This window comes from Strix aluco, chromosome 1, assembly GCF_031877795.1.
Source record: "Strix aluco isolate bStrAlu1 chromosome 1, bStrAlu1.hap1, whole genome shotgun sequence".
Lineage (NCBI taxonomy): Eukaryota > Metazoa > Chordata > Aves > Strigiformes > Strigidae > Strix > Strix aluco.
In genome coordinates, this window is record NC_133931.1 from 19,813,815 (window position 1) to 19,885,903 (window position 72,089).

At 38.1% G+C, this 72,089-nt stretch overlaps 1 protein-coding gene across 2 annotated transcripts; it reads right to left on the reverse strand.

Moving 5' to 3' along the window:
• Window positions 1–12,103: 12,103 nt before the first annotated feature.
• On the reverse strand, window positions 12,104–58,258 carry EMC2 (ER membrane protein complex subunit 2). 2 transcript variants are annotated; one of them, XM_074810330.1, is made up of 11 exons: window positions 58,139–58,258; window positions 51,298–51,411; window positions 47,842–47,906; window positions 43,404–43,489; window positions 40,519–40,576; window positions 27,146–27,231; window positions 26,915–26,974; window positions 24,361–24,442; window positions 23,115–23,225; window positions 20,580–20,684; window positions 12,104–14,490 (listed from the first exon to the last, which is right to left on the reverse strand). In XM_074810330.1, the coding sequence occupies exons 1-11, from the start codon at window positions 58,224–58,226 to the stop codon at window positions 14,404–14,406; spliced, it is 942 nt and encodes a 313-aa protein (XP_074666431.1). In that variant the 5' UTR covers window positions 58,227–58,258; the 3' UTR covers window positions 12,104–14,403. The 2 variants fall into 2 exon arrangements, with proteins under 2 accessions (XP_074666431.1, XP_074666485.1); XM_074810384.1 differs by lacking the exon at window positions 20,580–20,684.
• Window positions 58,259–72,089: the final 13,831 nt, after the last annotated feature.

Below are 72,089 nucleotides of genomic sequence, written 5' to 3' on the forward strand. Positions count from 1 at the left end.
CAAATGATGAGCAAAAGTTTCATTGTCAAGAAATGAGACTTGGTAATGGGTCTGGCAGATGCTGAAATGACAGCCAAGCGGTGCTGCCTTATATCCACTGTCTGTCAAAGAGATGAAGAAATGCAGAGAGGTGAAGGACTTATAAGGTGAAAGACTGGGCACACAAAACCTTCAATGCAAGTGTCACTTCAAGTTTTCTCTTCAAAACTCTGCCTCACTTGCTTGAGGCAACGCTCCCACTTTATGAAATGGTTGCAGCCATTTCAGTGTAGGAGATATTGACACCACGGCCACATAGCAGTGTGTAGTGGTATGCCGAGCTGTAGATTATTTGCTAACATTATGCTCTTGCTTCACCATCTTGTACTGTGCACTTATGCCGGATGATCTAAATTCAGTCTCAGATCAAAATCTTTAAGCAGAAGCAGTTACATCCACTGTGCCTCAGAGCAAGCTGCCCACCTGCCTGTTTCTGCAGTGCCAGTGCTGTAAGCTGCTTCCCTCCAAGCTTCCTCTGCAATGGCATCTTACCTGGGGGGGGGGGGAAATTCACCCCTCCTTTGAGCTCCCCATATACACCATCTAAAACAAGCTCATGTTTTAAAATACTAACAGCTTATTATCTCACTAGTTTTTCACTTTTGCATGGAAAATACTATTACTTGCAAAGCATTCACAGCTTTTCTTCTCCATCTGAAAATATTCTTCCTGATTTGAAATATAGGGAGCATGGAAGAGGTCCAGCTACAACCTGAAATTCAGACCAGCTTCTAAGTAACACCATGGCCAGGGGTGGCTTCACACTGACCGGTAATTCAAGAAAACCTTGATCAATTTTCATAAGACCCAAATACCTAGAAGGTCAAGAAAAAGGCAAACATATTTTCTATAATAAATTTTGGAAGGATTAAAAATAATGACACCAAATCACATCCTGGGTGACCTTTAAGTGGATTCACTCAGGAGCTGTAAGATGCATCTGTGGGCTACTGGAGGGAAAAACAGCATATCTCTACAGTGTACGCCCAAGGCACGCCGGAGCCCACTCACAAACTTGAACTTGCCTCACATCCATGCTGGTGGACACAAGCAAGCTCAAGATAGAAGGCAATGTTTCTTTGTGACTGAACGTCAGGAGAAAAACCCTGGGCTCTCAGTAGCGTGTGTCAAAACATACACCAGTGTGTACCTGCCACACGTTACACACAGCATTACAGATCAGCAGTTGTCCCATGCTTCCAGGATCTCTTCATTTGCTGTCAATGGTTAGAGATGTTTTAGATCTTATCTCTAACCAGCTGGCATGGAGTAAATGTTTCCATGTCTTGGTGTTTTTCTAGCTACCTTCCTGACAGTGCTTCTCATCCCAATGCTGTCCTTGCTCTGCCTGGCCACACCTTGGCTTCTCTCACTGTGCTACAAAGGAGAAGGCCACACCCATCCCTCCTGCCTGGTCACCTGGCCAGAGCAATAGAGGGGAGGGTTCCTGTTATTACAAATTTGTTCCTTCCCTAAAGACGGGAGTGGCTTTTGCTACTCCCTACAAGAACTCACATGTAACAACGCCAGTCAAAGCTGAACCACAGCTACCGCTCCAGTGCATACCTCCAGCCACACTATGCACTTAACCAAAACCTGTTTCAAGTCAACATAAACTAAACTGAAATCCATGCGGTAGTTTACCCAATGTAATTACAGTGGATTAGGTTTAATTTCCCATTCAGCTTACCGTGGCAAGCACTCAGCACCACCACTACAGCCTCCACCCATGAATGAAGCACCACACTGCTGTTTCTCTTCCCAGAGTAGTTCTCCATGTGCACAGCTGCGGTTGGTGATTTCCTTGGTTGACCTGGCTACTATATGACCAATTTGATCAGATTACCATGGTAAATAATGTCCTAACTTCATCCCTCTCAACATCCATGCTTACAGTGGTTAATAACTACATTTAATAGAAGCCTTGCATGTGAGTTTTCAAAAACCTTTCACTCTCTGCAAACCTGAACACCCCGGTTTCAAACTTGTCGCATGGAAAAACCATGCAGCAGGTGACACAAGAACCCACCAACATCACTGACTGACTTTTGCAGAAAGACTCTCCTTAGACCTGAAGCCTGCTATTCAATTACTTCTAAAGCAATATTCCCAATAAAAAAGCATAGGATAGGAAGAAGGTAATACAGCACCAGAAATAATGCATTGTAGAACTTTATGGCTGCAGCCATAACTGTACAACCTTCACAAATAGGTGATGAAGCTTAGCCCAAACTTAGCCTAAAAAGCATCAGGTCTTCACTACACTCCTGTTGAACCCCTCCAGTTCCCAGTGAATCCTCTGAGATACCATGAGCAGGCACAGAGAAACATCTCCAGCCCGGTGTGCAGTGTAACGGCCACCACGTGCTCCACGTACTCTACCGGGCACTGTTGGGGCATGTTCTTCATTGGATTTGCTTTTGAATGTAGCAGAAGGCTGGTGTTTGAAAGCATCCTGGGTCTCCAAGCTTCAAAAGCACATGTGGGATTTGTCCCACAGACAAAAATCTTCTGTAGGGCTTGGCTCTGGGGAGGGCTCTCTCACAATGAACAAGCACAGCAAGTTTGGATATACTATACCTCATCAAGTAGATGGTTTATCAGGATTTAAACCTGACTATGCCTCATAAACATGTCCTTTCAAAGAGCCACTCATAAACTGGAAACAACACATCCTGCAAAGGGGAAAGTGTGGCCTACAGTTAACTTATTTATTCCTATCTAACATACTACAGACGTCCTGATTTTTACAGCATTACATGTTTTGAACCTTTTCAGTAAAGTGGAGGTTTCTTATTTCAGCCTAACTGCTGTTAATCTGTTCCAAATGTTAACATTACAAATAAGGTCTGGTTACCATCTCTGCCCCAAGTCGATAATAGGAACAGAGCTGATCAGCATCTGGTTTAGTTCAGAGTACAACTTGCTGCCTAATACTGCAGAATTTGGGTTGGAAGATCATTGCATTTCATGAACACCACAAAAAAATTAAACTAACAACACTCACATACAGTCATGTGTCATTATTTATTGCTCTATAGGCTTGCTAAAGATGGAATATCGCATTACTAATTTTGGCAAATTCCAGCACACATAAACAGGCCAAAACCTCATAACATAAATTATACCAGAGCTGCCTAACGATAATTAAAAAAATTCAGTCACTTACTTTCCAGACTTGTGATGGAAAAATAGTTTAAAAATAAGAGAAAATTTTAAATCAGTCTCTTATTTTGTCATATATTTTGAACACTTGAATCGTTACGTGTCTCGTTCATTGCAAGGTACTTGGCAATACAGCACTTTCAATATACGGAAAACTATGGTTATAAATGAAAATGGTCTAAAAATTATTTATAAAATACAAATTAGTATTTTAATGGAATGTAACACTGACCTTAAACTCACAACACCAAGTTCATGTTTAGATCAAAATAAAACCTCCTATTGAGTTAAATCAGAGCTGAATCCAACTCTCAGTATACAGAATAATTCATCTCAGGATCAACTGTGACCTCTCCTGTGACTTCTCCTTTCTCCCTTCAAGCACTTCTTATACTTTATTCCAAATCACTTTACTGTGTGATCTATCATTTTGCAGTTGATCATACAAAAAGTCTGCATACAACATATTTCAATTACATTTCTTTTGTTAATCTAAATGGCAGATTATCCTTTATAAACTCGAAGACTACAGGATCAAAAGCTCTTGACATGTATAGGAAATAAACCACGAATAATTAATGAAAGTTTTAGCTTAGCAAGACATGCTAACTTATATCCATCACCTATTCATATTAAAGGTCAGTTTGAGTAAAAAAAATTAATAGCCACCTCAAATATGAAAAGACCATTTTTTAAATGAATGTGTAGAATGCTTAAAACATCTGGAGCCTGTATAAAATGTACATGAATTCTGCCAAATTTACCCCGCACTTTCCTGTCAGCTGAAGCACTGACTGGGGTGACCCGCATGACATAAATTTCTTGTTACCTGTGAGAAACAACTGGACACAGAAATTACTTCTTTCCCCAGACAGATGTAGCTGGTTGATCAGCCAACTAGTAATATAATATTTATGAAGTTAAGCAGGATAAAACTGATAAGCACATGTATTAATTTCATGGCAACACCTACAAGAAGTGATTTTTTGGGGCACAACAGAATCCATTCATCCTATTTTACATTTGAGAAATCTGAAGCAGAAAAATCCTAAATTACTGAATTGCACCATGTCGCAGAGCCAAGTCAGTAACAAAACTCAGAAAGTGGCAGGCTGCTTCATGCTAGTCACAAAACTATACCATTGCCCACATTTTAGCAAGATTTCTCTCATTGTAACAGATTTGAGTAACTACCCTGCCACTCCACACGTGGAAGAATAATTAAAGATAATTTCCAGCAAATTTCCAGCATTTTCTGCATACAGATTTCATCAGAGAGATTTTAAACTACTTAAGGGGGAAAAAAGGAATAACCCCACAAACTGAATGACTCAAGAGATGACACATCACTAGTAACACAAAGATCAGCACTTACAGGTGTCTTTTACAGGAAGATCGGCATAAGAAGGAAACCTATCTACTCAACTCAGCTGAAATCATATACAAAAACCCAAACCCCACCAACCTTAAGCAGGTAAGAAAAATAAACTAATGCTTTAGATCTGTCTGCTGAAACAACATGCATCTTCCTTATCAGCACAAGTTACATCATTTGTCCTCTGAGCCAAGCAATGTGCTAAGTTAATTGATTGTAAAGAAGATGCATCTGGATGTCTGAAAGATAATTCACTTTATTCAAGCTCAGTTATCACTTCAGTAGTTTGCTGACACATGAAGTTCTTCATGAAGGAAAGGCAAAGTGTCTAAGCAAGGTTTCTTCCCCTTTTAAACTGTCAAGAGAAGCAACTTAACTAGGTTGGCCCATCTCTAGCTCCTACTGACTCATAAAGAAGCAAGGACCTCTCCTCATCTTTCTCTTCCTTTACACTGCTTAGAATTAATTCTCCATTTATTATTGTTTAAACAATACAGAACTTAAATTAAGCAACAAAATAATTTTTTTCTCTATGTTCCTTCTTAAAAACAAATCTCTTGCCAGGCCAACTTACTTTCTGGCTTCTTCCTTTTTTCATAGGCCTTACCTGAGCTGAAGCCTGCCCCTGCAAATGTCCACATGTGTAATGACCTTCTTGGGCAACCATCAGTAGATAAAGTTGGGAACTAGGCTCTGCAGAGACTGCAAGGATTTCAGAAATTCGTTAACCTGGTTTATCTGAACTTGAGGAGCCTGGGCTGAATTTGGTCCCCATAGGTATCTGAGTCTGTACTGCCTTCTCAGATTTTCACCTGGGGGTCTCTTCTTCACTCACTCTTTAGGACAGAACCAGCTGTGTATGAGCCTCCTCTCACCAGCCACCACTCCATCCTGTCCCCACCTTGATTCTGCTCTGAAAAAAGAGCTGATGCTTCCCTTCATGCCTCCTCCCAAGAGCAGCCACAACTTAGGAGGTGTCTCTTCCTCCGGAGAGGAGAAGATGATGGCCAGGACGAGCAGCTGGGTGCTGCTTTTACAGTGAGCTAGAAGGGGGAAGGTGATTAGGGAACAGAACTGCCAAAACCCCCAGGAGAACCCTGACCTTTCCCTTGCTGGATTCTGTTGGAACAGAAAACTGTGCACAGAGAAGGCAGACAGTGCTCTGAGTAAAACAGCCCACCTTTGCCTTTTCAGACACAGCCAAAGCTCCATAAAATTGCCTATTCTGTGCAGCTGCCTGCTGTTCTGACCTACCTTGAAGCTTAGAGAAACCGTCCATACCCATACAATACAAAGTGCATTAGCAAGCAAAGAAAGGGAGCAAGCACTGACAGCAGATTCTTGTTTCCTTTCCCTGTAAAGTTCCAGGTTTGTTAGCTTAAAAAGATGGAACAAACTTGATTATTTTTAATGCCTCTGAGCCACTGTATATTAAATAAATAGTAAAGTCCAAGTCCTGGTTGTGAAAGATTGCGATTAATAGTGTAGTCATTAGGACCCATAAAAGCCAGATGCTTTCCACAGAAAAGCATATGTTTCACTGGAGCTTTCTCAGGCTTGGGTTTAAGGAATTTTAGTGAGAGAGAAACCCAAGCTATCAAAGCTAATTGGCCAATCTCTCCTATTGAGTTCTCCCATTTTTCCAACTGTCTGTGGGCCAGAAACTGACTCAGCAACATGATGGTTAGGTCACTTGCTGGGAATATGAGAAACTCAAGTTCAAAGTCTCTCTCTCAATCAGGTAGACAACATAAACCTCCATCTCTTACAACCCAGGGAAATGACTCAGTCATTAGGTTACCTGTAATCAGTGTGGAGTCAACCTTGTGGGTATGGCTTTTTCAGCAGTGAAAAGGTTTCTGTTTTTTTCTAATATGGAACAAACCCAGAAGTCAAACCTCAGTTTTATTGTAAAACAAAATTCTTGCATTCTGGCCAGTCCTCAGTAATATCACTTCCCATTTAAACAGTTGTCTTCATTCAGGGTGTTTGTGCTCCCCTCCCTCCCACCCCCACAGTGGCACTGAAGAGTTGGTTCCACAGCCTTCTTCAGATCACTGGGGACCTGACAGCAGATAGATATCCTCCTGCCGTCTTCGATTCCTCTGTTTCATTTACCTGAAGTGGTCAGAAATAAGTGAACATAGGCAGTATCTGTCAGCTTTCTGGTATTTTTTACTCAGTGCCAAAGAACACACCCACAGTTCTCACCCACCACTGAAAAGGAAACAGGACAAAACAACAGAAAAACCACCACCCTGGCGTGACCAGACGTCATCCCTCAGTTCTCATGCATGTCATGGTTGGCCACAGCATACGGACAGAAACCCTGCCCCAAAGAACCACCGCAAAAGATGTAACTGGTGGGAGGTAACAGGCGAGAGACTGCAGGAATGGAGGGAGCATGCAGAAAAAAGACCATGTGGCTCCAGAGCCCAGCAGAGCACAGGCTTTCTTATATCTTCTCTATTTCAAGCAGGCCTTTTACCTCACTCACTTGTACCACTTCCAGTCTCTGCAGTCTTTCTTGCATTAATTTTGTTTAAAATGTTGGTCTTACTGCCTTAGTCAGCAGTCACTTTTGTTGCTTTCTTCCGATAATTTTACACGTAGATGGCCATATATGAAAAAGCACTTTTCAATTGCTTATAAATACACAGCCAGCGCAACCTAGACAACTATCTATTCTGCTTCCACTTAGGAGTCTGGCAAATGAAGGACACAAAAGAAGAGAAAAAAAGTTGGTGCCTAAATTTAAGAATTGAATCCACGTCTAAGCACTTAAGCACTTAAATATGTGGTCTGATTTAAAAAAAAAATTGGAATCAAAAAACTGCCAAATGGGAGCCGATGACTTGGAGAATTCCATCCCTTATTTTGTTGCCTAAATAGCAATCCAGGAATAGGGCTCAGGAGCTCATTTTAAACAAAATATTTGTATGTATGCTGGCTAGAGCTGGATGGAATAAATCAGATCATTGGTCCCCTCTGAACTGGCAAATCAGTGGAATTTTTAAAAAAGAACTATTCATATTATACAGGCATTCAGAAGATTGTACACGACAGTCGGGCACTGAAAGGATACGAGAAAGGTTGTCCTAAAGATAGATGTTAGAGCTGGGTAACTGGCACTACTGCCTTGGCACAGAAGGCCCAGGTGCTCTCAACCTGGAACCTGCGTAAGGCGCTGCCCCTTGCACTAACCTCAGCCACCCACCAGTCTATCAGGCTCCTACCCCTAAATATTCACTTTCTGTTATGTAGTTACACAGCTCAAACGCAGGTATCAGCCAGCCTAAATGAACCTTCTTCGCAGAGGACTTTTTCTTCAGCAAACTTTACATAAAGAAACAGCCTAAGGAAAAACAGCTATAATTTCTTGCTAGGCTTCTTTATCTGATTCTCTCCCAAAGTGATGGCATCTTGTATCGATTTGCTCTCAGAGTTGCTCCCAGATGACCACATCCACATCTTTGCTTTATTGAGAAGATGGTTTGTAGGTGGAAAAGCCTTTATGTTCCTTGAAACTACTCTGATAATAGCTGTAGCTACTTCTTTCATATGGCTAATCAGGCTGAAAATTACCTGAATATGGGAGCTTCCCAGGAGGAGTATCAGCAAAGGCTCCTTTCTCGGCCTGGGCGGTGCCTACACTTAACTAAATCAAAGTTTACTTAAAAGCTTATTAGAACTTTTGGCTCCATACAGACATCACATTTCTGGGAAGTTTTGATCAAAAAGCTTGGCATGGCTACAATTACAATATTGTTACAAGTCAGTAAATGTTATTGATATGTTTAAAACAGAAATTGTGTTCATTTTATATACAATTTGTCTCAACTGCAGTCAGCAAGACCAAGGTATTTATAGGTTTTTTAGAATTTTCATCCTCCCTTTGAATCTTTCAAACATATTTTCAGCTTATAATAAAGCCTGCCACTAATGCCCAACCAGCCCAAACAATAATCATTCAATGAAAAAAAGGAATAACAATGTTGATTACCAAATTAAAAGGATGCAGCAGCTATTGACTTTTAATAGACCTATTAACAATTTTTTATGGTTTTCATTCTTGATTCTAACTTAAACAGAATGAACTGCAGCAGTTGTACAGAGAAACTGCTCTACCGGGTAGTTTTCTTATGCCCACATCATGATCTATCCACATTTACACAATTTCCAAAGTCTAAACTGAACCAAATAATTCTCTGACAGCCAGTGACAGCTTTGAGTGTTGTACCTGTATTTAATGGAATAAAAACCACAAACCAACTTGTCAGACACACCACTGTGTCAAGCTCAATTACCTGAATAAACAGAGGTAATGGTTAATTGTACTTGCTGCTCACTTTTTTGAAAGTGCCTCAGTGTTGATTTTTGCAGTCTCTTCCCAAGAGGATTACATCTGCCTGGTTTAAAATTTCAGTTCCAAGCATCACGTCCAAAACCTAAAAGCTTGCTACAGAAAAACTGTATAAACTTGGAAAAAGATCATTCATTCTTTGGGGAAAATTAGCCTTGATCCTAAGAGGAATCTTACTGAAGTAAGCCCCATCTGTGGGACAAGTAGAGCTTATATTGCCGATGTAAATAGGGCGTGATCTGTCATGATGGAAGCCCATCAGGAACTTTTCCCAAGTGACCAGCCACTCTAAATGTGTCTTTCTCCACTGGCAGCCCCGAGGCAGATGCCTACATGGTAGCCAAACAGCATGAGGAACCCTAACATCAACAAGGTCACATTGAAAACAGTTAAAATACACAGGGATGAGGAGAAAAACATTTTTGAACTATTTCAAATAATTTCAAGTTAATTTCAATTTTTTTTAAACACAACCTTGTACCTCTCAATATTTATGTAATGCAAAAGCACAGCATATTTTGTCATCTTCTACGGCGAAGAGAAATAGTGGACCTATGCAGACTCATGCAAGCTGAAAAGGTGGCTCTTCTCTCCAGCCATCCCTTTGACCTTGGATAAAGGGCCTCCATCTGGAAGTGTTTTCCCTAAGTTATTCACTCCATGCTCTTACACACACACACACACACACAAAGGCCCACTGACTGCAAGAACTAAACTGCAGTCACCATGACACCATGAGTAATAGATCTTTCTATACATTTGCACGTCCTTCAGCACAGATAAAATCCACCCTCTTACATTCCTTGTCAAGCACCCACAAAGGAGCAAAGCAGACTGCAGATGTTTAGCAGGACAGGTCTGTTGTCTCATGTCCTTTCAGTCCAAGGCAAAGACTTATATGCTGACCTTTAGGTGTGCACCAATAATTGAGCGCGCTGAAGCTAAGAACGTGCAAAACATTCACAGATCCAGGATCAATCCAGCAAACTGATCCAACTGTACCCTCACCTCTGCACCTAGCCTCACTGAAACTGGTAGGGTACCACATTGGCACGAATCTTCTGCAAGATGCCTGCTGTGCAGAGGCCAAGGGGAGAAAAGTCAAATACAGAGGGCAGTCCCCAGTACCTGCAGGCAGATTCATGCCAATGTGCAGCCCTACCACTGGCTGGGTGAAGACTCACGCACTCTGTTGGGTCTCAAGCATAGGTATCTGAGCTCCTACTCCGTAGGCTCTGGGCTGTGCTGGTCCAGTCTTATGCAGTCCTTTTCAGTTGCGATGGCAGGAACGCTCACCTCTGCGAGCCTAAGTGCGGATGAATGGCATTTTCTTTGCAACTTGCCATAGGAAGTGCTACTATGGCATATGGGTTGAAGAGCCCTTTATGCTGCTCTCCAGCCTTTCTTCCTTCTAGACAAGCATTAAAAGGATTGCAGTGCTTTATAGAGGGGATTTCCTCATCACAGAACAAAATAAATTCACCTATGAAGCGCACTGGTAAAGGTGTTCCATTTCACATCCAGCAGCTGAAAAACAATTTTCTCTACCAGAGGTGGTTTTTTTGGGGTTGGGGTTGCTTGGGGTTTTTTTGCTTTAGTTTTGGGTTTTTTTGTGGGGTGGTGCTTGGGGGTTTTTTTGGGGGGGAGGCGGGGGGGGTGTGTGCTGGGTTTTTTTTGTTTGGTTGGTTTTGTGTGGGGTTTTGTTGTTTGTTGCTTGGTTTTTTTTGTTTGGCTGGATTTTTTAAGAGGCAGGTAGATTTATGACCATTTATTTCTGAAAAGTAGTCTCTGGGTTGGATCCAACTTCCAGCTGGTGCATATCAAGATCTATAAGGGTGCAGAGTCATTCCAGATAAGGTAATGGCTAATTTCAAGTACTTTTTTCTCCCTGTAGCTTCAAGTATCTGTAGTTAAGCAATAATTAGTCCTAAAGTTCTAGTCATGCACTGAACAATGCAAGTAATAAGCAGTATTTCAAGACATACTAAACAGTATTCGTTTTCTAGACAAAGCCACATACAAGAACTGTTCTAACACTCCTCCACTCTGACACCAACTTGAGGGAGGGTGGGAGACCTGTCCTTTCCCTGCATACTGGGGTACATGCAGATTGCATGGCACTGTTTCACTGCAATCTGTATGGTTTAGATTTTAATGGAGTGTTGGTTTTAGAGCTGAATATATGGAAGCTCTTGAGTTACAAGAATTATTATTGCAAACCTGACTACAGCTACAGTTGGTGTTCTTGGAAGATGAGGGTGCAAGTAACAAGAAGCTAACAAATTCATGCCAGTAAGTCAAGTTTAATTTGCTTTCCTTTTCCCCTCCCTTCTAAAGCTGGCTGAAATACAAGTTCCACTGTAAATGCAGTGACTAGCAAACATGGATGCCATCACAAATACAGCACTGCCAAGAGGAAGTCCGCCGTTGACCAATAACAGAGTTTCCAATAACAACTGCAAGATATTCTGGGCACTGAACTGAAGAGATTTAGGGATATATTCTAAACAAGATGTGCTTTTTGCAGCTACAGAATATGAATTGTATAACATTTGGACAAAAGCTTTTTAAGAAGTCACCAGTAACTTGTATTATAAAGGCAGAATTGGAGGTTTTGCTGGCTCTTCAATGACCTTTACTTCAACAGATAACACTAAGCTCTCCCTATCAAGCCTAGTATCAAAATATGGCTGCAAAAAATAAAGACACAAGTTATCGCTACACAGTTTGGCATTGCAAAGGTCTCAAGTTTTTGCTGTTGACTGAAACAATATGAAAACATAGCTGGTAATTTTGGAGAAAGACTTCAAGCTTTATAATATTTTTGTGTAGCATTTGTCACTGTCAGAGCACAATACAGAAAATCGAGTTCATTTGTTAAGGAAGTAACCCGTTCTTTGAAAAGCTACTCTTTAATGCAAGACAGCATCAGTGACATATTACAAAATCATTTACTAGAACTGGAAAATTACTTTTATAAAGATCACATTATGTCACAGCTTCTCTTCTGTGACCTTTGCTTGCTGAGAGTTCAGGGCATTAATACAGTTACTTCCCCTGCAGACGCACGATTTCTTAACCTTTTTTTTTTTCATTTGAATATGGAAAAAACCCCAAATTTCCATTGCTGCAATTCAATAGTTCTATCAAAGACTGCCCATGCATTTTCACAGGAGTAATTTATTTTATCTTTGACGTAAATACAAATTTGTCATAATTATTTGCTAGGTAAATTTGTAAGCTCTACTATGTGGGAATTATGCCAAAATACAAGCACAAATCAGAGTGCTAAATATTAATTTTGAAAAGATGCTAAGCAGTAGTGAAAACCAGAAGGTTCTAAGCAGCCAAATTAGATGAAACTTGTCATCAAATCATGAAAACAAGATACAGAACAAAATTCCTTACAGAGAAACTGATATACTATATGCCTGAGTCTGATGTTGTTATGTTAAAAGTTGCCTCTGAATAAAACATTAGATACGACAATTTCCAGCAGCATAGATGCCTGTTGCACAAGAATACTGCACTGATGTTTTTTAATACCTTGGAGGTAAAATGTTATGGACTGCTAAGTAATTTTAGTTAACCATACAGCTTCCCACCATTTTTAATTTTAGAATTAACAACGAAGCAACCAATTAGCAACCAAGTTATTTGAGATGCAGGTAAAATAAAAAAAAGACTAATGAGGGTTTAAAACTCTAGATGGCACACTCATACAGTAAAAGACTATAAATCTGAACAGAAATACATAGGTTCACCTATGATATTTTCTAGGTTTTCCACCTGAAACGTAAATAATTTATCTGAAAATACTGTTCCGAGGCCAGTTTGTGCATTACTACTATAAAAGGATCTTCAGTATTTCCCAAGTTAGAATTGGGTGATTTAATATAATACTATGCAGTATTTGCAGTTTTATATTTCAACAGTACTGAATTAAGTTAATTTAACATTCCACATACAATTAATTCTCATGGCATAGCACCCATCCTGTCACACTATCACACTCCAACCTACTTCATGGATAATGGGAATGAGATTTTACATGTTTCTTAAAGGCACAGTTTCATGCAACAACCAGTTCAGTCGTACACATTTTCAAGCTTTGAACTCACAAGGAAAGTTTTTGTTGCTGCCTTGTTTTTAAGTAGGAGCTCAGCTTTGGTTTATTACATCAAATCCAGGGTCATAAAAAGGGCATTTTAATACACAGCCTTTAACCTACCCATCCATATAGAGTAGGTAGTATAAAATATGAAACTCAAACCAGGTTGGATGGTGGTAACAGTCACAAAAATGACATTGCAATATTTTTATTAGAATTTGTCAAGGGTATGTTGCTGCTGTTATGCAATCTTACTGAAGCCAGAACAAATGAAATGACAGCTGTGCGACCGAATTGCCACAGTACACACCTGGACAACAACCAGAATGATCAGAACTGCAAAATGCATGAATTAGGATGCTTGACTAATTATCTGAGTAAATAAACAAGTATCTAAAGACAAATAAATTATTGATTTACAGTGTACTATATGCTTCATGCTAATGATGTAAAACCACTTTTATCCTCCAGTAAGTACAAGGCAGTTGAACAAGCTATCTGGTCCTTACAATGCAGTAACACTTGGTTACTGTGGAGAAGCTAATATACCATAGTTTACATCACAGTGAAGGGGTACCCATACCATAGGTACCAAATTAGTACAGACTACCATGCATTCAGATGGTTCTGAAATTCATGATGTGGAACTTATGTACAACAAAGGATACACAGAAGGAATAAAAAAAGTGCACATGCACATACTGACTGGAGAACTGGGGACATGGAAGCCACACAGAAGAACGTCTTTGGCCTTGAGCCAGTATAAGAGCACCTCTGAAGCAAAGTACACAAAAAAGTTTTCTCCATTTCTACAGTACTGGATATCACCCATTAATAAAAATAACATCAGCTTTTTTCTCTAACAAAGTGTATTCATAATCACTCTTTGCTGTATGGTAAACATCTACCAGAAAGTGTACCTCTGTAGCATGCTTTTACTCTTCAATATGCAAATAAGATAAAAATTTCTAACATACATTATTCATCTACATATATAAATCCATCATTTCCATTTTCAAGTCCAATAAATCACTGTATTTTTTTTAATCATTTAACAAGTTTATTTCTACAAATTATGGCTTAAAAGCAGGTACTACAGATACAAAAATTTGAAGAGACTGATGTGCAGCACATGTCACTGTCTATGTGGATAAGTTATTAATTTCAGTGAGTATTCATCACACTTCTCATAGCAGCAATAAATAGGCATTTTACTTTTCATAAAACATTATTTAGGTAGCACATTAATCAATACAAAATTAACTTTTAACAGCACTAGAGTAACATAACCCAGAGGTCATTACAAGTTGCATGGAATTGAAAAATTTAGTATTGGATCGCTGCGCCAACCTAAGACTGAGTGATTTGCAGGGTCTCCAACATGTCTTCCACTGCCTTCAAAGAGTATTTAGTTTCTTTCTTACTGCGACCTGCAAACTAAACACAACAAAAAAATATTTTTGTCATATATCAGAAATTCTGTGCATAGATCCTGTGCAAATAACAGTTCTAAACATTAAGTACCAAAAATTAACTCTATTTGCTGCTAACTTAAAAGCACAGCCTCTTTATTGTTCCACTAAAACTCAGCATTTTTACTAGAATACAAGCTAATTCACCTCTCGTTTAATAAGTAATGAAAAAATACAACAGAACTTAATTTCACTCATTTGCTCTGAATCTGAATATTCAGCACTAATAAATATTCCACTTTGAAATTTAACCTTCCTGCTGTTCTGTTTGATCTGTAAACTTTAACATCATTTTTATTTCAGACTGGATTTTTTTTATGTGATCCAAGTTAGATTATAATCATAATTTAAATAGTATCAAGACTTGGACCTGTTACCAAAGCTAATCTATTTTTTCTTTTTGTTATAGCAAGACAGAGAAAGTTCTATGTATCAAAATCTACTATAAGATAATCCAATCATATAATTATATTTTATGGTTCAAAGTAACTGTGAGTAATGACCTTGTATTCAATCATAACCTACTATTACAACTTCAATTTCAGAGAGCATTTGAAATAAAGTCTGTCTTGATAACACAGAAAGATACAGCTTAATAAATACTACTTATGGCTTTAGATTCCCTAAAACACATGCAGACAAGTTTGGGAAAGGAAGGGGTAGAAGAGTAGGAGATGCTGATCATCCCACGCTGACCTCAGAAGGGTTTTTCTAACTGTACTGACTCATCAGCCATATCTAACACAGTGGATTTATTGACTAGGTTGATCTTCAGTCAAATGAAACTCTCAACCATTTTTAATACACCTGCATTAAAAAGTTTTGCATTTGGGGCTGGGAGGGGTGGTAAAGAAATTACAGAAGCAGTAACTATAACTTGCTGCTAGTAAAATAGCCTATTCTCTACCAAAACGTTAACATCTAAACACTCAATAAATTTTCAATTTAATGTTTTTTATTTCAAATACCACTGGTGTCTCGCATAGTTAGTTCTTGATTTATAATGTGTCCCCTCTCTCTTGTAATTATCTTAATTTAGCAAACTCTTCATGACCTGTTAAGAAAGATTAAGTCATCAAACCCAGGTAATATCACACCAGCAACAAGCTGCAGGACCTGTTAACCTGCTTTTGACCCCCAGGCTACAATCTAACATTGGGATTCCCAATAAGTACTGAGTTCTTAAAAAAATAGTTTTGGCACAGTAAATGAAAAGCTATTTCAAATTAAATAGTTAAGAGAATGAAATGTTGTTACTGTGACAACACTTTATAGTTAAGAGACATACCGAAAACACCGTATTTTCATATTTCATACTTATAGATGATGAAGTGATGTGCCGTGTTTTGACTCCAGAAGTATGTATAAACCTATTCGTTAAGTTGTGCAGTTTCCATAGTGACATGCCATAGTCAACTTCAGAGGAAAATCAAAAGATTTCTTAACACTCTCCCAGGTGACAGAATTAAATTTTGCTTAGATCTGACTTAATACAATGTCCTCTCTTTGTTCACACTAAACAAGAATAGTCCCAAGCAGATACTTGGGGAGTCCAAATACTTTCTTAAAAACAAGCAAAAGAAAAAACAGAACTCAAAATCCTTGACTGAAAAATTGTTTCAAATTCAAAGCATTCAGAGATTTCAATAAAAAGCACAGAAGCTTGAATATACTGTGGTCAAAAAGCACACTTGGCAAGACACAGAAAGCACGCAGAGGCAAGCTTCAAAATAAGAATTTTACTTATTTTACTTCTCTTCAGGGACACTGAAAGCAAAACTGACATAAGACATTAGTTTAAAAAATGTTACTTGCTAATTTCAAGAGTGGTTGCCTTCATGATACTGACATGTACTTTAAGCTGAACAAATAAAACCAAACTCTGCGTCATAACAAACAGAAGTATACTTGGAAATGTAATCACTTCAAATTTGCCCTGACGAACAATTATTTTGTCTATTCTGCCATTACACAGCAATTTGACTGATTGAGCCGGAATCCATTTCTTAAAATCATGATTTAATTTTCTGTTTCCCAAATGGTTTGTAACAAAATCACCTCTCTCCAACCATAAATAATATGTGGATTGCTAACACAGAAGAATTTAGCAGTGTACCCAAGAAGCATGTATCTGGAAAATTACTATGAGTACGATCACATTAAAGATTTTTGTGAGCATTAATCAAACTTGCCTGCCTCTGCTGAAACACTTCTACCAGAGGACATGCTAAACCAATTACCTAATTGAAGAGCACTAGGTAGCCATATTTTGTTTCAATGTTAAAGTAACTGTGACTCACGTCCTCAGTCAGAACAAATACACGTTCTTCACAGGGTCTGCACAGAGAGGATAATCCAGTTTCCCAGTGAAAAGGTAAAACTAAGCTTATACTAATAGTAATAAATTTAAAATAATTGTTTGAATAATGAGTACTTCTCTAACATCTGAAATAAAAGATTAAAATTAAATTTTATTTGTTTTTGGTTTTTTTTTTTCACTTGGTCAATTAAATTTAAGTGGTCTAGAGAATAATGACCTTTTTTTTTCAGAGCATGTGTTAGCAGCCAGGAATTCCAGCTCCATACAGCAGCCTACAAAACCTTTCTGTCTTCCTGCAAAAGTTTACATTTCTCCTGGATTAGGCACAGATGAGAAGTACTGATCAGCACAGAGGGTTACATATTTAACATAAATAAAATTATATTAACCAGATGGAGCATCAAATATCTATGCTTTTCAGAAAATTATTTAATTCAACTATTTTTTATCACCATGATTTCCTATAAAGAAACTAACTGTTGCGCAGTCTAACCAACAGTGGTGAAAGTAAGGTTTTCTTTTTACACCCAAAGACTGTTTTCTTTAAATGACAATAAACTAAAAAGTTCCTCTGATTTTGTACAGGAATGCACAGGAAAAGCAAAAATCAAGTGCCAAAGGAAACTGCCTGAATGAGAGAATAAATTGAAAGAAGGGGACCAGTAAAAACATTTCAAGTAAACTGCATATAAAATTAAAAAATGGAACTATAGCCAGTGTGGAATTTGAAAAAACAAAGGCCATTTTCCAAAACTATTGAGCAAACTGCTGGTAATTCAAGTTCAAATCCAGACTGAAAATGGGGAAAGATCTTACTGCAAGACAATTGCTCAAAAGTAACTTTTTGAATCAGTAACTTCATATTTTAAAGATGCAAATTCATATAATTTGTCTAGGCATTCAAGTCAGGATTCCAAATGCATCTTATTCTCTAGAACACGCCTACTGGAAAAATTGCATTTAACAGTATAAGAAGGTCCAACTAATAAAACAAGTCAATGCCAAACTCGGCAAGCTCATGGCTCTTACTACACTTTACAAAGTGCTCTGAATAATGCAAGGAAAGTGAGGAAGATTTACAGAGATAATATAAGCATCTACCTTAAAACCTGGCTAGACAACCCTCCACTAATGGAGGCATGCTGTAAGGTCTTCCACTAGCACAAGCGACCAAGGTTTCATTCTTAGGTCCAAAATATGACAATTTCCAACTGCTCAACATGCTAAGGGAGCAACAAATCAATACTGACTCACAGGGGAAACTGCCACTTACTACATCACCGAACACATCTGCTGTAGCAGTTGGATGTTGTAAGACTCTGACATACACACTGGAGTGGCCAAACCCTTCTGCAGTCATATAATAAGCTCGGTAGGGTTGGGCTGGGGCAGTCCTGTCCAGCTGTAGTCACTACAACTTCTTGTGGTCCTCCTGTGAAGAGGATGGGAGTGTTCATGCCATTTGCTCGCCAAATCCTAGACTGAGCCCTTACATTTTCTGTATAGCTAATTTCCCCCTACGATTCTAGTCAGATATGGTGTTTGTCACTTTCTGTCCCAAACAGTCAAAAAGAGCAGCTGAAGTATGCAACATATCACAAAAGTATGAAGTCACAAAGAAGTTATGACATGTGTTTTAAATATATGTTAGTTGTGTTAACATGATCTGTTCTGGTAAGCATCAACCCAAAATGCTTAATGTAGGCTCCGAAAGAGCTTCACAAAAACAGTGGAACTGCACTTTCCAGTAAAAAAAAACCCCACCAACCAACACAAAAGAAAAAGCTCCATACACCCAGAAACCCCCACAACACCACTGCCACTCCCAACACACTAGTTTGTTACAGCTATTGTGATGTTAACAGAAAGCTATGTGGAAGGGAAGAAAAAAAAAAAAGGAAACAAAAGGCATGATTATCTGGCTGTGAGTCAAGAAACTACCAACTGTCATAATTAAACTTTCATTAGATTTAAAACCAGGAGGTGCCTATTTTTAGGTCTTAATCTTGGTATGCCACCATTCCACAGCCAACACTGGTTTTATATTTCCATCCTGATGCACCCTGAAAGGGGCTGTTTCCCAGAAGTGCTAACAGGTCTCTACTGGTGCTTTGAACTGGAAACTTCAGTCGAAATATTCACTTAAAACATGTGTTCAAAACCCCATTAATCTAAGCAGTTCATTTTATTAAGATGTAAAACATGGAATAACAGTTTTCACTCAAAATTCACACATCTTTTAAAACCTGTTTTATTCTATCAATAGTGAATCCACTGTGTCTTTGTTCTTCAAGGGGGGGAGGTTTAGTTTTGGGGGTTTTTTGAGGTTTTTTGTTTTTTGTTTTTTGTTTTTTTTTTAAATCCTGCAATATTTGGGTTTTCCATCAATACTGTGCTTATAAGAATGTCAGACATACTGAAGTCAAAAGAAGTCCTGCTTATTTATGGGAAATTAGACAAAGTTGGTAATTCATACTCACCTTACTGTAATGAACAGGTAAATGGCTTATTAATGAAAAGCAGGGAGTCATTTAAACAGCAAAACAGAAACATAAACTTTAGGCACAGAAGTATAAAATGCTTAATTATGTCCTCAGGGATACAATATTCTTCACTGCAAAGTACAGTCAGAAGCTACAGGGCCAATCGGGGCAAATGGAAAATACTTCAAAGTTGTAATACATCAAAAACACATCAGCCACAAGAAGCTGCACTCTTGGCAGTGAATTGACATACAGTGTATTAAGAAAACTGAACTGGCCATAAAAGAAAATCCTAATTTAATTCCATAATAGATGGAGCTGCCCAAAAGGCCATTTGGTAGTATTAACTGTGAAACAGTAGCAGCAAGGATAAATTAAATATTGGGTTCTGATACTGAAATATTACAGAGAGAAAGGAGCATTACGTATATATAAAGTCTTTGCATTTAATACCAACATTTTTGCTCAGAAAAAGTTCTGGGGACAACTGGACAGCATGACATTGATGTTCAGGACTACTTAAACTTTGATTGGTAGATCATTAAAAATAGCTGCAAGGGAGTCAAATAGACATACTATTTTTGGGACGCACAGACAGCAGAACCTATGATCTAAAACCCGCTTTCATTCACAGTTACAGAAAAAAATAGAGGCTTATAATACAAAAGCAAACATAGTTCTTTATGTATAACTTTTCAAATAGCTGAAAAGACTCCTAAGACTTCAGTAAGCTTTGATTGTGGCCTACAAAGTCTACATTTTATCAATTCAATAGGCATTTTTCTATCAAACTATGCAAAACCAACTTCAGTCACAATTACTAAGGTAATTATCAGGAACATCATCAAATATGGTTTTGAAATGTCAGAATAAACTGAACAAAATTTTCTAGTAAAATAGAAGTAGATGACCAAGTCACTCCAAGAATTAAAACATACCAACTTTTATTAAAATACTTTGCTGTAGAAGTGAGTCTTGGAGGTCAACATTACACTCATGTACATTCAGTTAATGTTAGTAGGAAAAATCAGTTTAAAGCTATTAAGTAAATAATACTAATTAATAACTCTAAAATATCAACCTTATATTAATTAAGGTTTCCAGGAAATCAAACAGAAGTAGAATGCAAAAAATCCAAGCAAATTATGCTGATTTACACATCATATCTAACCTCTTCAACAGCAGTTAATAAAAGTGCAGAAAAGAACTACACAGCATGTTAAGAGTATCGCAAAGCAATAATGTACTAACCTGGTATGCTCTATTTATTTGGTTAGCTGCCCAGCTGGCATACTTCATATTATCTTTTTTCATTTTTGCACTTGCTTTTGGATTGGAAGCAATATGGCTGGCAGACTAGGAATAAAAAAAATAAAAACAGTGCAACTAAAAAAATATATGTGCATAAAATAAACTGAAAGCATTCAGTACCTTTGCATTCAGAGCCCCATGCACAATGATAGCGGAAAAAAAGAAAAAATAAGAACAGTTACTAGTAAACAGCACCCAATTAAGAATTAGTTAAACTTTTTAAACCATTGTTCGTTCTAACTGAAGCTAAACTAGACTTCAGTTCAGTTGTGTACCAAGTTAGGGACCAAACCTGGACATGATCAGCTAATCCAGTTTGCTTTTCCTGAAGTAAGAGTTATGAATCAGTTTTCCCCATTAAAGTTGTTACCAGAGACAATATAAAATATATCACTTTTGTGTCCAAACTGCCATTAAAAACATGACATTTTTCCCTGTGGCATCAGAAAACACATTTTAAAAGCAGGTAAGACTCTATACATAAACTATGCCCACCTTCACCTGAAAAAATAAAAAAAGATTACTTAAAAACTGAACAGATCTCAGACTTTTCCCCTTATATAAATAAATCCACTTTGCAAGGAATCATTGCCATTCCTTCCCAGAACATCTTTCTGAGTGCAAAAGTACTTGAATGCAAAGAACCACAGAACCCTACTCTTACCGATCAATGAGGAACCTCCAGAGGAGATTTTAAAAAGAAGCATGGAAGCAAATGTCTGCAAGAATACTACATTTCAAACTCAAAGAACGTTCCCTTACAGCTACTTCCCTGAAACTACCTCCAGAAATGGGAGAGGAGTGGGATTGTCAAAGAAGCAGCCTCCACAAACTTGGGAACGCATTCTCTGAAGCCATGCCTGCATTAATTGAATTTGTGATCTAGTACAGGGTCAGGGTCCTAAGACAAGGCATCATTCTCTCTAGTTTCCTGAACTCGATGAAGTACTGTCCAGTTTCCTGGGCAGATATGGCTGAAAGCCTTTGTGGAGAATCTACCAGGGTTATAGACATTCTTCAGAGGACTACAAACACTGGACATGTCTGTCAAGCATAATAGTAGCAGTCACAGCAAAACCAGATCCTAAAGCCTGGAAACAGCATTACGAAGAAATTAGGAGCCCAAGGGTAGATACAGAAGCAGTGATGGCAAGCTGTGCTTGCAAAAACCAACCAGTGAAATGTGACAACAGCCAGCTGAGCAAAACTAAAGAAATGAAACAGAGCGTACACGCGTGTTTTGCAGTAATGAATGTGCATTATGCAAATCAGGGTTTATGAGTATGACTTTCAGGCACTGCCAAAACAAAAAGTTCTCAAATGCTTGGGTCATATTAGCTCAAGTTTGCCAGCCAGATCATCATAGATAACAGGCTCTAAGTCTACTTTACAGACTGAAAATAACAGGCAGGCCTTAAGATCTGATGGAGGACAAGCCAAGATTGGCCATAATAAACTCCCAGGACTATTCTAGAATCAAAGCAGAAGACTATATATGCACACACCTTAAAAATCAGTTTAGGCCAATAAACAGATTTGCTACAAAACTTACTCCTAAAAAGCTCAATGACATAAGGAACAGCAAGGAGACAGTCTTTTCTCCTTCCTGAATGTACAATCCTCAAACCAAGAATCTGTGCAGATGGGCTAAGAAGATTAGGTCCAAGTCTCTTTGAGTCTTAAAGGTGATGCCTAACAAGTCCTTTAAAGAAAGCTCCTGTTGCTTGGTATTTATAGGAAGCCTCAAAGTTATCTGCCTGATGTGTCTCTGTAAACTGCTCCCCTCCCAAGAGACAAAAGGGTGGCCTAGAATTTTTTTAAAAAATAATATATGGAACCTTTCTGGTTTTGTCCCTAAAAAAGGTCTTTTAAAAGATCTGAGATCTAAAGGAAGACCTTCAATAGAGGCCTCAGTATCTCTGGAGAAACTGAAGAACTGGTGACAGTACATGTTACTGTAGTAATGGCCACACTCAAGCCAACAATGCTGTGCAAGCTAAAGACTCATTTTGAAACTGAAAGTGGAAAGCTGTATTTAGAAATTGAAAAAATTTTAGAAATTTGTACTTAGAAATTGAAAAAACTGAAAAGAAGAAAAACCAGGCTGATTAAAAAAAAGAAAGCGAAGCAGCCATCATACTGTGCTGGTACTCTTCAGCAGTTCACCATCCTGTAGAGAGGAGTTAGACTTTAAATCCTTTTTCAAGAAGTTACCTTCATGTGCAAATAGTTATAGTTCTTTGGAAAACATGGGCAAGACTTAAAGGTTAAAAGCACTTCAAGTAAGGAGTACTTGCATAAAATTGTCCATACTCAGTATTTCAAAGTGTTAATACTCTGAGCTGTTAAGTTAAACCAAAAGGAAGAAAAAAAAACCCAGCAAATGGTAAATGCATCAAAACATATCAATGCATCATTACATGCATAAAAATCATATTTGAAATGATAACATGGAAAATATATGATCATGCTTACCATGTAAAGTCCAAACAAAGCTCTCATATTTCTGTTGTTAAGCTTCAGTGCTTGTGCAAAATACTTTCTTGATAGCTCAAGGTTTTCAAGCCCCCCTTGAGTGTATTTAACCTGTAAAAATTATAAGCTCCTGAAACTTGTGCATGTCATCCATACCTCAGGCATTCACTCTTGAAGCAAAGATATTATGAAACTCCACTTCAGGTTTGTTTCACATGATATTTCAAATCAGGTGAGCCCTACCAAAGGCCAAATACTGGCTTGGGAGAAATCTGAGCTCTTTTCAATACACAAATTTTAAAATATTTAATTATAGGAGAAAAAAGCACCAGCATTAATTTAATTAATTTATTGCTACAAGAATAAAAAGTGATTATTTTGCACCTATACATGCTTACAACCTTGGAATAGTCTCTTATGAAAAGTAACATAAACTAAATCTAAAGGTAAATTCTGACTGCTATAAATCCATACTATACATTCCTTCAGCACAGCATTAAACCAGTACAAAAACCACAATGCCTTTCATTATCTATTCAACTGCAAAACAGCACTCAAAGTTTAGAAGATTAGTCCATTGTTCTTCTATTCATTTTGCCTGTTGACAGATCAACAAAATGAGGGATAAATACTAGAAGACATGCTTCACAGTCTTTCTATCAGAAAGTTATTTAGAATTTCAGGTTTTACTGTTAACCCAATTTTGTCCATATTAACAAAACAAATTAAAACCACTCTAAGCAGTTAACAGTAAAATTTAGGAGAAAAAAAAAATCTGAAAAAAGAGCGCAAATGGCTAAAAACCTTGAGCTAAAACTTCTAAGGGCCCTCTCTCCGCCCAGTGCTCTTTCAGGCAAAACTTCCTATGTGGATTCCAAGATCTGGCTCCACAATAACAGGCAGTATATCATAACCTCCTAGGCAGCATTGTTGTGGAAAAGCTTAACTTCTCATGCATGTAATTTGAAAAGTGCATAAACACTTCAACAAGAATACCTCATTTAAAACGAATTTTTATATTCAATAACTCCTGCCCTTATTCTTATATTTAGCTCAGTCACACTCAGTAAGAAAACACAGTTTTCTTAACATGTTAAGTTCTACGAGATGTTAACATTCTCTGTGTACTCTGTTAAATCTCCTAGGGAAAAATTAAAGAAAACATTTTTATTCCATTTTCACCACTTCAGTAACATAAAAACAGAGCATGTATTCAAACATAATTGATTATTCTGAAAATACTTACTTCAGCATATTGCTGACAATATAAGTGGTTGTGTGGATTAGTCATCATAAGCTCCTCTAAGCAGAAGGCTGCCTTTGCATAGCTGAGGAATATGAAAAACACTGACAAAATGAAACGGAGTATACAGTTCTTTGCTTCAGCTTCTTTACAGCACAATAAAAAAAGTCTTACTTTCCCCCCATAACTTCATGATACACAATTAATAAAAATGTTTTATTTTTAAATGATGACTGAAACCTCAAGATACTAATTTCACATTATAGATAGCGAAAAACATACAAAATTTAACAGTCTAGGTATATATGGAACAGCTCAGAGGAAGCATTTAATACACAAATTTCTTATTAGTAAGTGCCATTTCTTATTAACAAGAGTGATGAGTAGAAATAGGCATTAGGTACTGTAAGACATTTAACTCTGACTATAGTTTATTTTTTTCTACAAGAAAATTCAGCTACCTGCAGATTCACAAACCAAGCTATGTACCAGAGCGCTTAACACTGCCTGTTAACTTTACCTGCTCACAGTCAACCACAGAAGTGAGATCAAAAAACCATACTAAGAACAGTTCTAAAAATCAAACAGTTCAAATCTATATATGAAAACAGCATCATACCAGTCCAAATGAACAACAACTTATCATTGCGAAAGAAAAGGCTAGTACTTGTTCTTTAAATGAAAGCTTTCAGAATTACGGTCAAGCTCAAAATGGAGGTTCATTTAATTATAAAAATCTAAGCTTCATAATCTTTCAACTAATAGGGTTTCCTGCAGAATTTGCATCTTCTACAGATATGTGATAGCACTGTTGCACAGTGTATACATGATAGGATTCCAAAATTCAGAGATGCAATGCTTATAATGACAGTGTGGGTAGGTATTTAGTATCAGAGTAAAAGGTCTTTAGCAATTATGAGACAATATTAAACCATATAATCTGTAAAACCTTATTTCTTAAAATGAACATTTTGTGGTTTCCTCCTGTGCACATAGTGATAGTCAACTATGTTTTTCAAATATTAATTTGGAGATAAAAGGACAGCCACCTCATTCTCCAAAAGCAGAAGCCAGAGTCCTCATAATGGAACACAGCATAGAACTGAGGACTGTAAACCTTGTACATCTAAGTGTGTTTATGAACAATGGTAACAGCATGGTGATTTCACAAGTGAGACTAAATTTGTGACACTGATAAAACAAATGAGCTGAAGAATTGTTTCCCTTTTTAAAAAGTAACTTTTAGTTGCTTTTTAGCCAAGATTCCAGTATTTCCCCATTTAATCATCAAAATAATCATAATAATGATGCTCATAAAAGTACAGTGCGCACATTCAATTTTTTCAGTGAACTGGAGAAAGTTCTACATATTATTTTTTATTGAAATTACAGACCAGGACAAACACAAGCAAAAGCCATTTCTTTCTCAGGTTTTATTACACAATTTTGTAATAAAGATTATAGAAAAAAAAAACAAAAATAGTAATGGAATACGTATGTTTGCACCACTCTATCATTCACTTCTGTACCGACAGATTTGACAAGCTTAAATGCCTTTCTAACAACTTTTTTTAAAAAAATAGCTGTTTTCTCGGAAAAGTGGCTGGTGAATTTCCCCAAACAAACGGAAATCTGGATATCAAAATTCTAGGTTATTCCTTCAGTCAGCATTTGAAAGAGTTTAATAATTACTTTCTTTGAGAATGGGGTGGAAGGAGAAGTGATAGGGGAACAATTTTTTCATCACAGTGAGAACGGCTATTTCTTCCTTGAGAATTTGATTCTTTTACTACTCTCTAGAAAGGAAGGAAAGAAACAATGTGATATAATTCAGGCTGGGCTGAAGAACTAAAGAAGGGGGAAAAAAAGATACGCCTTTGGGTGGAGGTTAGAATTAATGCTGTGATATTAGAAAACTTGCACTAAGGCTTTGAGCTAATCCTCTCACACTGGGATTTCCTCCTGTCACTACAGCAATAAAAAACAGCTAACAAAAACATTAAATATCCAATAAGCAAGTTACTACAACATTGAGCATTCTTGATTGCACTGGGTTTTGTACCCAGGCGACCAGATGCCTCTAACTCTGGATCCCTGTTTTGTTTCTTTTTTTTTTAAAAGGTTACTAGAAGTTCTTGTAGAGGAAGGCTAAAAGAAAATGTGAATATCAGTTGCTGTGATCAACTGATTTTAGAAGTAAAGAATTTAAAATCTATAACTAGTAAAAACATCACTTGAATGAAAAATTATGGGAAATAAGTGCTGTTCCCTGCTATACTCAAACCACTTCTTTTAAAGTATCAAATTTTAAAAAATGACTGAAACATCAAGGTAATTAAGTAAGCAGTTTCTGTTTTAAAATCAAATGCCTTCTTAAAGCATTTGGTAGTCAAATGAATGGGTTGGTAATTATTTCCTGTTGATGCTTGTTATGTTGGAAATGAGACAGCATACTTTCTAATGCTAGTCCTTCAAAAAAAAAATCACTGAGGTCTTTGACTTTCACAGAGTAGGTTTCAATTTAACAGTTTTTATGTGGACTTAGCAAACAACTTACTCATGTTCATTGATGTAAAGTTCTGCAAGTTCATGCCAAGCTTCTTGGTCTCCAACAAATCTGTATAGAGAAGACAAGAGAGGAAAAAAAGAAAAAAAAGAAAGAATGTGCAAGGGATTCTGTAAATGACCAGCATGGAAGCAAAAGCGTAAATCAAATGCAAATTCCATTTTAATTAAAAAGATTTATCAGAATAGCAAAACACAATTCGTATTCTTGTAAGACACTCACTGTTCCAGATATTCATTCAGCTCTCGGATGGCCTCGAGATTTTTCCCCTGGGCTTTTCGAATGGCAATCTTACGCTTTCTTGCTGCCTATGGTTTGACATTAATAAAGGATTAGGGTCTCATAATTCCCTGGGTTTTTGTAAAGAAAGCAATTTGACTGTGCAAATTATTGTCTCAATACCAGTGGAATTCCACTGCAGAGCAACTGCTAGGTTGAAGTTTATAAACATACCCTATGACATCCCACTGAGAGATTGAAAACCTCTTCTTACAATCACATTATGTATGCTTTTCTTTGGAGGCACAAACTGTATGCATTATTTCATTCAAATAAATGACTGTCCAGATTCTGATAATTACAAAACAGCAGGGGATGCTAATCTGCAGCCATTCCAAAGACTCCTACCTTGTCATTCACAAGATCCATGACTATAGAGAAGCAGTGACTGAGTCTTAGAGTATCCCACAGATGTATCTGGGTTGCCACTGTATAAATATGGCTTTCAGCCATTTTTAAAGATTCTTGTTGGAGTGCTGACCACCATCTTTAACTCATGTTGAATACACACCAATTTCATAAACAAGTTTCTCATCATTCTTGGAGCACAAATTAGGCTCTTCAATGTAAAGGGAATACAAAATAGCCATTTCAAAGGCAAAACTGAGCAGTACTTCAATATGTGGGTGGAAAATGTATTTCAACATAAACAATATAAAAACAAGTTAGAAAAATTACACTGTATTAAAATTTTGAACGCCACAGAAGTTGTTACAGACCACCAGGAGGAAAAGATACACATAATTTTAATAGTTGATTATTCTGTACTTCAATCCAATATTCCAGTTTCTGAAGTATATTGGTTATAGTTCTCTAAAACCAGTTTTCAGACCTCTAGGAGCTGTGAATCAAGATGCACTTGAGATGTAATTCAAAACAATGGACAGCAGTCTGACAGTTTGAAGAAAACAGCACTACACCTCAGCCAGCCTGAAAGTCATCAGATCGGGAATCTGACAGAATGAAAGTAAAACCAAATTCCAGCGTAACATGCCTCAAAGAACAAACGCCACCAGCCTCCTGCCTTGCCTATAACCCCTGTTCTCCTGGGTGATCACAACCGCTGTAGTCAGACAGAAGAAGACAGATGGTCTGGTGTGCGTGATGTGTCTGCACGTGCACACACAATTATATGCCATTTCTCCATGAGAAAATATTGATGAAAAAAACCCCAACACAACACACTTTTCCGGTAACAAAGTCCCACTGCTAACTGCCTTCATAGCTCTCAACCCATTTTATATCTTATAAAGAGGTTATACAGTTGGGTATCTCCTTATGGAAGCCTTGACAACATGGGAAAGGACAATTCTTTAACAAAACCTTAAACCATTTTAATCTTTAAGATGGCTCTGAAATTAGTTTCTTCATGATGTACCTTCCTAAGATCAGTCACATGTACCTGAAAGAGTTCTATTTTTACACTATTCTGAACATCACTATTCTCTTTATTTCTTATCCTTTGATCATCATTTGCATAAATTAATTGCTTCCAGAAGAAGAGGCAAGTATAGCATTTAAGTAAATTAGTTCAAGTTACCAAAACAGCACAGCCAGAAATTATTTTAACACTAACTGTAGGTTTATTGTTTCATTTGAGTTTATCCCCTTCACCTCCCCTACAAACATATATTTGATGAAAATTCAGTGAAAATGATTCAAGTGAAGAAAAAACATTTCACTCTTCTGCTTAAACGCAAGGCACAGGCAGCAAGAAAATTCATCAGACCGATCAGGACACAAATTAGGACACAGGTAGCATGGTGGGTTTACATACAGTCATTTTGTTTTCCACTGCTTCTTTCTCAAACTGCAACCTGTGAAATTACATTCATCATTCCACTTTTACTGGGACACATTTGGCTAAAAGCCATAACTGACTGAAAATTTTAACTGATGACCACATTTACAACTATAATACACTGCTTATTTTATTTTTTTAAATATAGTTTTTTATAGAGTTTTAAAAATAACAGTGTACTTAAACATTCTAATATGTAAAAAGAATAATCCCACATGCTTATCATATTGGTACTATCACTAAACAAAAAACCAACTAAAATAAAAAAACCCAAGAACAACAAAACCATTGTTCTCTATCATGTTTTATGAAGTAGTCTCAAAGCATTTTGTAAAGCAGGTCAGCTTCCTTGCTATGGTGGGAACACCGGGGCAGTGTTAAACACACTACCCAAGGCTGATATTATACACAGCTCAGTGATCTGCCCACCGAGCACGAAACATGAAAGAAAGGGAAGTGGGGATAACAGTGTGCACAGCCAAAGGAGCGTATCATGCAATTACAGCTTACGAAGACAGAAGATTTTTGCAAGTAACAGACTATCTTCTTTAAAATGTAGCTTCTGGATTAAGAACTGTTATTTTCAAAATCTAAAGAAAAACAATCAAGAGACTAATCAAAACTAAACTGCTTGAGAGCTGAAATAATCTGTTTAATGTATAAAATCAGTCAATGCATCTGACAATTTAATTTGCAAGGGCAAACAGGAACAGTGTACATAAGCCACCCTCCTTTTTTGTATCTAAAGCAACTCCTTCAATCACATGCAAGTCAGTCCTCCAAAAGTCTGGAAACAGATTTTCACCACGGCTGCTTTATTTCTTAACCACAGCACTCCCAAGTAACGTGAACTACTGGAATCTCAAGACATTAATTTATGAAAAGCTACAACTACTTCTAGTCACAAATATAAATTGATGTTCACCTATAACAAGGACGTCATGTAACGCAATCAAATAATAAGGATAAAAGTATTAGACATAATTAACGTTCTGATGGTAGCACTTAGGAGTAAAATGAATTACATATACATTTTATGGAATTTATCTGTTTCTAAATTGCACCAAATCCCACAACATTTCTCCTAAATTACACTGTTTCTTATTTGAGGGATGAAAGTATTTAAAACTTCCTTTTTTATCCACCTTCCTTATCACAAAAAATAAAGCAGCATCTGGGCCTGAAATCTGCACTCTCTTCACCCTCAAATAAGTCTTCAAAAATGCTGGGATAAGTTTATTTACAGCGAACTCTCAGTTTACAAAACAGAGGCTTAGCCACTCAAAACAACACTGACATTCAGAGGACGAACAAAATGTTGTACAGTAGCAGAGAATTTTTGAAAGTCTCTTTAAAACCACTGGAAAGAAGTCAGTGAGGATGTAGTGGGTTTTTAAAGCAATTACTAGCATTTTTCCATCACATAAATAAAATAACACAAATATTCTGAATACATTGCCAAGAGACATACATGTGGGTGTTCGGTAGATCTGAAGTATACAGATCTGCGATTCCTGGGAGTGATAAGAGTGGCTAAAAAATAAAGACATGTAAATGCACTACTATTGCTGTTATCTGTATTCACAGACTACTCTCCCATCTGACTTTCTAGTTCTGTGAATCATAGTCTATAAGGTGTTTTATTTAAATAAAAACTGAAATTCAATGTCTCCAGTAGTCAATGCTTTAAGAAAAACATGTATGAAAAGGCCTGCACTAAAACCAAGACATGGGCCATTTTGTGTGCTGTAAACTTCTTATCCTGATTTGTACTGCCCATGAGCCCCTATCTAGCTCCCCTGTATCAGCTACCTCCTCAGTGAGCTGGGGCTTGCACTCAGTATGCTTACTGAGCATCTTGAGAAAAGTGGCATAACTAAGAACATTTTACACACATAGCATCAATTTTTTTTCCCATCAAATTAAACAAAATATTTCACTGCACAGAACCACTGCCAACACTAATAACCACTTTACCAGACAAAAAAAATAGTTATTTGATAAGGAAAGCCAGACTCCCACCAACTCTACAGAAGCTTTAGCTAGCAGTTATTTCATATATTCAATTTATTACCTGCCTTAGTATCAGCTGATATTAGAAAATCAGGCAATTTCATATGTTTTATTATGTTTCAGGCCTTTTTTTAAGTAAAAATCTCACATTTCAAAAAATAAACTCATTTTTAGGAGACCTATCGCAAGATACCAAAAAACCTGCAAAATGCAGAGTACAAATATTTCAGTCATTAATTTCAAGTCCACTAAGAATATTCAAGAGAAACTTATTTTTAACTACAAGATTTGAGATTATTTTGAAATCTACGAAGCATACTAATATTTTAAAGATAAAGATAAAAAATAACATTCAAGAGTTACATTTCAGTTCTTCACATCACAACAGTAAGATTTTTAAGAACAAGCCTGATACGAAAATGAACTCAATCTCCTTCTTCCTTTCACCTTAAATGAAAAGGAACAGATAAAACTTTCAGTGCTGCAACAAGATCTGCAGTGTTTGACCACGCAGAACCTATGACACAGAATTCCCCCTATCAATTTTCCAGAGTTTAAGACAAAACACTAGAATGGTTATTGGCTGATTCTGTAAACCCAGCATTCTTAATCAGAAGATAGATGCCATCTTAAAGAAACATTTATACTGTAATCAGTATCATATGGACTAAGGTACTTCAGTATGTCACGTATTTATTAAATAGTGAACCTTTCTAAGCTATTTCTTTTAAAGACTAAACTAATAATCCCCAATCTGGCACAAGAATTAATCCTCCATTTGCCATGATTCTTTTTAATTAGCACTAAGTAGACTCAAAGTGAAGTGAGGAGTTAAACCTTTATCAGCTTCTGCATTTGATTAGTAAAACGTACCAAGAGAGAGTCTAAGATTGCTCTAAATTTCATGGTTGAAAAGAAAGTATTAGTAGGAGAATTCTCTGGGACTGACACCTCTAAGAAAGGAACAATTTCATACCTGTATAACTGCTGCAGAGTTAAACAAATTATACTTTACATCTTAAAAAGAAATTCTTCAATTTTAAAGTTTTTTTTTTTTTAATCAAGGACTTAACATGTCAGAAAATGTGCATTTGGTCTAAGAGTTTGATACATTAAAATAATTTCCTTCAAACTGCAATATGCAAATCAAAGCAAAAGTGTAAACAACTACAACAAAGATAAAGGGAAGGAATTACACAGACATCAAAAAATGCCACATAATCTGAATACAACCACAATAACAAATGTACTTTTACCAGACTTAGAGATTTTTCAAAGTTAACCATGGAAGACAGTTAAATCAGGCCAAATCTTCCAAATGAATCTCTGCAGGCACAGAGCTGCTGAGTTGAAGCTGCTCCTTTAGGGATAATGTCAAAGCATAAGTAGCAATGGTGAACACAACTTTTTACAGGATTCTAGGGGGAATCCAATAAACAACAGCCCATAAAGTCTAACACCAGCACACAGCAAATTAGTAGAAGCTATGAAGGCTAAAGAGCTAAAGCCTGGAATTGGAAAACATGAAAAATGTTATATACCAAAGAAGAGTAAAAATAGTTTACACAGAGGAATGTGTGTGAAGAACTGGAGTTCTTCAAAGGAGTCATAAGAGTGTGGATGAATAAAGATCCATTTAAAAGTTAACTTCAACTTCAAAAATAAATTCAACAAGACCTCTCACTCTGAAGCCAAAAGCTCTGAAAGAACCTAAGCTGTCACAGTGGAAGGTCTTCACATGGATAAACAAATTAGTCAAAAGATATAAAGTAGAGAAGAGTTCTTGTCTACCAATGAATCTTCTGCACTGCGAATCCCAGAGTCGCCTGGACTAAAAACTACTGCTCATCATCTTCGTAAGTGATCTAACAAGGAAATTAACAGTGATGTCCTGAAGTTAATGGATGATCACGCGTTATGTAAGTATAAAGAACAAAAGTCAACTGCAAAGAACAGCATTCACAACAGTGAATGTCAGCATGATAAAACAGCCCCTGAAATTTAATCTAGATTAAGGATTGCATATAGGGTAAAACAATGCTAATTTAACATACACAGAAAAGCTCTCTGAATTTGCCCAATTAGGAAGGAGATGCTGGAGTTGCAATAAACAGTTCTACAAAATATCAGTTCAATATACAGAAGAGGTCTTAAAAAACAAACAAAAAACCCACCTCAAAAACCAAAACCCACAATACTGTGATACTGGAATCATCAGAAAAGAATACAGAACAGAACACATCAGTGGCATCATTTTACCTTTGCGTAATTCCAAAATGCTCTTGCATTTTTAATACTGACTGCAATTCTGTCCTCTCTTTCCTCATCCAAATATAGAAAAAAACCAAAAAGGACACTCAGAACAGCAGCAGGGTTTCAGGGCACAGAATGGCAACAAGAACTGCTGGACAGATTAGGACTTCTCAGTTTAGAGGGAAGAAAAATTCAAAAGATCCCTAAAATCATGAGCATGAATAAAGTGAACAGAGAACAACTGTTGACCATAACAGACAAATTAGGGGTATCAAATAAAATTGTTAAGAGTAAAGGATTAGGAAAAAAAAAGAAGAGGGGAGATTTGCCTGATCCATGAGTAAATTATGAAATTTCATTTCTGAATGATGTTCAGAATGACACATACACACTAAACTTAAACAAGTTCACTAAGCAGTTAAAAAAAAAAAAAATCAATGCAGAAATTTCATGAAGAGCTATTAAAAACAGAGTTACCACTTCTGGCACAGGAAAACTGTAACATGAAGATGAACAGAAACTGGCAGAAGAGATCAGAGCATACTGTGATTGCCCCGTTCTTATACACTTCACTCCGTATCTGCTATTGGTCACTGTCAGAAACAGGACAAGTAAAATGAACTTTTGGCACGACTCCAGTATAGCTGTTCTTATGTTCTCAAATACTTAATTTCAAGGGACAAAATTTCCACCAATATTTAAAAGTGCTATGCTTACAAAAGTAAAACATGGGGAAAATGGTGGAATGCACTCTGCTCTCTCACTTCACTGATCATGACTGGACATGAAGCAAAAAAAGCCTCGCAAAGGTAAATGATGCTCTAACTGTCAAAAGAAGAAAACATTTCTTTAGGATCCACGTAATGCATACCCAGCTTAATCATCACTCCTCTTTGGGGAGTATTCGAAGTAGCGGCTGTAGCTCTTCACACCTCTTATCAACTCCACCCTGCATCAGACACAATGCCAAACTAACTTTTTCGATTCCCTTTAAAACTACCACTACACATATTTAAATTTAGGACTAGTTGTGCTAGAAATGTATTTAATGAAACATACAAACACATCACCTCAGAAAATTCCCCCTATTAGTAGATACTTAATTTGGTGAACAATTTTCTTTTTTGCAACTTAAAGCATCCTGTAGATAAATGTACAAAGCTGTAAGAACTTCACAGGAGGTCTCTGTTCAAAATGAATGCACAACTACTGCAGGAGTTTTAAAGAATTATTACTGTTCAGATGATAAATAGATATCCAATGCTCATATTCTCACAGTTATTCTCATCTTATTTAGCAGAGACAAGGAACCAGGTTAAAAAAAGTTACCTATACAGTCAAGACTAGCAATGCACAATGATAGAAAGGGATGTTAGGAAGAATGAACTCAGATATTCATGCTATATAATTGCTGCCTATTCACATGATACTAAGTACTAAGATTTTGCTCTGAATCTTTCTAGTATCTGGATTCCATGTCTTCAACCACCTCCTGTGTCTCTTCTGAAACATGTCCAGCTTGGCTAGAAAAAGAATCTTGAAATAGTATAGGAAAGTGTAACTTCATGTGACCATATGCATACACTTCTTCCTGTCCACTCCCGTGAACAACAGAGCTGTTAGTGAAGTATTTTACGAACCCTAAAAGACAACAGCTTCACCCAGAACACTATCTTGTTCTGAAAATTCTAATTTTTAATTCTTCATTCACACAATTATATTACTAGACCCATGAAGTTAATGAGATTATCCATATGCCCTAAGCTAAGCAAGAACAGTGTCTTGCTGGATTAAAAGCTTAGTTGAAAAAGTGGCAAGAAAAACAGCACAAGAATTATCCCAATAAAGACCTCAGATTTTCTGTGGATTAGAATTAAGGCAGAACTTTGTGCCTTATCTCACTTTCCCCTAGTGTTGACCAAGTGCTCTGCAATCTTCTTGATGGTTGAGTTGAAGAATCAGGAGAAACTGCAGATGCACTAGAATGACAGTGGAGTTAGACACCAACCTAAGTGTTGAACACATGAACAAAATTTCTTTTCTCATCATGAATCTTCTCTGCACTCCTGGACAGGCCACCTTGAGAAGGGCCCAACTGACAAAAATCTTTACCTATATAATTAAAATAGATGGGCCTACATTCCAATTGCTCCCCAAAAGCTGAATCTTTGCCAGGGTAAAATAATGCAAAGAGGCATTCAATTTAATCTGATACAGACACATACACATAATTTAAAAATTCATCATTTAATATTCATTACAGAATTGAAATCAATAGCAAAATCAGAAAGCTAACTGCCTGCTTAGGAACCCACTCCTAGATAATTTTGCAGAGCTGGGCTTTCATCTGCTCTCCATATGTAAAATGTCAGCACTATTTCATCTCACATAGTTGCCATGGGACAAATGAGAGAAAAAAACATTCAAGATACTACTTCCACTTGAGCAGTTCTTATGTACAAGTCCCATTCCCAGATATGAGGATTTACGTATCAAATAGAAAATAAAGGCGTATCAATTCCATGCAAATTTCCTACAGAATTTTACACAGGCAATCCATCCAAAACAAAGTTTAACATAGTATCCAGACCACTAATAAAAATACTGAGAACACTGTATCAACTTATGATTTAAAAATGTCTAGAGTTTGAATGTGGCATTACAGAATCACAGAATCATCTAGGTTAGAAAAGACCTTGAAGATCATCCAGTCCAACCATTAACCTAACAATGACCATTCTCAACTACACCACATCCCTCAGCGCTATGTCAACCCAACTCTTAAACACCTCCAGGGATGGGGACTCCACCACCTCCCTGGGCAGCCCATTCCAACACCTAACAACCCGTTCTGGAAAGAAATGCTTCCTAATATCCAGTCTAAACCTTCCCTGGCACAACTTGAGGCCATTCCCTCTTGTCTTATCGGTTGTTACTTGGTTAAAGAGACTCATCCCCAGCTCTCTGCAACCTCCTTTCAGGTAGTTGTAGAGGGCAATGAGGTCTCCCCTCAGCCTCCTCTTCTCCAGACTAAACAACCCCAGTTCCCTCAGCCGCTCCTTGTATGACATGTGCTCCAGACCCTTCACCAGCTTCATTGCCCTTCTCGGGACACGCTCGAGTCATTCAATGTCCTTTTTGTAGTGAGGGGCCCAAAACTGAACACAGGAATCGAGGTGCGGCCTCACCAGTGCCGAGTACAGGGGTAAGATCACTTCCCTGTCCCTGCTGGCCACGCTATTTCTGATACAAGCCAGGATACCATTGGCCTTCTTGGCCACCTGGGCACACTGCTGGCTCGTGTTCAGCCGGCTGTCAATCAACACCCCCAGGTCCCTCTCTGACTGGCAGCTTTCCAGATTACATTTCACATTGCAGCATTATATCAAAGCTTAGCCATTGAGTTATCTGAAATTACAAAGATACAGCTAAACATAAGGGCAGGGAGATTCTGGCATTTTTTAAGTAGCATGCTTGAGCATTTAGCCTTATCTCCAGAAGGTATGAAGTGTACCTGAGTTTTCTTTAGTGAAAGAGCAGATATTCTACCTTGTAGAACCAAAAGTTCGGTTACTTGCAGCATTCAAGTGGTATATGACTTCACTATTAAAAGCAAAAACTGACAGAACTAATATACACCAGGTACTACAGGGAGAAAGAGACATTTCACCAGTAGGTCTCAAAGCTATTTACTGACAGCAGAAAATACAGTGCCTCAAGGCAAAATGTGATTTTTTTTTTTTAGGGAAGAGAAAAAAAAAAGCGCCCAAGACTCAAATGTTAATACAAATCCCTCTGTTCTGACCTCCTACCCAGCCTTCAAGCCATCTGTTTCACTACCTCTGACCTGACCTCTCCTGTTAACTAACCACCTAACCTTCCATTACCTGTCCCTCTCTCTTTTGGTCCTCACAGTTCTGCTTCCTTCTCTTTTGACTCAGTTCCTTCTGGATGTATTTTCCCTTCTCCCGCTCATCACTTGGGTGCAACTCAGAAAAGAAGTGAGTCTCCCTACTTTCTGCCCCTTTCCCACAGCCCTACAGCCATGAGGAGCAACTGCAAGGAAGTCCTGCTTAGTCTCTGTAGCCTGGGATAGATCACACTCAATACAAATGGGATTTTAAGAAGATGTATTTAATAAAAATTCCAGCAGTCTCTACTGAGAACATGAAGCAAAGATTTTCAAATGTCTAACTTAGCCAGTTTGGTTGTTTTTCTCATAGTATAATAAATGCTGCATTCTACCAAAAGCTCTTTTCCTGTTAGTATCCAAGGCTTCCCTCCAAAACAGAGCAGGATGAGGATTTCTCAATGAAATACATTAACAGCAAAAATAACAAAAAAAGTCCTTTCTACCAATCCTGCTAAAAAAACAATGTTCCCTTATTTTGTTCTAAGAAACAGACAAAAAATTTTATCTGAAGATCTACAAACAACTCAGCCACTGTTCGGCACCAGTATAAAGATTTTCAGTTAGATACCACATTAAATTTAAATTAATAAAAAAGTCCCTACAATGGAAAATGTTATGCAGCCTTAATAACAGAGTAATCTGACAGGTACAACTCTAATAAGCCTTCATTTCAACCAAAATGGAGAAGACTGGAAAAGCTTCCCATTCTTATCCTAGTAAAATGCACACAAGTTGTGCTTTTCACAGGAGTCACATTTCCTTCATTAAACTCTTTACAGAAAGGACACTCCTACTCAATGCCTACACACTTTGAAAGAATGAAACACAATCTCCGAAGTGACATTAACATTGCTCCACTGTCAAACGAGTCATCTTTTTCAGCAAGTAAGTTCATAGTGAGATTAAACATTGAGAGATGATCACCTTTTAAAAACAGAGTACTTTGAATTCTATCCTAAGAAATTAAATAATTACTGTTATCTGGATTTCTGAGGTTTGTGTGTAACAAGACCCCATCCCAAAGTGTAAATGTCCATTACATAATTTGAGTTCAAAGTTCAGTTTTCATAATGAAAAAGTCTGCTAGGTGTCTAAAATAAGTAATTCTTCGAAAAAGATTTTTCCATGTTTCTATTTGAAACTGTCAGTCGATGCAAAGTATGATTTTTACATGATTCGTGTGAACAAATGTCTATGTTTCACTTACAGCACTTGCCAAAACGTTTAATGTATATAAGCAACTCCATGTGTCAGCAAACCAGAAGAAATTGCTATAAGGTGCCAAGACAAACTCAGCAACAGTTTCTTTTTTAAAATCTCAAAATATTTATTTTCCTACAGCACCCACATGTGTGCATGGAAATAATTAACAGGTAAAAGACACAAAGAAATCTGCACATGACAATTTATGAAAACTATCTATTTAACCATCAGTCTTCACATGCAAGGCTTAGCCAACCTATTCTATAGTAATATAGCAAAGAACCTTTGCTTTGCATTTAACACTTCACTTCTGTTCTCAGATTTTAAGAAACCCAACAGATCATGCAGCTGTTCTAATATTTACATCTTATGCTTCTAAATATTACCAATTTATGGATCTTTATGATTTTGTTAAGGTGGAATCCAAATTAGGTAACAGTTATGCATATTACTTATTTAAATATATCATTTTGTTCTATAAAACTACCCAGCAAACCGCTCAGATGACGTTAGCCATGTTGAGACAGCTGAAGAGTAAAACTGACAAAAATGCACACTTCAAAGATCTGTGCTCAACAGAAGTCATTGTAATACAGTGCTCCCTTTTCCACTGGCTTCAGCAAAAGGTCATAAAATGTGCACTGAGGTGACCTATTCTTGTGGCTTCACTGTAGATAGGTTCCATCTTGTTTTAACATCACTCTGAACACTTATTGTCTCTGAAACTCTTTAGGCCATACACTGATAAAATCCATCAACATTTACTGCAGACAGCTATGCACCTTGTGCTCTAACTTCTACTCGGAAAGCACTATAGACTTTCAAAGGACAACTGCAGATGAGCTACATCTGTCTCATAGAACACAGCTCAAGTAGTACTGCTCTAGGGAGAGCAAAAAATAAAGAGTGAAGAACTGAAACAGTTCTTTCTACTGTTGCACACAAAATATGAGTTCTATCACTGCTGAAAGACACGGACTTTAACCTACCACTGTCGTCCAAGTGCTTGACTTGCTATTAATGTTTTCAGATGTGCTGCCTTGAAAGTAACTTTCTGGTTCAGTGGTTTTAGGTGGGTTTTTGGTTATTGAGTTGATGGATTTCTTTTAAATTTGTTTTGTGGGTTTTTTTTTTTTTTAGTGGTTTACTTGGTTGAAATTACAGCACTTTATCTATATCCAGCTCTGGTATACCCTAGATACCCCCAGTTATCTGTGTTTCTGTGGGTTTTCCCCTCCTGAATGGCAGACCACATCAAATAAGCTGACTGAAGAAAGGCAGAGGTTCAAAACGCACCAAGGAATGTTTATACAAAACTGCCAAAACATCTGCAATAGCCCAAGTATTACATTTACATAGAAGTTTACCCAATAAAGAGAACCAGTTCCTTGGAACCAAGTAACACAGACAAATATATGCCCTCAAACAGGCAATGATTAATACTTAACTGACTTTGTAACGTGATGTAAAAATTTGGAACTCCATAGTTTCTTCATGTTTCTAGTTTTATCCTTGTGGAAAAAAATGCATGAAAATGTATTGCTACAAGTTTCCCTAGACTTTCATTTTGGCACCTAATAGCTCAAGGTGGTTTACACAACAAGTATTAAAAAAAATGCTTGAAAGTACAGTCTGTCTCAGATTTTTGCTTTTTATGATTGGCAAGCTTTATAGTATTTTGATTCAAAAGCTAGTAAAATGTTCCAGACAATAAATCAAAATAACTGCTATTCAAGCATTACCTGAGCATATTCGTACTTAATCTTTAAGTAAGATTAAGCATTAGGAAGACAGAAGACACATGGCAGACTATATTGGTCCTTTAAATACTGAACATTCAGGGCAAATGGAAAAACGGAAAAGCCCAATCTAAACCCTATTAAGACTGCTAGAAAGGTTGCTATTTATAATGCTGTCTTCTACATACAATGTTTAAGCAGGTATTACATCACACCTTATCATGAAATGAATGTCATTTGTTCTAATGAAGGTAACATAGGTTATTATACTAGGTAACTAAAGGAAACAATTACAGTGATACAGACACACATTTTTCCACAGTGAAACCCATAAAATGTTATCACAATTTCAAACAACAAACCACTGCAGTTCAGAAAAATCTTTTAAACTTACTGTGTTAGTTGAATCTTCTTGTAAAATTCTATCGTATAACTGGATAGCATCATCATACCTGTTCAAAGAAATAATTTGCATTAATTTTGCTAAGACAGAAACTCCTGACTTTCTGACTGTCCTTGCAACAGTTAATAACCTTCCTGCACTTTTTATATCGAATATATTTAAGCAAACTATATTCATACAAAATTCTCTTGAGTGAGTGCTAAATATGAACAGCAGTATTTTATGTCACCAAGTTAAAAAATTACACAGTAATTGCTTCATGGAATAATGTTTCAGCAGCAACTTATATATTTTACACCCAATTTTTTATTCTCCTATCTGTTCTCTCTTTTTCTGTACCCAATAGGTCCAATCATCACATCCCAACTCTCCCAAGAAACAGAAACCCCAAAATTTGAAAGACCATTCAAAATAATCATTTTTCAGTTCACTATTGTAATTTAAAACTTCATGTAAGTTTCTTCTGTTTTTATAAAAGTATAAGCAGCTGCATACAGTAAACTGGGGGGATTCACATAAGAGTCCACCCCTAGACTACACCATAAATGAAAGAAGATGTTTTCTACCATCACGACATAGGTTTTATTAATTAATTCTGCTATTTGAAGTATGCTCAAAAAAGGTTACTCCAGCTGCTATAAATGCTTTAAACCTTCTGGGAAACAGATCTGTATGTTCAGCCAGCTGTGTACATGACCCAAACTGGACAAATGAAATAATTCAATTCAAAACACATTTGACTACACAGCTGTTATGCTATCACCACATAACTAGAGCATACTTTGTGTCTTCATGTGTAGCCTGACAAGTAGTTTTTCAGAGGTATTGCTGACTGATTTTGATGCTACACATCCCCTTCTCATCTTGGACACCCATTTACATACTCTCAATGTTCCCTAAGCACTGCTGGCATTAACATAGCTCAGCTATCCAGTCCAGTTACCATAAGGTATGAGAACAAATGTGAAAGAAAGTACAAAAGCAGAAACAAGTAGAAGGTGACAGCTACAGGCTTGAGTAGACATGATGTAAAATGCTGTATTCGTGTTCCCTGTTAGTTGGTACTTTATCCAATGTGTTTTGTAAGACTGAACATGATGGCCATAATCCCATTTTAGAGGGTGAAGTTCCAGAATATTTTTCTTTTGATTAGCAAGTATCTACAGGGATGTCTCAGTCTACAGGAATGTTCTTCACTGTTTCCTCTTCCTGATGGGGAAGGGAGGATCTTATCAACTCCCACAAGTCACTCAGAATTTAACAAGAAGCTCACTTCTTCAACTGAAAATGTGATCCCTCCAGCCTAAGTCTCCCTAGGCTTCATTTATAGTCAGTGGAGAGAGACAGACTTCTCCAGGGCACGGCTCAGAGCACCAGCAGATGGGTTCCTGTTCAAGGCAACCCAGAGCTGAAGCCTCTTTCTCCTCTGACTTCTGGATAAAATCTATGAAGACAAAACCTCATCTTTTGTTAACACCTCTGTTCCCCTGATATTCCAATCTCAATGATCTAACCTGACAGTTTGTCAAGAATTTTTATGAGCAGTTTTGGAAAACTGTGGCTCAATCTCACTTCACTGCTGAAACAACACATAATTTTTGTGCTCCAGTCATCTCCCACAAAGATCTGTTCCCATGCAATAACATCTTCGATGCAATCACATTAGCCTGAACAGAATTATGATCTTTTACACTTCTGAATAGGTTTTGGAAAGGGGAGATATCTGCTGTCATTCTCTCACTGTCTTCCTACGCTACATCAAATGAAGACAGGAAGAGAGCTAAGTTTAATGGAGATTGTTCATAAATGTGTATTTGATATATAGTGAGTGTGAAACATGGAACATCTAGTTGCCCCGCCTGCTCCTGTAGTTGTGGAATCTAGTTATTCACTTTTTGATCCAAGCAACAAGCATTCATTGGTGGCTCATACTGAGTAACATTTTAAAAGTTAATTTTACAAGGATGCAATGGATGAAGAACATCTGCTTAATAAATAAATTTTTAAAAAAGGCATTTAGGGGCTTACTTCTAAGTTCCAATTCCTTCATATAAAGATGACCCAAAAGCTCCAAATCTCACCAACTCCGTATGCAAAATGTGGCATGGAATAGATTTGCTACCATGCAAAGGCACTGGAAGCTGGAAGTCCTTCTCAACACTCAAGACAAGTGTATTAGAACAGACTGTTGTTATCAAAGATGTATCCAAAGGAGAAAGGGAGGCAATAAATGTCAACCTCAAGCCCTGAGGTCATTTCCTCATGGAAAACTGTAAGGTTTTAAGCTGTTCATTATTTTAATAATTCCTGTTAAACTTAGTATGTTATAACACTTCTGTAGATCATTTTAAAAGGTTCTGCCATTCTATTCCACATGCTTTTTTGAGTTGTTTCTATAGCTAACTCTATAGATTTAATCCTTATTAAGCTCTACTCAATTTATCCACACTCAGAAAACAAGGGAAAAGAGCTACATCCTGCAGTAATTAGGAGCATAGAAGAACAACAAAGGCAAAAAAATGCTGGCACTGATTTTCACATGCTACTCTAGCTCTGTGAGATGAAACATATACCTCTCAGACTTTGTTAAAAAAGTGCCTAGTGTTTTACTGTACAATAACTTATGTTGTGGAGTAAGAGATCTTTTTCATCTATGAAATCTGATGGGAAACTGCAAAAATGTAACACATGTAATACACACAAAAATGCAATAAAAATGTCTAAACATTATAATATGATCATGCACATCATTATTTTCTATAAAGAAACTACCCAGCATTGCTTCACTGTGTTTTTATGGTGCCTGAATTCCTTTTTAAGAAATAGCAAGCACCTTTCCTGACAGAAACTACATGGTTTTTAAACTCAGGTTTTACCTTTCCATAGCTTCAAATCTCATTCCAGTTAATCGTTTAACTCTGTGGCTCCCAGGAAACTGTCGCCTTAGCTCCTGAAGACAAAACTATACAAATAAAACCAAAAATACTATTGTGAATATAATTATCTACATGGAAGCTGGAAGAAAAAAAAAAAAACAAAACAAAAAGTAGCCTTTGGATGATGATGAGTTCAACAATCTGAAATGGCACTTTTAAGTAAAAGCAAATACCAATTTTTGAAATAACCAATAACATGTATCGATAAAGAAAACTTAGAAACTGCAGCTTTGTCTGTTAGAAGACAAATTCTAAGAAAAATTTTCAATACAGGTCATTAGATAGTCAGGCCTTCTTGGAAATAGTTATTTGTCCAGAAAATTAAACTCACCTACTAAAATAGTTCTGATACTATTAAAACTTGAGGGCTACTTAGTTGCCTCATAATAACACAAGACAGTAAAAAATCAAAATAAAGATGGTAAGAGCTTATGTGATGGTTCTTTAATAAATGGATATCTTACAATGGAATAAACTATGCTAATACTATGCTCTGTATTTATTTTTAAAATAAAAATTGAAATCCAAAGAAAATGTTTGCCACTGGCCTGGGTTGAGCCTGCTGACAAAACAGGCATAGCTTCTAACTCTGAAATCAATGAGACACCTGGCCTGGATAAAAGAAATTCATCACAGGCAGATTTCTCTGGATTAGCAAAAAAAATATGTTTGGTAGAGAGACTGAGTCACAACTTCCCCAGAGCAAACTAACCATATCATGAATGTGGCTAGATAGCACTGCAAAGTTTGTAACTAACTGACTCATTACGGTGGGGGGCAGGACAGTTCCCAGGCTCTCAAAAAGACCAGTGGTTTGAATCACATTAAAAGCTTCATACAGAATCCTCCTTTTTCACGCATTTATTTATACAACTCAGTTTATAAACTTGTTCTTCATACCTAGCAAAGGCCTACCTACATAATCTGTTCCATCTCATCACACCCACTAGTCAAAGGAAAAATACAGAAACAAATCAGTAAAAATTAGTAGGTTTCCTCTCTGTCTCTGTAGATAAACAGGTTGCTAGAGCACAGCAAAGAGAAATATTCACATCTCTCCATATGCAAAAAAACAGAGAAGGAAGAGAGAAAGGAAAGAGTAATCAAAGAAGTAATGCTTAGCCTCAAGTAAGCACAGAAAATTTTCATCATTATCATTTTAGTTTCCAATGAACCAAGATCTCAACAATGCAATTTCACATAACAAGACTCTGGGTTAGTACAGAAAGTTTACTGGCACTGAGTGATGTATAGGTGAACTGCTGCTGCTCTGGACAACAAATTGTAACGAAACACTACACGTACTCAGCAGCACGTTACATGACTGAACTAATCCATGTTCTTAAGAGACAGGAAAATTTACATAAAACTACAGAAAAGCAGTTTCATTCCAGCTTTTACAATCCAAACAACCTTCTACATTTTAAAAAGAACTTTTGCAGACATTAAATCCATTCCGTGGTTCAGTGATCTGGGAATCCCAAAGGGCAGTGATTTTCAGTATAAAAACATACACAGTTTTTCTCCAATAAAATTTTTAAATGGCAAAAATCGTAACATTTGCAGTAATACTAAACTCCACAATCTACAGATGGACTTTTATATCTAGAAGAACCCCACCAACAATATAAAAAAAGCTGATGAAGTCGCACTGAAGCGCAGGAGTACTACAAGAACAGAATTGTTCACATTAGATCTGACTACACAAGCATTCAACCAAATACAGCACCCACAAGGCTCAAATAAACTCCTGTAGATTCAGACATCACACACAATAAAGTGACATGAAAAGCTGTGAGACAGTCATGAACAACTCACTGCAACTCTTTCGAAAAAAGTGCATGAATAAACTACACTAGCCATATCTTCAAAATGTTCTGGACTCAGCAGCACTGAATATTCTCTTTTTAAATTTAACCTGTAATCCCCATAATCATTTGTGCTATTGAGGATTGGTTCTGCCCTACGTCAATAATCTACTTTCTAGATTCTCTGAGAAACTCAGCAGTTACAATGGCAAATCTCATCTGTATGTGAAACTTTAATTTGCAGTTAATTTGCTTGCTGACTTTTTAATCACACAGGTTTTAATTTTAAAGGTCTAAAAAGGCAAAGAAATATAAACCTGGACTTCAGCATGTAAAACACTGGTAGTGTAACTGCCTGCCAACAGTAGGTGACTTCACTAAAACATGGACATGAAAGAACTGGCTGATTGCAGCAAGGTTACCCATTACCCATAGTCATTTTGTGCAGGACAGAGAGGACAACCATAATAGAAAGAGGAAAGAAAAAGAAAAAACAAAAGTCAGATAAATGGCTCTGAAAACCACCTCAGACTCCTTATTTGGAGCAGATGAGTCCTATCCCCCTAAGCAATATGCATCACAGCTATCAAAAGCTCACTGCTAAAAACCAGAAGTTCCAAAGCTGTTTGTCTACCTTGGGGCTACAACTGTAGCAAAAAGCCACATATGATGTTGAGTTGTTTGAACTAACTACTTCTTTATTATAAATCAATCAGATTTAAAAAAAAAAAAAACCACAAAAAACCAATTAAGTTTCTCTCTAAGCTTTTAACCTCCTTTCTGAGCTGCATATAAAATGTTGCACTCCCTCATCTCACGCAATATTCCTTAGAGGGCACAGAAACTGAAATTTAAAATCCCTGCCAGGGTTAGTAAAAATAAATAGTGTTTCACAACTGATCTTTCAACACTGGCTCCCTCAACAATTTTGTGAAAGTCTTCCTAAAAAGACCCTGAAAATAAAGACCAAAACTGTTTTAGATATAAATCAGAACACAGAAATATATTTATTTAAACAGTAAATCTATTTGTTTTTGTTTAAACAGACAGCTATACTACAACAGCATTTTCTTCTGAGGAACAAAAGAAAGGGAAGTTCAGTGGGTTCATGACAAGTTCAGCATGTTGTGCTGTATTTTCCAGTGTACTCCATTTTACCATATACATGTGGGATGCAAGATAAACTTGTCTAGTTCTGCCTACTTTCAAATTGCCCTTCTCCCAATTACATCCTCTAGTCTGACCCCTTGTATATCACAGACCATTAAGTTTCACCCAGCTGACATCATATGAAGCTCAAAGACTTTATGGGGTATTTTGCCATCTGACAGAGAACAAGGCACTGAAAGAGTAATCCCCATGAAAGACCTGAACTCCTGAAAATATCTTTTTTCTCAGAATAAACTCAAGCTTGCTGGCTTTCAGGGCATAAAACAAGCTCATGTTTTTTTTCCCAGGGTTTTGTGAAGAAGGGATGAAAAGATTATAAAAATTTGCCTGCAAAACACAGTTTTGCCTTCTTCAGTTGCCGCCTTTAGAGGATTAGCTAAATTTTGCTGAGTTTTTTGTTTGTTCTGGTGTTTTTTCATTTTTAATCTACTGAACATGTGTTATAGTTCCAAATAAACTCATTTTATCTAAATTGTTATTTGTATAATTCAAATAAATTTGCATACAAATTGACTAAACCCAACTATCCATTAAAAATATTTTTATCAAGAATCACTGAATAATTTGTATTGCAAGGGGCCTTTGGAGGTTACCTACTCCAAATCCCCACTCAAAACAGAGCCAGCTACCAAGTCAGTGTAGGGCCATGTCCCAATCCATTTCTGAGCATCTCCAAAGCAGATTCCACAGCTTCTCTGTGCCACTTGTTCCAAATGTTCACTAATCTCATTGTTAAAAATTTTTTCCTAATACCTAATTAGAATTTCCTTTGTTGCAGCTTAGGTCTCTCACACTTGCCTTTTGTTGCACATCTACAAAAATCTGTCTTCACCTTCTTTATACCTTCCCATTAGTACAAAAATAGCAATAAAATCCCTTCTTAGCTTTCTCAAGACTTAATAAACCCAGACCCAGACCCACCTCCCAGCCTTTCCTTATACATTATGCAGTCCAGCTCCTTATTCATCTTGAAGACTTGCTCCAACATGTCAATGACTTTCTTTGATGATAGCCAACATGACACATAATATGATATTCATGACAGGACATTTTACCTCAAAACATTCAAAAAAACAATATAATTTGAGAGGTTTTCAATAAACACACAGTCTCTGTAAAATATGGCAACTTCAATATTATTCTTGACATTTAGCCCACGCCAGAGTAGCTGTAAATATTTTCACGGCTATTGGAAGAGACATGATCTGTCTAAACAAAAGTTACACATTAGAGAAGGTGGGTGGAGGCAGTTTCTTCCCAGCAGTGTATTTCTCGATAGATATTCTACAAGTCCAAGCTGTGGAGTTCAGAATATCCTATAACTGTCCAAAGAACTATCTGGAAGAGATACCCAGGAAGAAAATTTAAGGTTTAAGGGAAAAGTCAGCTTGAAAACTTACCAATGCCAAATCATCTCGACTGCAGTCCAGGGCAGCAATCATCACCTGTTCATATATTATCCAAACTGGACACAAAAGAGACATTAAATGCAGATAATTTATTTTTTTTTAAGATAATGGGAAACACATACAATGTAAATAAGATTAATGAATCGTCCATATATTTTTTTCCCTTCTACTCCCGTGGATCAGTACTGAAACAGGGCCATTTTAAAAAACTGCTGGAATTAATTAAAAATGCATTTAAGCAATTTTATTGCTTTTAGTAACAAAGTAGCTTTTGACATCTTGAAAGGCTAAAAAGCTCTAATTCTCTCCTCTTCCTAACATAATAGCTGCAGTCTTCTAAGCAGATCCCCATTAGGACTGGCTCTCTGATCAGACCTGGGGAACAGCCACTTGGACTAGAAAGGAAACAAATTTCCCTTAACTGTTTCACTGCTGAAAGTCCTACAAATGTTGCCTTCTTCCTGGAGTTGAACAATTTCTCTAAATCACTGACAGACCACATTATTTCTGTTCTAGGCCTACCGAGTTCTTGAACATACAGAACTTAACAATGTAGCTACACAAGCTGCACAAAAGGGAAGTTATGGTAGAGCGAAACATGTAATGTGAGTATTAGAAGTACTAAGTGTTTTGAACTAATGTAAATACAATCAGGTGCAACTCAGTTATTTCACAGAACTGAAACAGAAGCAGATGTATTCAAAAATAAAATTATAAAAAAACCCCAAACAATTAAAATAACAAAGGCCCTATAAAAAAGTTTCTATGATATGATTTCCACTAGTTATTAAAGAAAATACTATTTCTTTCTAAGTATACAAAAGAAGAGAAACAGGCATTAACTTGCCTGTAACACCTCTTGCCCACTGGAACTATCTGTAAGACATATATTCTATTTTATTATATAACGTGTACATTTTTTCTATGAATGTAAAAATACATAGATATAGACAAAATACAGATAACATACAGCCATGATATAAATTATATATTATGTTTTTCAAAAAAGTTCTAAACACAAGAATAAGGTACTTTTGTAGTTTATGAAATGGCTCTCCCCATTCGATCAAACCCCTAGTTTGATACTCTAACCCTAGCACAGGTTAGTGTCAGGTATTAGGCAAAAGAACATTTGTAAGAGAATCAAGTAACCAGTCCAGAGGGATCTGTTTTTTTTAATCTGTATTAGGACTTTCTTGTTCAAGCTTAAAAAAAACCCCCAAAAAAACCCAACAAGGGAAGCCAAAGGTCTTATTCCTCTACTTTAAAGTCCAACTCTACAGCTTTGAACTACTGATTGTCCATAAGAAAATCTCAAATTTTCATTAAAATTATGATGTGGATAATAGTAACCTAACCCCCTAGACTGAATACTCAGTAAGTTATTTTTTAAAACTCTTAATAATGGTAATTTTTTTTCCCCAATTACATTGGGTGTCTTCTGCCTGAGGAGGCAGGTTACAGAGATACCCAGATAATCTACCCCATTGCATTCATTATTTTCCCTTCTATATGCATTCTGAAATCAGCCATTGTAATATCCAGGTATTTTCTGAAAACACATGAAGCAACTAGACTAACATCCATCACATACAACTCATTCACCTTCCATGGCTACCCAAGAAAGAATTCTAGGTCGGTGTTTGGGTTTTTGTTGGTGGTTTTTGTTTGTTTGCTTTTAAAATTGTATACAGTTGCCATTCTGATACTTTTTAAAAAAAATAAACAGAATGAGAATATGCAAATAGATTTCAGATACTTTTATGGATTGGCTAAGAACCTCAGGAACATTGCAGCAAATTTATCTAATGAAGCCTGAATGTCATGTTTATGAAAGAATAAAATACCTGTATCTTGAAAAGAAGGACAAACTCAACACTGACAAGAAAGGAATGTCTGAGCCTGTATTACTGAGAACAGTGTTTCAGAAAAGCATCAGTAAGATCTGAGAGGAATATCAAGCTCCTCAGCAACTTCTTACTTAAACACAATTCTCATAAATTACTAGCAACATGGTAAGAAGAAAGTAAAATCAGGGTTAATTCTCAAGGTTCTACTACAGCAGAGGGCACCTCCCACAACTCTCTTGCAGGTGGGTGTATTAAGCCTACCCATGCAGTCTGAAAACAAGCCTATTTCTCACAGTTACAGCGCAAGACCCCCTCACAGTGCAGTATCTTCTTCAGGCACTGACCCTCCAAAGACACTTCACAACTTACTGCTATGCGCCGAGGTGTCTTCAATACATGGTACTTCGGGTACATTATCCATGTATTTATACCCACAAAAGTACAACATTTGCAGTGGCCAAGTTCCTTACAACAGAAAAAACTCCAGAGCAGAATTACAGCTTGGAGGGTGCAAGTCAGAACCAGAGCAAAGCATCAATATAAAACAAATCCCACCTGCCAAACCCCAAACCCAGTATCAAAAGATTCCTACCTGACAAGAAAAAGAGGCAAAGTGTCTTTCTGAAATGACTACATGGATTTTAATACCTGGAATACTGTATGAAGTTAGGTATTTGAAATTAAAGTTAACTTACTAAAGCTGAACAAAGTTAATCATATGGAATACTGTAACTTATTAGTAAATATAATGCACTACTGTGGTTGCTAAAATCCACTTCTGACTATATAACAGCAGTTAATAAAATGGAATAACTACAAGAGAAATGCATTAAAGAATGTCTGTGCTAAATCACCTGAATTATAAAAAAGGGAAAAAGAAGAAAGAAGAATGAGCATTAAAATAAAAACCTGTGTGAGATTAATATGCAAACCTATACAATCTTGATAGCACTTTGTTATAGTTTGTTTTATTTTATGCTTATAGTAAAGAGTGCTACTGTACTGTGCATGTTTCTAAACAATTCTCTTTTAATGAGAAAGTTATATCCAAGCTTCTGTCTACTGAAATTAGTGTAGTTAAAATCCCCTGAAAATAGTAATTTCATGGATAGTAGAAACCTAGATTTACCATCAACTATAATATCACAAATGAAATGTTATAATAAAAACAGCCTTAACATTAATTCCTGTAGTATGTATGACTCGACTAAGGAATAGCTTTCTCTGTTGTAAAAATATACTTTTCTATTTTTGCTGCAATGTTGAAGAACAGAGAATCACTCAAATGACAGCTAGATAATAGTTTCACACTGAGTTTTCACGTAATGGTCTAACTACTAATATAGCAAACTAACAGTTCTATTAGGTAATTTTTCCATCTGTTTTCACTGCAGCCCATATTTGGGAAAGAAATGAATCTGGAAATTTGGGAAGGAAATTAATCTAGGAATTCTGGAAGCCTATTACACTAAGAAAGTAATATATATTTCATCAACATCAGCAGATACAGAAAGGCAACACAGACATATAAAACAGGTTGGAAAGAAAAAACAAAAACAGACAATGGAAGTTTTAAAAATAATTATTGTTTACTTACTGTCATCTCCAAGTTTAGACGCATATTCATTAATTAACTCTTCTCCAACATCCACTATCTGTTCACTGTTCCGGTAGTTTTCTTCCCTCCATTTCCTCATTTTATCACGCATATCTGGGGGCAAAGAGGAGTTAAAAAAGAAAAAGAAAATATTGAGGTTTCCAGATAGTAATGGAAATTTTATTTCTGGAAAATATGAAGAATGGGTTTAGAGAGCAACAGATCTAAACCAGCGACTTCTACTAATAGAAGAGAACTCCTAGAGAACAGATAGGTGTACCAGACCTCTGCAACTGTATCACACAAACCATGCTCATGCTCTAATTCAGTCGACTCAGCTTCTAAGTTTACCCTCTCTCAGGTTAGTAACATATGCAGTAAAAAACCCCTTATACCTAGTTATGCAATAAATAATAAAATTTAATGAACATTACCCATGGTTAGGAAAAATAGGCTATGAGAGATTTCTCCCCAGTATTTTCACACTTGTATTTCCAAACAGTACTAAAATTGCATTGCTGCTCCAGGTGAATAAATTTTCACTTGAAATATTAGAAAAACTGTGAGAACTCAATCACTACTCACGTTTGTCATTGCAAGCAAAATGTTGCAAACTTTCACTCTGAAAAGAATCTACACGATCCTACGGAAAGGAGCTGCTAAAAAGGCAGACATGGAAGCGAAGGCTTTCTATACCAGGGAAGTGTCCAAAGGTATAAAAATTATCACTATCTAGGTAAGATAGAAAAGACGGTTTATTTTAGCGTTAGGATTTTTGTTTCAAGAGTACAATTACCATGGATCAGATCTCCAAGAGAGCAGGCATACTCATGAAGTCAGCTAGAGAGCACTACCTAGCCTAGGTTTTATTTATCCTCTGGATCAGGAAACTGGTAAGAATGTGATTTTATATACACATACACATTTATATACATGTAGATATTCCATATACAAGAACAAATTTTGAGGAAAGTTAAGGAAAATAGTTTTCGTTACTAGACAGTGGCTTTATTAATACGAAGGTACCACAACAACTGTTGCCAATTTTTTTTTAAACTTTACAACAGCTGGAAAAACAAACACAATAGATCTAAACACTGTCAGTTTTTCTTGCACTTCAAAATGCATAGTTAACATAACTGACAGTTAAAAACTAAGCACTGAACTTTCTTCCATCTACCTGAAGTGATCTCAGATCATTCATAAGACTGTTACTGTGCTACATTTTGTATTTTGAAATTCAACCAAAACCACCACAGGGTTATATTTCATATGCATGGGTAAAGTTAAATGGTTCTAGACACATCATGGTCCCTGGAAATTCAAAGTTAGACAGCAAGAATGTGAGAGAACACAAACATTCACAAAAGCTGACAAGTTAAACACATAAAAATAAATAAGCTGTCTGATTTCTACCCACTCATTTACTTGGAAATTATCAATGCCTCCACTCCAGTGTGATTCCAAATGGAACAGTGTCTGAATTATGTATTAACAGAACTTATATCTACCATTGATCACCCAAGTACAGCATTTACACCAATGGAAAAAAACTGCAGGACAGAGAATAGTATATCAGCTGATGACTGAAAGCAAAGAAAAAAAAATGTTCTCGTTAATGTGAATCTATTGAGAGGCTTGTTAGTTTTAGAAATACTGAATTTTAAGTAAAAGGTAGAAGAAAGAAAATGCTAAAAACTGCAGTAAAACTTAGGCAAGGCTTTTTACAATGTTGTCAAACAATTTTTTTTTCTAAGAAAGCTGCCGAAAGAGTCAGCCAATACTTTAAGTCTTGGAGGCAAACCTACACACAGCATGTAATACAAGGTTGGGCAGTAGCAATTGGGGATTTTACAAAAAAAAAAAAATGTTACAGAAATGTCTAGTTTTAATTACAATTACTCCTGTGACATGTATAGGCTGGTCCCCAGTAATTGTTACACTTGTTTTAGTCTTAGGTTCTTTTAAATTACCAAGTTTTGCACATATAAATCAAAACATTACCAGATCAAAGGAGAAGACACACTTGCCACAATGTTTGCTGTTCCTGAAAACATGCAAGCAGTCTACATCAAGCCAAAAGAAATAACGTGCTTTATTGTTGTGTCTGTTAAGGCATCAGTTAATTTGGCTTGAGCAACCAGATATGAAGTAACTCTCTTAAAATTACTTATACTTGTTTAGTTGGATCACAGTTTTAAAGTCCTGGATATCTAAAAGCACCTGATTAAAATTAAGGTAGTTACCCCTATTAGCGGAGACATACATTGCATACTCCAAAATATTACCTTGACATATAACTGCTACCACGGGCAGTCACTCCGGGACCCCATAACCATTACATTTCTAGAGCTCATTTGTATATTGTTCTTCTGTTACAGACAACAAATCTTCCACCACACCTCAGCTCCACCCACTCTCACCTTACAAAATATGAATCAAACTAAAAAACTCAAAAATCCACCGATTCAATAAGTTTACCTAAACGCACAGGGTGTGCAATGGCCTGGCGACTGCTCTCTGTGGGTCTGCAGACCCCCGGCCTCACCCGGATGCCTGACCGGTGCTTTGCAGGTGCAGGCAGAGGCAAAGGCAGCTCAGCTGGGCACTGCAGATGCTGCCTCTTACCACGACAACTCAGCTTTCAAAGTGGCCTCAACTAAAATCTCAGCACCTCACCTTTGCCTTCTGTAATCCCACAAATTCATATATAAAGTCCAGAGTAAGTGATCTGTCCCTTTGATTACAACTGAGAATCAGGAATACCTAAAAGCAAGCAAATGCAGCACAGAACACAACAAAAACACCTCACCAACACTTAACTGCACACAGATTATGTATGATAGAGATGAAATGTTACTGTTTCCTATTCCTTAGAGTCTTTCCATACAAAGTCATAGGAAGGAACCAATTTTGTCATCTAGAGTGGAGTCTAATGTCTAGAGACATTAAAGATAGAAGTGTTCAGTTCTTAAATTTGTTTGGGATTTTCTTTGTTATGTTCCTCGATACAGACATTTGCAAGAAAATGGTCTCACATAAACAGACTGTTAAAATTAATCTTATAAAGCGTTTCATATTTTCAAAAATTACAAAGAATTCCTTGAAAACAGTCTCTCATAAACATATAACAAAAAGTTAATGTGCCACTACTTAAGCAGTGCAATTTTTAATACAGAAAATAGTAATACTAATTTAAAGATCCAGAAAACTTAAGTAACTTAAGCAACAATCATGAGCTATTAAAAATCTTACATATAATATTCTTTTCACTTGTTTTCAATTTATATTAAAAGAAATCTAGTTCACAGAATATGCCATCCCTTTCTCTTTCTGGTTTTGATATCCAGCGAAGAATTACGGACTGAAACAAAAGTTGCTGCTCCAGCATTCAAAGTCCAGAAAGCTCGCCTACCACTAGCCAAGAGTCACTGCTTCATCTTAGCTGGGTTTGAGATCTTAATGCTATTATGCTTCTGTGCAAGGTAAAGAAAGAAGAGAAAACCTGGTTTATTTTGTCCAATTCTGACAACATGTCAGATGAGTTTTCTGTGAAAGCCAATTGTTATTTTATTAGTTCTTGACTACCGTGACTGCTTCTTGTTTGCATATCACACAAATTCTGCACAGGCAATCTAAACTGTGTGCTCCAAAACCTGCTCCTAACATGAAGTTATACAGGTGTATTTTTTTTAAATTCTTCAGGGTTTTTAATATTTCCACTCACAGGTCAAATTCATCTTTAATGCATCACTGAAACCATATTAAATATTTATGAATGGTCTCTATGAAGTTCTACATAGCTTAAGAGACTCCTATAAGAAGCTGCACAGTTACAACGGATGTGCTGACCTACCACATCATGCTTCTTTGCCAGACCTGCAATTCTTGGCTCCCTGTCACTCCACATAGTTTCTAGTTCTTGTAAATATGAAGGAAGCAGGAAATATAATGCCACTTTCTACGGGATAATTAGCAACAATGACCAAAAGAAAAGGAGCAACATATCACCTTCATCTCAAATAAACTGTAAAATATGTAATGCATATCCATATATAAGCATTTCTTTTAATACTATAGCACCCTGAAACCACGTTTGGATCATCTAAGTCCACTGAAGTTAAATGAGAGGTTTTTGTACTTGACAGATTTCAAAATACACTTTAAAGCTCAAGATGCAGCAGTAAAGTAAAAAAAGAAACATAAAGACAACAGCTTCAACAGTGGAAAACAAGTTATTTTCAGTTATCTTTCCTAACCACCTGTACCATGCATTTACCTAACATAAAATTTAATCATGGTTAAACTCCCACCTTTGTGACAAAGAACCTGAGTGAAAAGTGAAGCAAGGTACAAACTGTATCGAATTTGTATTCTTCTTTCCTGACCTCCAATCAGAGTTTCATCTTTGAGCAATATGTAAGCAAAAACCATCTTGTTTAGAAAGGACTGAGTATATGAAGGACATCTTTCAAATGAATACCAACCATACACCTGGTTTCACAGACATGAAGCATTTTGGACAAATTCAACATGATCTACATTAAATTCCTAGAACTGTGTTCAAGTTCTTTGCTTAGGGACTAGGTCACGACACCGCTGGTATCACCTCACCCATGAAAAGCCTCATTGCACCAGGGATCTCTTAAAGTATACATGAAGAACAGAGAAAAGCCTTCTTCTCCAACAAGTCTTTGCATGGTCTGTTGCAGAACTCCATTCATTTCCATTTTATTTTGCACCCCTTAAAATAGAGGGAAAAAATACAGAATTTTTCAAATGTGTGCCTCTAAAGTGGAAACAGCCCCTTGTACCAACACAGACGTTCCCCTACGCTCCAACACTTTCATCTGGACATAAACTGGAAGATATCAACTGAGAAGCTGATATGATAAAACTGCCTAGCTGCTCCCCAAAAATTTCTGGTTCAACATACCATATGCAAAACTATGCACCTTGCCCAATGCCAGAAATGTCAATCAAAACTCTTGGAAACAGAATATGGAGGTTATTTCTAAAGTGTTGGATGCTCACCTCAGTACGAATTAGCCAAGTCAGCAAGCAGTAAGCTTGAGCATCCTATGCCTGGCCTTTAGAGGATAAAAACACCAACTCTGCAATACTCTAAACCAAACCAATCTAGAGCTAAATGTACAGAAACGTATCCACAGTCCACACACCCTGTGAAAAATCTCATTTCCCTTTCCTGTCACTGACTGACACCTGAGAACAATAGGAGGAAAGAAACCCTAAATCTCGGGGTTTTGTAACAATGTACGTTAAGCTGGAAAAGTTCTTTACACAGGCTGTTTTACACAAGCTGTTTTAGAGCAACTTCTGGGAAAGCCTATAAGTAACACCAGTAACGCTCCATACAACTTCTCTTCCGGTACAGTGGCCTGCCTGCTCTCTATCCAAGCTGAGCTTCACAACCACTATACCTTCACACAAGAGATACAAAAGAATGAACCAAGCTTCTCCTCAAGTGCTAAATTTGTCTAATGACATCACAGTGATGCAACCAAATATCAGAGCAAAACCACCTATAAACCAACCACCAGACACACTGCAAGAAAGCCCTCTTCCTCATACTTAATCATTCAGTTACAGCACTATTTTCTTCAATCCCAGCTAAAATATTTTCTAAGATAGATGCAATTCGAGCCGAAAATGGAATATTTCAAATTCCACTTTGTTTTGCTTCAGATTCCTACAGAAAAAGGCGCAAGAAAGACAGGACGGGGACTATTTCTGATGGGCAAGTTACCGGCATCTGCTAAAATACATCCCATGCAATGTTCATCCTATCTCCATACCACAAAACCAAACTAACCAATAATCTATGCTCAGGGAATGATTCTATTTCTCAATTATTTCTTCACAGCTTAGTAGTAAATAAATAAAAAACAAAGATCACACAGCTTCGGTCTCCGTTATCTTCTCTAGTGTACAATGTCTGTAATGTATGGGACCACCTAGCTAAAGGTTCCCCCTTTATAGCCAAAATTATGAAGAAGCATTAATTTATTCCTGACAGGAGACTGTAATGGGCTCGAGTGCTGTATGAACTCACATTCGAACAGGTACTGCTTACAGGAGAAGAGCTATTGAGAGTGTCAGGCAAACGCCAAAAAGCACTGCTATATGAAATAATCATTATGATCAAACAGATACGAAAGCTATAAAGACCTGGGGAGCAGGATTTTCAAAACCTTTTATGTCACTTCAGAGCTTCTGAGAGTTGCTCCACAAACGCTTATCATCAGGTTTTAGGGAAGCATCAGGTATTTTTCAGACGCTCCAAAAGGTGAACTGTGACACGAGCTGCTGACCCGACCACGGGGCCGCTTTTTCTCGTGAGCGCTGTACCAGTCCCGGGGGGTCGGGAAGCAGGGCCGGGAGGAACGTCCCGCCGCCGCCCCCCGGGCAAACGGCGCTCCGTCCCCGCAAAGCGCAGGCAGCGGCTGGAGGGCCCCGCCCGCCCCGGCGCTCGGGGAGAGCGCTCCAGCAGGGCAGCTCCGCCGCGCACCGGACACAGGCACGGGCCCTCCTTCTCCGCTCCCGGGGCGACGTGCGCGTTACGGGCCGGCGGGCCCGCGGACACCGGCCGCAGCCCGAGGCGCCCAGCAGCTGCCGGAACCGCCGACCCCGCCTGGGGACCGCCACCGCCCGGCACCGGCAGCCGCGGCCCGGGCGCCGGCCTGGCCCGGACCCGCCGCGCCGCGGGGCTCAGGGGGCGCCGCGCAGGTGGGGGCACCGCCGCCCCCACGCTGCTGCCGGGGGTCGGTCGGTCGGTCGGCGCGGGCCCGCCCGGGAGGCCGCCGGCTGGGCGCGACGTTACCTTCCCAAGTCACGTCGTACATCTCCGACACCTTCGCCATCTTGGCGGCCGCCCGCGTGACGCGCCGCGTGACGGCCCCGGCCGTCATTGGCGGGAGGGCGGGCGGCGCCCCGCGGCGGGGACGGCCCGGCCCGCTCTGGCCCGACGCGGCGCAGCGGCCCGGCGAGGCGGGGGAGCCCGGGGCCTGCCTGACGCCCGCCCGGCCGGGCCGCTGCGGGTGCCCACCGCCCCCGTCCGCAGGGGCGCGCGTCCCCGAAGAACCGCAGCTGGCAGGGACAGGGAGGTCAAAGGCTGGCGCTTGTGCCGCGTGGCCTTTGGGGGTCTGTGTCTGCTTCGAGAGTGCAGTGACCGGGGGAGACGCGGGATCCCCTTGCTCGTGGCACCCTGTGCTTGTCCTGCCCGCGGCCGGAGGGGCCTGGTTTAGCGGAATTAAAACACGCAAAGCCTAAACCGGAGGTGGCACTAAAGGCTGCAGATTGATTTCTCCTGTTTTATAATCCACATAAACTTTCCAAGTCCAGTTCGCGTGGCTCCAAGTTTTACACCTTGCCTACTCGCCGCATGGGGAGCCGCCTGCTTGTTTCCAGCTTGCGAGCCGCGGGTGCGTGTCACGCCCCTGGGCTCCTGGAGCCGGGGATGACGAACCACCCGTTTGTGCGCCTTTGCTCCAGGCGCCCCAAGCGCAGCGAACCCCCACGGAGACACATTTCTGGCGATGAGTCAGAGAAGCCCCTACAGCGGGGAGCTGGGCCGCCGCCGGCTGTGCCCACCTCTGTCTCCTCACCACCGTTTCTTTTCCAACACTGTGGCTTCTGCTGACCACCAGTCACGAAGATGAAGGGTTTCTTAGTAAAGAAAGCTCACGATTTCAATACTGTATAGTTGTTAAGAAATAAATGTATCCCTGCTGAAGATGTTCAAAAAATGGCAATGGATTTTTAACTTCATGTATGCTAAAGAACCTAGTTTTTAAAAAGTTGATTTTTATCACCAGAAACTTACTTGTGTCTGACCCTCAACTCTGACAAAATCCTTCTGGGAAATGCCTCAGACTCCATATTCAAAATTAATCCCCTAGCTCCATCAGCATATATACCCTAGTATCAAGAAAACTGATGCTGTATTATTGTGTTGCTTCCTCTGAATTAGAATAAACTACTAATTCTTAATACAATCTACAGTGTAATTACATGTAATGACTAACAGCTAAAAGGCCTCAACTGGAATTCAAATGGTAGTCTAGAAATGTGTATGCCTGATTTTTCTTCCCTCGAAAGTGTTTTTTGGTCTTCTAAGCCATTGAATTGTTTAGACCTTGCATAGCACTGTTGTACTTCCAGCTAATTTTACAATGCCAGTGTCTGCATTATCTGAACACTTCCAAAAACATTTATGTATTTATTCTCATAGTATTCCTATGAGTAGGGAACTATTACTCCTGCTTTACAAGTAAAGGAATGAATGCAGGTGGTTACATGCCAGATCCATAAAGGATTTAGCACACACCTGCTCTGCACATTACAGGGTAACGCTGAAATAGCTGAGGTAAAATGAGAAATTAGCTTGCAGAGTTCAGTGCTGCCGGATTGCTGAGCTAGCTAGAATGCCTAATGTGGGACACAGGCAAAACTTTTAAGCATATAAATCCAAAATTTTGATCCTTTTAAAAGCCCTGTCAGCTGCCACCTAATGCTGAAGGAACTGAAATTCGAGATATGTGTCTTTAAAGCGTTTGGGAGGGGTTCGGACTTTCAGTTCCCCAGACATCTAGCTCTGTGCTTCTGCACCTGCCCACAGCTTTCTGTCTCGGCAGGAGGCAGGAGATGGTACCTCACAGGCGCTCAGGCCAGTTACTGTTCTCAGCAGTAACTCTGATCTCTCTCCTGGCTAGATTTAGGCAGCTCCCCGGTTATGCTGGATTGCTTCCTAAAACATGCAGCCCTCCACCTGCACTGTAAGAGGAGACTGGGTCCTGAAGTTATGCACTGGAAGTGTTGCCTGCTGCCTTTTTTGGACATGGTCTTGAACGGCTTGCCTAAAATCACATACGCCGTGTTCTGCCAAGCTCAAAACTGACCCTTCCACTGCATTCCTCTGCTCGTACTGTGGAGGAGAAAACCATCCACGCTCACCGAGAGACGGGAATTATTGTTACAATATCCCGTTATGCCAGATACTGTTATAGTTGGAAACAGAAATGTTTTTAGTATTAAGCTTTTTCTTCTTGGAAACTAAAACAGTGGTTTTGAAAGCTGTTTGCTAATGCCAAGGAGCTCCATCACTTAATTCAAAGTTTGAAGTGTTTTGCTAATAAAGCTTAAAACGCTCTAAAAAGGGAATAGTCATGTGAAAACTCTTTTCTGGATCTTCACATTCTGCTCTTGTGCCACTTCTGCAGGAACCAACTGGAAAGGTAGTGATCCAAATCTCACATAATAATGGTAAAAGCAAGGTGTTTTGAGGGGACTATTTAGAAGTGCAGAAAACTCATCATAAGCTTTTTGTAGGTAGCACAGCTATTTCTACATATTACCAAATGAAAATGAAAAAAAAATCAACAAATATCCCTTTTTGCTCAGTTTCCCCTTAAAAAAACCTTTCCCTTTTATTATGAAACCCATCAGTCAGTTCAATAATAATTCAGTCACAATTACAGTTCAGAGAAGTGATACCTGCCAAGGAAGAAGAACATAGTAATTTCATTTACAGTTTACCAATATAGCAAAATGTGGAAGCCTGTGTCATGTGCATGAGATACAGAGGATATAGAGATATTGGGGCTCATTACCTAATAGGATCTAGAACCTATTTTAGTTCAGTAATGTTGGGGGGTTAGCTTAGTAGTGTAACAATGGTGGCATCCTTGAAGTAGGTAGGAGATAGGAGAAAACAACTTCCGGACAGTTGTGGTGCAAGGAGAAATGTACACATGAAGGATCCGTGTATGCCATGAATGAATAAAGTAATAATATCTCTTCTGTGTGAACCACGTTATTCATTTGCTTGTTAAGATGCACTTTCCCACTGTGCAAGACTATGGACAAACTTCAACTTATGTATGGAGTGTTTACAGATACTAATTACTTGTGTAGTGATGGTAAACATGAGTCCCAGAAGATAAATTAGTGGATGAAAAATACAGGAAATTCAAGAAATTTGAATTGTGTGACTTAAGGACTCTGTGCTTTAATATAGCTGCCTTTGAGCCTGATCCTACTCGGTATTCATTTATTAATGTTGGCACTTCAGATATTTTCTTACATCAAGTTTAAAATTTCCCAACATGAAAGAAAAATAGGTAAGAAAATAAATGAATGAATTTGCTTTAAGGGAATTACTGTAGAGGGTAATATGTGAAGGAGAACATTTTAACACGCTTTTAAGATTTATCACAGCGTCACCACAAATAAGAAACTCCAAGTAAAAATTTTGTGAGTAATCTTGAAAAATTTGGAGGTTTTTTCCTCATCATTTTGAGTAGCACAGACTATTATATATTGGAACATATGTAGCAAAGCAGTAACATTTTGAATTTCTAATTCAGCATTAGTAGTTACAGTCAATTTAAAATTAATTCCCTCTTTCTGACTCCTAAACTAAAGGACAAGAGGAGATCATAGCCAGAGGAGTTTTTTATCCTTAAGCTATAAATCTTCCTGGCTATTGACACTCACAAATGGAGAACATGCCAGAATTACATCATTCAGCATGCCATGAAAAAAGGCAAAGAGGACACACTTTCAGAACGCTGGGGAAAACAAGAAATATAAATCAACTTGATGAATTGACAACATTAACAATCCTTAAGCACTTCCTCTATGGCTTGATACTCTAAACTGTATCCTGAGAGCCTCCTGAGATTGATTTTAAAATGGCAGTGAAGTGAACAAGCACCACAGATCCAAGTTGCTGAGTTCATATGATAAGGTAGTATGTGCTTCAATTTTAGGATTTGCTAGCTGAATATATACAAGCTTGAAACTGCTGCTCCAAAGACAGCGCTCTGTGTGCTTAATTAACAATTTTTGTATAGTCTTAACTAGATCCTGTGGGCATTAATTAAATGTAAGAATCTGTTAATATGTTGCCGAGGCTTGAATTTGGTGCTGGAAGATGTTATTTCCTATAGCTAAAGTAAAACAATTTGCAGTAAGGAGTTGCCTTTGCCGGGGTCAGGTGGGGAGCTGAGGAGGGGCCTGCGCAGGCGCTCTGCCTGCCTGCTGGCCTCCTGCCCTCCTGCTGGGCGCCAAGAAGGGGGCCAGCCCTGCTGGGAGATGGGCAGAGTCAGGCCCTGCCGCCCCAGTCTTCCTTGACAGCAGTGCCAGACACCGGAGGGAGCAATGTGTGCAAATTACAGGCTGACCCAATGCCACAGTTTTCATCAGATTTCTCTCTGCTCCCCAGGCAGCATGAATACACCGCTCTCCTGAAGCAGGCCTGCGGGGCTCGGCAGGCTCGTGCTCGCTTGTAGCAAGCAGCAATACCCCTCTAAGGGCAGCGCAGAAGAAATAAATATCTTGTCCACATGCCTGCTGGGATGAGTACTTCTCTCTTGCACAAAAAACGAGGACGAGAAGTGGTGGGATGGGAGAGAGCCCCTCTCCCGGGGCAGCAGACATGCCAGCACTTCCAAGCCATCGGCTGGAGGGGAAGCAGATGGGGAAGAGCCAGAGAGAGGGCTCAGGGCCGGGGCTCTGCAGCTGAGCAGGTCCCACGGGCTTCCCTCAAGGTCGGTGGGGGACAGGGCAGGCAGCTGTATGCCTGTAGGCCTGCGGCCGAGAACGGCCGGGTGTTCCTCCCGAACTCACCTCTCCAGCTTCCATCCCAGTTACTCATCTTCTCATAGCTGCAGTAGTGTGTCATATACATTTGGGGTCTTTTTTGACTGACTTGAAATAAATTGTACTGAAGTTAAGGGAATTACAGCACTCTCCCTGGGCTGAAGTCTGTTCTCAGAATGTTTTTTTAACACCCTCCTGACATCCTGACCATTTAAAAATCTTCTCATTTCTGAACCAAATGTCTGTCTCACAAAGAATTCTCCTGTGCTTTCCTCCAATCCTTATTTATTAACTTCGTTCCTTTTTCCAAGTTCTCTCCTTGTGTTCAGCTATGTCTCATTATTTTTGTGATGTTTCTGAGATGGTTTTGTCAGGACAATCACTGGACTTGGAGGGGAAATGATGCCCTTGTAGGGCAGCATGTTTTATTCATGGATGTAATGGTTTGTGTTTGTACACTTAAAAAGAAAGGTAAACTGTAGTGGAAACAGGGATTGGTTATCATACCTGCCGAGGCAAAATGATGGTGACAGCTTCTTGGTGGTAGCTAATCCATTCTCTCTTCAGCAGCAGCAGAAATTACTTCCATGCTCTTCCTTGAGCAAGACATCTCCTCATAGTAAGGAAAGTGAGAAGTCTCTGTATGCATGTTTCTCATCTCATTATTAGAGATGAGAAAATCAAAATACAAGGAGTTGATGTAACTTACCTAAACTCCTAAAGCAAAGCAAAGGATTAACGACCCATTCATGCACATTCTGATGGTCGAGTTTGAAAGTCCTTATTCCTGGTTTTAACCATATCGCTATTTGGTATTCACAGACATTTGTTTTACACACTGCTCACAACGTACGCTGACGGGTCCTGCTGCCATTTGTGAGATGTCAACTTTAATATTAATATTTCTAGGTATTCCAGCCCTTCTCCTGCCTTGACTTCTTAGAAGCTTAGTGGCAATGTATACCTTGTTAGTTGTCATTCAACCCCTCATTTTCCTTACAAACTGTTCAACCAACAGTCCAAGCAATTGCTCTTACACCTTGGTTAGAAAAGTAGTGTCCGTATGCAAAGGACATGGCATGTCTGGAACACCACCGTTGCTGTAATAACACACATCACTATTGCCAGCAGCCTCCTCAGCTACGTTTTTATTCCAGCAGAGCCATGAGCACACCAAACATATGAAACAGCTCAACTGGGAATCAAAGGAAATTAATTAGAGGGACAAGAATGCCATGGCTACATACCCTGCTACAAAAACATGAATTAGATACTTGCTGGTTCTCTGAACGCTAATCTACAGAGTGCTTCATCCAGTTCTTCTTCAGCCTGAGGCTTCTTTTTGGAGACAGAAGCAGACTAGAAGAGCAGTGGTAGAACATGAACACTTCAATAGCAGGTATCCTCAGCAAGCGCAGAGCTGTGGGCTCTGAACCTGCTCCATGAGATGGCCTGGGGAGTTTCTCTGCAGATGCTTTTGGTAGTGCAGCCTCAGCTGCGCCTCAAGCTACCAGGGAGTCTCAAATTCTGCCCTCTCTTTGCTTGAATTTGGAAGAAAAATTTCAAAGAGGGGAGAAAGTTATCTCATGGATTGATAATGAAAACAGAGTTAAGGAGGCTTCTGACTTTCCTGAGGTGTCACTAGCTTTGATTTGGGATAGAAACTTTAGTGAATGATTTACACATCTCCCCTGCCTTGCCACATCCTTGGCAGTATGGCTGCCAAATGAGAGAAGTAACATTTTTAAAAGCACAAGTCAAGCAGAGAATAGCTCATAATAATATAAACTGTGATTCTAATTACCATGACGTTGTTGCACACCAGAGCTGTTACATAAGATTTAAAAAGAATATACAATACATCATTACAATCTGCATGAATGAGTGTTAATGGACTGCAGCTTCAGAAAAAAAACCCAACAAACTTAATCAAAACAAGGCTCTGATTTTGCCTGCAAATAATATGACTCCTTCCATGGAAAATGTTCATGTTAAAAGTCAGCAGCAGAAAGGTTCATCTCACTTCACTTTAAATGAATACAGTCTAGATGTCTATATACAAGCTATTTATCTCAGGTTTACTTTATAGTCAGTGGAGCAAATTATGCATTTATGGGGCGCATCTCATCCTAAAGTAGGTGTCCAAGGGATGAGCTAAATCACAACCTAAAAGCAACTCTTTCTTTCAATTAACTGTAAAGGGAATCGAGAGGACTAGCTCAGCTGCAGATGTCTTCATTAACAATGTCTATGTTTAGTTAGATGAATTGTCCCTAGACGAGTATCTCCTGTCCTTGCTTGAGCCTTGCTACGGCCACTGAAAATGGGAAAGAGGAAATAATGCTTTTAGCAAATCTCTCTCTCAGGGAAGGAGCCATTAAAGTTCTCAACACGAAGCTCCTGAGAGTCTTCTTTCTTCCTCCTGGTGATGTTCTTCCTTTCTCCCACCATTGTAAAGAAGTGACATTTGCAAGTTTTTATACACCTACTAATTGGTGAGTTAAGGAAATAATCATGCCCCCTTTGTTCATGTATATATTTTGCAGTCACCAGACTTGTAAAAGAGTGTCTTTAAAGTTCTTCACTGGTGTGAAGTGCCACCATGCACAGCCAGGAACCTGTGAAATATTTATCTTCCTAACAAGATGATCAGCTTGAAGGAGAGCAGTGGAGCCCTGACTAGTGAAAGTGATCTTTTATATGAGCCATAACCATGTCCCGCTTACAGGAAAATTGCTATCCACCAACATAAGGCACCAAGGGAAAAAAATGAAGATAGTTAAGTCCTGTAAAATACTGCTTGAGCAGATTATGGAGTCTTTGCCAGATAAAATGGGAGTGATTGCTTTTGGGGATGGATTTCATGTTTCTATGACTTCCTGTATTAATTGTACAAAAAAGAAAACAACTTACCTTCTGCTATGACTGCAGTTGCTTTGTCTTCCAGTGTTCACCTCTGAATTACCTGTCTTGGATATGTGTAGGCATGATAAAACCATAAAATGCAAACTGTAGCTTTGTAATACTAGAGACAGGATACAAGAGGAAAGGAGGAGAAACTATATGTACTTAGCTTAAAAGAAAACACTGAATTAACTATTTTTATTTCACACTGAAAGCACACAGGGTTTTGTGAGGTGAGCTATGCCAATCAGCATGAATATAACACTGCTGCCGCAGATGGCCAGAGGATGAACCCCAATGGTTATTCCATGGGTGCTGAAGAAGCTCGACAACTGTCCCCTCTTCTTTCACCCTTGTCCACTGGAGAAAAGGAGGGAAGTAGAAAGCAAAGGGAAAAAATGGCAGAGGGCATCACTTCTAGGGGGCCACATATAAGATTAGGCAGCAAGGCTGGTGCAAAGAATTGCCTGTCTTGTCCAGACCTATTGTCTCTCATCCCTGAGAACACAGTGGGTCCTCAGTTGTGCTGGTACAACTGTTTGCTGATTCTCAACCAGTAAATATAGACAGGTAAAAATTAACCCCAAAAGAGCTTTAAAAAAAGGAGGATCATTTGCTCCAGGTCAGGGCCAGGGATCTAGTCTCTCAATTAAGTTAACCACATTGAAGGAGTAATACACTGTGTCCAAGGATAGGAAGGAATGGCTAAGGATTTCCTTACACTTGGAATGATGAGTCCCTTCTGTAGTGGAACTGCAGCTGGATGGTGTGACTATTCTTCTCTTGAACTTTAATTTTATACACACTTCAGTTTTGGAATTATTCTGCATTTTAGTTTTGTGGAGCCTCATTTGCACATTATTTTAGCATTTAAAAGAAAACACTTGTTTGCTTTTGGCACAGCTGACTGTGGGCTTGTTTAGCTTTCTTTATCACATATTTTGGCAGTTTAATAAAATTCAGTGTTTGTTGAACAATTTATTGCTGTAAATGCAATTGCAATGAAACAGAAAGCCTCCAGACATTACTGAAATATTACAAACCACCAAGCAATATGTATAAGCCTCAGAAATAGTGTTCCATGATCTCAAAATTGCAGGCAGAAAAAGCTCCAATTAAATCAATACTTAATTCGGCACAAAAATCAATGTTTTATACACTACCAGACTTAGAATTTATCAGGGATAACATCTGCCCAGCAGATCAGCATCTTCTTCAGTGCAGTATTGCAACAGTAGGAGCACTTCCAGTCTGCAGAATAGCACGGGTTAGCAGGTGACTTCTTGAAAGGGTAACTATGTGTGGCATGAATGTGAACACATACATACTTAGAGTGCCATATGGGCTATATTTATTTGATGTATATATGCAGAGGAGAAAGAAATATATGTGTTACATTTCATATAATAAAACAGGTGTTGTTGCTTTTTGTAAAACACTTTTTGTCCTCATGCTTTTCTGTGAAGGCAGAAAAAGTAAGCAGGAAAAAAATGTGAAGAATTTCAATAACAAAAGGTGCTATAAAAATGCTATTGACCATAAAGTGATCCTGAAAAATTTGTAATTATTATACACTAAAGTTCCAAGGTGACTTTCCTAATTTCCCTAGTCTCTTGAACTAGGACCTGCATTGCCTTTGGGAGCCCTTTCCAGATTTTCAGATCAGCTAATGAGTTCATCAGTATCCAGATATTATTCCAATAATAAAAAAAATTACCTTCAGTTTCCCATATGTTGCAAAAAGGTAAAGCAAGTCATCATCATATGTATAGTATTTATAATATTGGCATTCAAGTGACTCTGGAAACCATACCTTCTTTTCTCCAGCCTTCCCAGTGAATAATCTACCACCATTCTGCAACCATTACAGGCTGTAATAGTATGCAATGGGTGGATACATTTTGTGTATATTTGGCTTCTTAAGTCCTGGCAGGAGAAGCTAGGTGGAATTCCTCAAAATAACAGGAGGCACCTGCACCCTATTGAGAATGTTATTAGTGGGAGAGAATAAAGATCTCAGCTTGTCCAAGGGTCTGTGTCTCTTACCTGCTCCAAACACAGATGTTGTATATCTTGCCAATGCCTCCCAGGCTGGTGCTCATAAGCTTGCTCCATGGTCCTCTGGGCTCTTAAAGAACCTCTATGGTTAACTTATTCACTGGCTTCTTTGGTGGAAAGGCAAATAAAATTTGTACCATCTATGACCTTATTGAAGTTTGTAAGCCCCGTTCTCTGAAAGCCAGACTTCAGTATTTATCTCTCAAAGGTTAACAACTTTCAAAACAGCATCACAAATCTGTACAAATACACGCAAGGGTTTTTCAAGAACAGATGCTAGTCGTGATTGACTTTCAGATCATGATCTTCTGCTGGCATAAGCCCTCTCATTTGTGTGCTTTGATAGTAGAGTGATGGGTAGACTTTGTAGGTTGACTGAAGGATAGCAGATAATTTGGGGCAATGGTTTTTCCAAATCTCTCACATTTTGCCACTGTGCTCCAGATCTTCTGGCCTTGAACATCTTGGAAGATTAACCAAAGTCGTTCAGCTTCTTTCTGACCATCTGCCTGCCTCACAAACATTTGGTCCACATTCTAAGAAATCCTGATGGATCTGTGGTTGTTGCTTCATACCACACGACTAGCTTTTGTCTTTTGATTTACAGCACTTCTATGAATATTTTCTTTAAGATGATACAATCATTTCACATCTAGTGTAACAGGAACCTTACCATGGCACTCTCAAAGTGAAGAGTGGGTTGTGGACTTTTTCTGGTCCCACAAGGATCCTTTTGCCTGCTGGCCTACTCTTCCGAGGCTTGAAACAAACACTGCACTCACCTTTCTTCTTCACCTTACTTCTTGATACAGAATCTCCTTTCTCTTCCATCTTGTGTTTCTCCTTTTCATTTTACCATGAAGGAAATAGGCTAATAATTCTCCTTTTTCTTCTGTGTTGTCCTCCTGGTAATATGGAGGGTTGCTGTTACCAATCACAGATCAGTTTTTCAGGTCTTCTCATCAATATATATCTGCAAATCTTGTTTTTCCTCTCCTCTTTTCCATTATGTGCCTCTCTCAACTTCACTGTGGACTCCAGACACATCTCTGGATCTTCTCTTCCCTGGGGCCTATCAGATGACCCAATATGGCACAAACTCCTGTTGAATGCTCAGTGGTAACATTCAACCTACAACTGTTCTGTGCAGATAATCTTTATTATCTTGTCAATTTTCCAGATCTCTTCCACTTCTCTAGCAGCTACTGTCTTCTCTTCTCTGTCTTAGTGGTAAAAAACCCACCACAACAACCACAAAAACCAGACACACACCCCCCCCAGCCTTTCCCTCCTTCTATTGTCTGCCTGCTGTTCTTAGTTAAAGGAGTCAGGTATTGGAAAATTATGTTTTAAGTTTCCTTGATTGAAAAGAAAAGTTTCACTTTGGAAATAAAGCATTTGACAATGGCAAATCTAAAAGTTGCGAAGCTTTTCCATCCACAAAAACATGAACAGTGATAACCATACCAGTTGAGTATGAAAATGGAACACTGATAATCTGAATTTCGTGCCTGTTCTATGATGAGGCCCTGTTATTACAAGGAAGGGACTTTCATCTATCAAGGTCCACTCAAGTGTCCAACAGAGAGTTTGCCTGCATTAAATTCTGAGGATAATTGATGAATCGCCTAGCATCTATGGAGGAGATCCTATATGCTTCCCAAATGTGGCCTGATTAGCTTCTACATTGCTCACCATCTCACAGCCAGAAATCAGAGGGGTATCTGCCCTTTTTACCCTTCACACCACGTTTAAGTAGCCCCAGCTTTATTACAGCCCAGTTGCAATAATAACAAATTGTATAAGATGCTGATATAGTGCATTTTAGTATATAGTTCTTTGCAAGCTACTGCACAAGTGGATATATATGATTTCATTTTCCACATAGAGGCTGATAAACATGAGGAATTATTTCCTAAATTCCCTAACAAGCTACTTTTTATGCTGAAATATATCTGCAGGCATTTCTTTGGTCTTTGGTCGCATCTCACAAGTTTTTCGTAAAGGCCAGTAGCACAGAGTTGAAGTGAATATTAAGCCTTTCCAAAACTGGATAAACATACATCCAAATTTCTTGGAAATTCAAGGGCATAGTCTCTGACCAGGTATTTTCACACACCTGCTACTTTTGTTTTGTGTCCTAAGGAATAAAAGATAGCTACATTAATACTATTGCGAAAAGATCAAGCCAATACACAAAAAAGACCTACCTAGGTTTTAATAAGGTTGTGCTGGAGGTATGAGTTAAAAATGCATTATTTTTCTTTTAAGTCCAATGATAAATGCTACTGTCTTTTTTTAACTAAATACTTCCTCTGCATTTCTTTTTTATTACTCATTTGCTGTTCCATGGAACTGCAATTTTTGGAAAAGGCAGCAGTAAATGTAAAAATGCAGGATGTGTCCTTAGAGATGGGTAAGTAGAATGCTGGTGTAGTATCTGTAAAAATTAACATCTCTGAAGGACACCAAAATGAATTGCATATGGTCATTTTTAAAATTTTTGCTTCACTCATCTCCAAGTCTTAATATCTCCAGATGATTGTGAGTGGCTGTGCATCCAGAGTTACCAGGGAACTCAAACACTTCTATAACCACATAAAATAATCAACTGCCTTTTGTCTAACTACAACTTTTCTCAAAAGGATCAAAGTATAAGGGAAGTTATAATCTCAAGCTGCACTCCAGACCTACCTCAAACACAGCTTTGACGTCAACAGCCCTTCCTTGCAAAACAACTGCTTGTCTTCCAGCTTCTGAAAGTAAGCCACAGATGGAAAATTTGACCAGGAAGGAACACAGCTTATGTGCTGAAACTGCTTACTGTGGAAACCCAAAGAAACTGTACATATGTCTTTAGCCTAGTTGTACAGGCAAGAGGAAAAAAATGGTGAGTATATACATTTTAATAGCCCCTCTCAAGCGTAAGAAACTATACTGTGTTGTCATTTACACTCATAACATCTCTTGAAGAACTGGCATCATAGAAACAGAAGTGAGAGCTGATGGCTAGATCACCCTTAACTAAAATAACCATCTGGAGGGTAGGAGAGAAAAATCTCCATGATACTCCTACAATGGAGTTGCCTCTAGTGAATGAATCACAGGACTTGAACTCAAACCTAGATGCCAGCGTGTGAGAGCTTTCTGGTGAAAGACCACTTGTAGTGAGAATTAAGAGGAAAGACCACTTGTAGTGAGCATTAAGAGGGTTATTGAAACTTCATGTACTTCTTTGGTAATACAAAAAAGCTCATGCTTGTGGGTGATGCTATTCGGACTGTCATATTCTGTATCCTGAAATTCTTTGTGAAAGAACTGCATTTACCATAGGTGAGGTCTCAGAGGCTGTCCTCTGACATGGTCCTCATGCTTATACATACACAGGACCATTCTTTTGTACTGAAGCAAACTGGCATTGCATGGTCTGCATCTCTACTGTTAAACTCTCTTGTCCTCCAAAACATGGTGGCTGCATCCAGACTGCAATGGTTTCTGGCCTATGCCTCTTCCTGAATTGCACCCCGGAGTTACTTGTGAGATTGCTAGCTGGCCTTGGACACAGCCATCCCAGGGACTATTCTGGCAATTTAGTAGTGGAGGCAGTTGATTTTCTGCTCCTGGGAACACTGTTTGATTGACTAGATGTAGTCACTGGATACCATTTAGAAGCAGGAATAAGACCACCGGCACATGTAAATAGAGAGATATGGCAAGATCAAAGGAATGGCAATCAGTTACTAAGCTCAGATACTGACTGGTGAGTGACAGTGGATTTGTGACATCCTTGCTTTTAGATGATAATACAGATTGTCACTGTATTATTTTAATTTTTTTGAGTATTAATAATTTTAATATCTTTCTGCATGTACAAGCATGTTATAAATTTAAGGGAAAATTTTTCACTTTCAGTAAATGTTTTTTTACTCTGTGACTGATTCTACAGATAGTATTTCCAGGGTATGTTCATACTAAATGGGTAGAAAAGTAGAAAAACATGTCCTTCAATGTTTAGGGGAATGAATTGGCTATGCTTGCACTCTCAGTTCTCCTAGATGTATCAAGGAGAGCTTTGATTGCAAAAGACAAGCAGAATCTGGACCAGTACATGTGTAACAAATTATTTAGTCATCAGCACTTTGCTTGGCAAATAGATGGCTGCTAAAAATAATAGTTGTTACTGTCTTCCCCTGAATTGCACAGTAGTT

Coding starts and splice junctions, on each gene's coding strand:
- EMC2 (XM_074810330.1), bottom strand. CDS start 58,226: ATGACGGCCGGGGCCGTCACGCGGCGCGTCACGCGGGCGGCCGCCAAG. Junction 40,577..43,403: donor AGATTTGAAGCTATGGAAAG/GTAAAACCTGAG, acceptor TTCTTTGAACAG/GTATGATGATGCTATCCAGT. Junction 27,232..40,518: donor AAGAAGATTCAACTAACACA/GTAAGTTTAAAA, acceptor GTCAAACCATAG/GCAGCAAGAAAGCGTAAGAT.